This window comes from Aplidium turbinatum, chromosome 8 (genome assembly GCF_918807975.1).
Source record: "Aplidium turbinatum chromosome 8, kaAplTurb1.1, whole genome shotgun sequence".
NCBI lineage: Eukaryota > Metazoa > Chordata > Ascidiacea > Aplousobranchia > Polyclinidae > Aplidium > Aplidium turbinatum.
The window spans coordinates 13,498,430-13,570,518 of record NC_137479.1 but is presented as its reverse complement, the minus strand read 5'-3'; the positions used below and the strand labels follow the sequence as shown (position 1 = coordinate 13,570,518).

The window sequence follows — 72,089 nt, the reverse complement described above, 5'->3', positions numbered from 1 at the left end:
TACTTGCAAGAATAAAGCAGGATCCTCTTGGAAACTACTTTTCAAAGAGTTGCATGTGATACCATGCCTACAGTTCGAATGTTTAGCAGTACCTCCAAAACTTTAGATATTGTAAAGCAATCTGCAGTGAAGGGATCTAATGTCGTGAGTGAACATTAGACTAACCACCCCGGCATACTGCACTTTACTCGAGACTGCATAGACTACATTGAAGGAACTTCGTATCCACAATGCATACTGTTATGCTAATTTCCGGTGCAGTCAACCTCACATATTACGTACGGTATGGGTTATGGACGAGAATTTTAATCCTGATGGTTTCTTATACTTTTTAGTTCATTCGGATGAATGGGAGTTATAAGAGTGGTTTACTGTACTTTCACTGCGACTACATCATTGCCGCATTGGCACCTTCTGTGTACTTTTTACAGTATATATTTAAGTTATGGTGTTAATAGAAAGCCTATTTCATTCTTTAAAGTAATGTGTTGTGAAATCAGCTTGAAAAGCATATGTACAATAAAAGTATGCTACGATTTTATTGTACAAAATAAAATACAACAGGAATCCTCCTTCAATGTTTGCTTTTAGAATTGTTTATACTTTTCAGAGTGCTACATAGTGCACTGTTTGGCTTATACGACTGTTTTGCTGTTTTGTTTCTACCATGTAAGAAGTCTTATAGCACTGGCAAAAAATATGACTCCTCATACGCATGACATATCTCTCCAGCACTTTTTTTTTATAAGTTCAGTTTTTTTATTTCTGACCATCACAGCAAAAACAATACACGTCAACATAGCAAGGGTCCAGAAAAGTTCTTCAAAAGCGCATTCGTAGAGGGTTTCCAGTTAATAGATTGCCGTATACCTTGCACAGTCCAAGTCCGGCAATAAGCTTCCTTCACAATAGTCATGATATGCAATTATGCAGATTAAGGTTGTTGATTTCATTGCGCAACATGTCGGTGTAATACCACACTTTTCGAAGAGAATTTCCACCTTCCAAATCTTCATTCAACTGTAAAATACAAATAAATTCAGTAATGCACCATCTTCATCAGGTGCCATTAATCTGTCCCAACTTAGGTGACCATGTGATGCCATTGTTCTTTAGCATATGGTACCAGTCTTCTTCTTCTTCTTCGTTTGAACCTTGTTCTTCGCCACTTCAAGGGTCGAGGGGCTCTGCCTTTTACCACCCTTGGGCAGTGGCGGCGACGCGGTCTAGATGTTTGGGCAGGTGTCGAGCAGCCATTGAATTGATTCGTCATCCAATTCACGCAGACCACGCACACCATTTGGCGCATGGTAGATGGCGCAGTTACAGATGGTGTGGTCTACGGTTTGTTCCTCCATGCCACACTCACAGATCGCGGATGGAGCCATCCCCCATTTGTGCATGTTGAAGCGAAATAGTCCGACGCCAGTACGCAGGCGGTTGAGCCGCACCCAGGCCTTCCTTGGCAAATGCATTCCGGTTGGATGGTGGCTGGTATCGGAGATGAAACTTTGGAGTCTTGAGGAGTTCTTCTTCCACTCCGAGCTCCATTGGTGATCCGCCCACGTAGCCGCACTGATGGATTGGTCTTCAGCACTTTTCATCAGGAGTTGTGCGGCATGTACAAATGGGTGTCTCGATTTCAGTCGCAGGGGTTTCTCGTTCACAGACTCGTAGAGACTTGAGTAGAGCAAGTGGTTGGGGTTCGTAGCGCGACGAGAGAGAGACAGGATGGCTTCTTCGCGACGAAGCTCAGCTGGTTGGATGCCTGCAAGGACAGGGAGATTTTCCGATGGTGTAGGTCGCAGGCATCCTGTCACGATACGCAAGGCGTCGTTTATGGCAGTGTCGATTTGATGGCAGTGGGCACTGCGGCTCCAGACAGGTGCACAGTATTCTGCTGGAGCGTGAACTAGCGCGATGGTGGCAATGCGCAGGGTATCAACTCCGGCTCCCCAGCCAGAGCCGGCCAGACGCCTTAGCAAAGCTGTGCGTGTTGAGATCTTTTTGCGTAGTGACTCCAAATGTTGACGGTAAGTGAGCGACCTGTCCAGGACTACCCCTAGATATTTAGGGTTTGGGCAGAAGGGCAGGGTTTTTCCATTGGTGCTGATCTTGAGCTCGCGCTTTGCTTCCCGGTTGTTTAAGTGGAAGGCTGTCGTCACTGTTTTGGTTTCGCTGAGCTTCAGTCTCCATCTCTGGAGGTATGCCGAAAGTGTCAACATGTCCTGGTTTAGAGTCCCTTCTAATGTTTGCCATTGATTCGACAAGTGTAGAATGGCCAGATCATCGGCATAGGCGTACTTTGCGGATACCGTGATTGGCAAGTCGTGGGTGTAGATGTTAAACAGAAGGGGGGCCAGGACAGATCCCTGAGGGACGCCATTCTTAAGGCGTCGTAACCTGCTTGGTTTACCACTTCCGGTGGTGAGGGTAAAGCTTCTGTTGTAAACGAGCTCCATGATCATGCGGACCATGTGCCTGTCCGGGAGCAGGCGGAGCAGTTTGCAGGTGAGGCCTTGGTGCCATACGGTGTCGTATGCAGCTGTGAGGTCAAGAAACACAGCACCAGCCTTCTTCTTTGCCTCAAAGCAGTCTTCGATGTCTTGAGTCAAGAGAGTGACTTGGTCCACAGTAGATCTTCCACGTCGAAAACCAGCTTGCTCCCGGGGCAAGAGTGGGTCTATAATTGGTTCGACTCGAGTGTAGATAAGACGTTCGAAGATTTTAAAAGGGATGCAGAGAAGAGATATAGGTCGATAGCTCTTCGGATCCTCTTGTGGCTTATGAGGCTTAGGGATCGCGACTACTTTGGCTCGTCTCCAAATTTTGGGGATCTTGAGTTGGCATAAGCAGGAAGACAGGAATTTTCGCAGCCAAGACTTCATGGCGGTGCCAGCATGGAGTACAAGTTCGGGGCAGATGTTATCGGGACCAGGGGCCTTACGGGTCTTAGTAGATTGTAGGGCAGCGATGAACTCATCTGACGTAAACTCTTCAGAGATGCTTTCCTCGTCTGGTGTTGGGATTTTCCAGAGATCAGACGTTTCCCTCTTTACAAGTTTGGAGAACTTGCGATCGCCTATTTTGTAGGTCCCATTTTTCACCAGTTCTGATGCGATGTTATTGGCAGTAACGGGGCATTGGCGGGAAGGGCGTGCTGAACGACCCGTAAGGTTGTTGACAGTACTCCATGCTATCCGGCTAGAGTGTGTAAAGTCGATAGTGTTGACGGTGTTTTTCCATCGCTCTAGCCTCCGTGAGTCTAGCCGATCGAGCATGGTACCCCGATGGTACCAGTACCCCGATGGTACCAGATACCATGGTACCCCGATGGTACCGATGGTACCAGTAAAGTAATGCATATGCGTAAAATAAGTCACGTTCAATTGCAATATGTATATAGTATACAAAAAATGGCATCCAAAGAAGAACGTTTATTACCTCAAAATGTAAATATAGCTACGGAATTATTGAATTAATGCACTTCTAAAGTAGCACCATCATAATGGATTAATAGATTAAAAAATATTATTTTTTGTTGTAACATTGACTGATTATGTCTATCCAAAACTAATATGTAACGACAACAGAGGAGCAGTGCCAACATGAGTCAAGTAAGTTTGTATGCAAATAATTTGTTGTCTCATAGCAATGTTTTGTGGCATTATGATTAATGCTAAGAACAAGCTTATTTAAAACATATATATTCATTCAACTTACCTGATAGGAATTGTCTCATGCTCTTGGTAATAGTCCATTTACAACAGGTGGATTTAGCAGCATTCCTTTTGTTCCAAAAATGCAAAAACATCACACAGTTCAAAACACTCAACATGGGAAAGAAGACTGTGCACAGAGTCAGCATCATCTCCATGCAGCTTAAAGGAGTATCATATATACTGTGATTTTCCGGCAAACAACAGCTTTTGATTGTGGAAGTAAATTTCAAATCACTTTGATAGAAATGCTGTATTGTGGCACACCTTTACATAATTGCATTTGCATATATCATTAGCTTCCCAGCACCAGTAGGTAAAATGTAGCCATTCAGATGCAATGCTATTGCTTGAACCAGCAGAGGTTGAGGTAGTATGTATTCTCCATTTGTAGCCAGTACCTATAGTTTTTAGTGATATAAAGCTCAACTCAATATCAGATAAACTGGAATATAATTTTTTCTTGTGGGATACTGGTGATACTTCATTGTGAAGCACAATTCTACGCCTCTCTGGAACTATTTTGCATGGTATCAATTTCTCAGGGACATTCAAACTTGGCAGTGCACCAAACTTTAACCAACTTCTTTGTGAAGTTTTACAAATATCACCTTCATTGAAATGCATATTACAAACGAAAGCTTTACCATCATCAATTCGTTGCTTGAAGGAAAGGTTTGTAGGTGGCCTGTATTTGAACAAAACTTGCAAAAACTTGTTTTTACATCTGCAGCCCTTCCATAGCGACCATGATTTTTTTCCGTTGGGAACAACAAAGAGTGAAATTTCAGGGTATGAAGAAAAATTGGTACATCCTGGCATACAACAATATTTTCCAAGACAAGCCATAGTACATATATACAGCTTAGCTAGAGAAAAATTATAAGAAACTTTAATAGCTGTTTTTACCTAAGAATACACATCGATCAAAATCGCTCACAAAAATGCACTAAAAGTATCCAAATGCTGATATGCTTTAAAACTAATTTTTAATATTTACATTGCAAGTCACTCTTCGTCAGGTAGGAATCTACTGTAAGTATGCAACACAGCTAGCAGCTGAGATGGGCTATACTAAAATGTGTAAGACTGCATGGTGCAGGTTTTCGCGTGGTTTACCAGTAATATTGGCCATTTAAGTTCTTGGCCATAAGACTGTACTAAGTCGGCTATTCTGAAAACCACACTAGCCTTAGCCCAAAATTTAATAAAATGTGTATAGCTGTTAGCTATGTTGCTGGTAACCTAGCATCCTGCTGAAATAGTAGCTGATTGATTGATTGTTATGGTTTGTTTTATGTCGCTTTACAACATCTAAGGTCTTTTAGCGACAGTCATTATTATAATAGCTATTTAGCACAGTTAGAGCACAACAGGGCATAGTGAAGGGTGCAATACGACACAACACAACATAATACGATACGGTAGTTTAAATACATCATTAGTGGAAAAGAAATTCTTGTAGGAGGTTAGGCCCACGAAAGTCAGGTACTTCTTTGGAATTGCACGCTTGGTGTTACAAACTGAAACAAAATAAGGAAAGCCCAGCCAGCAAATCAATCGCCTTCCACACCGATTCAGTGTCCAAAGACGCTGAATCAATGTAAGAGACGATCGATCTCTGGCTGGGAGCAGACACGACACGGGTGCACTACAGTATAACATGGACGATTACAGTGATTAAAATAATAATTTAAATAAGCTTATTGCAGGAGTTTATAAAAGCCAGCAGATGTGTAGTAGTTGGACGATTTTCAGCAAAATTTTTCACCGATATGTTTATTCCATACTTGCTCAGATTTTGTTCAAGACACTTCCTTTGAGTTGCATATTTACTGCAATGAAATAGAAAATGATTCACAGTCTCAGGGCTCATACATGTGTCGCATAGTCCAGAAGTGTGGCATCCGATCTTGAAGAGGTGTTGGTTTAAACGGCAGTGACCGGTGATGAGTCTAAAGACGGTTGGATGGTCAGGTACTTTGTTTGTTCCTGCACTTTTGGTGTCAGGATATATAGATTTGTAGAGTTGGCCTGTGGTACTGTTTATATAGTGATTATTCCATTTTTGCAGAGCTAGATCTTTGGTGAGGTTTTTGACTTCACTTAGGCTGAGTTTTGTGTTTGCGGAGATGGGGGTAATGGCTGATGTTGGTATTGCTGGTATGGCTCCTGAAGCAAGTTTTGCTAAGAAATCAGCAGTTTCGTTTCCAGGAATGCCTACATGACTAGGAACCCATAAAAACTTTACTTTTGTTGTATTTGATATAATGCTGGAATGAAGCAGAAGTATGTCATTGATTAAGCTGTGTTTTGTCCAGGTTGGATTTGAAATCGTCCGTAGTGCACTTAAGCAGTCGCTAATGATGACCGACTTACTTTGTTTGGTCTCTTTTATCCATATAAGTGCAGCCTTTATTGCAAACAGTTCGGCACTGAACACAGATGCGGATCTATTAATTGTGAAGCAGCGTTTTATTCCATAGCGGTTTACAAAAAAGGAAGATCCGGTTTTCGTGTTGGTCTTGGATCCGTCTGTATATATGTTGAGAAATTCTGAGTAATTTTTTGTGAGGTGCTCAGCGACTATTCCAGAGATGGCATTTGGATGGTCAAGCTGGGAGGTTTCAGTCACAAGGGTGTAGTCAGTTATGGGTATATAGACTTCCCAGGGTGGGATAGATGGTTCTTGGATGAGGTTTACGGTAATATTCGTGTCTATTGTCTCGGTGAGGGAATGGAATGGTTGGTAGTTACTTGTGTTGGTCAGATTTCTTGGCAAACTTTCCTCGAGGATGTCATGTGCTGGGTGGTGTAAAAATGTCAGAATGTGGGCTTTGTAGTTTAGACAAAGTTGCTCGTATCTAAGTGACAAGGGTAATTCATTGCAGTAGTGTTGTAGGTTTGAAATTGGGGTACTTTTCATTGCTCTGGAGCATATTCTTAGAGCTTCATTTTGTAATGTCAGAATTGGTTGGAGTGTGGTTTTGTTTGTGGCAAAATATGCTTCCATACCATATTCAATAACCGATCGTATTATGGCTCTGTAGATGCAAAGCAGTGCTGATTTTCCTGCTCCCCAGTTTGTGCCCTTCAGTACACGAAGGACATTTAGTCTTGATTTGGATTTTTCTGCAACATGTTTAGCATGGATGCTATACTTTCCATTTGACTGAAATGTGATTCCAAGGTATTTGTAGTCTTTTTTGATGGGGATTAACGAATTTTTTATTTCGAGTGTACACGGATCATATTTACGTTTGTTTGTAAACAGCACAACCGCTGATTTGTTTGCGGAGATCTTGAAGCCCCATTTATCACACCAGTCTTTGGTTTTTGAAAAGTCAGATTTGATTATATTAGACAGAGTTGAGATGTCTTCTCCTGTTTTCCAAAAACAGAAGTCATCTGCAAAAAGTGCTGTAGAAGAGGTAATTAAGTTTGGTAAGTCGTTGATCGCTACGTTGAATAGTAATGGACTAATAACGCTGCCTTGAGGAATTCCGTTTTCTAGTTTTCTTGTGGTAGATAAAGCTTTGACAACCTTGACTTGAAAAGTACGATTTGACAGGAAAGATTTGATCCAAGATAGCATGGCTCCTTTGATCCCTAGGTCATATAGTTTTAGGAGGACTGCGTCGTGATAGACCATATCATAAGCTTTCTCAAGGTCAAGAAATACAGTTTGTACTGATTCACCGCAAGATAAGGAGTTTTGGATGGTGTCGTGGAGTCTGATAATATGATCTGTCGTTCGACGTCTTTTTCTGAATCCAGACTGTTGAAGATGAAGTAAATTGTTTTGTTCTAGGTACCATCTGAGGCGATTAGTTACTATTTTCTCCATAGTTTTGCAAAGGGTGCTGGTTAAAGAAATTGGTCTGTAGGAGGAGGGTATACCCGTTGGTTTGTTTGGCTTATGAATTGGAATGATGATTGAATGTTTCCATTTGAGTGGCAGTGTACCTGTCGACCAGACGTAGTTAAAGAAATCGAGGAGGATATTCAAACTGCAAGGTGGTAGATGACATAACATTTGATAATAAATGCCGTCCGCACCTGCAGCAGTGTTTTTATTACCTTTAAGGACTGTCTTCAACTCGTTCATTTGCAGGGGTGAATTGTAAGATTTATTGTAGAAATGGGTTGCCAGTTTTGATTGTAGATTGTTCGAAATTGAAAGACTGGAATTTTCACGGAATTTTTTTGAATAGTTGGTTGAGCTGCTAACTGAGAGAAATTGATCTGCAAGGATGTTGGCTTTGTTGGTATCACTTTCTGCTTTAGTGGCAAGAGTGGGAATTCTTTTGGTTTCCTTTATGCCTGAAAATTTTTTAATAATTTTCCACACTTTGTCAAGCTTTGTTTTACTATCGAGGGAACAGCAGAAATTGTTCCAGCTTTCTTTTTTTGCTTGGATGATAGTTTTTCTGGCAATTGCCCGGAGGCGTTTAAAGGCTTGGATGTCTGTTGGGTGTCTGGTACGATGAAGACGTTGTAGTGCTATTTTTTTGTTTCTTACTGCTCGTTTACAATTGTCATTCCACCATGGAACGCCACTTAATTTGAATGGTTTGGTTTTAGGAATTGCTATAGACGCGCAGAGTTGGATAGTTTCGGAGAGGTTTTGGTTAAATGTATTTATATCATTTGAGACAACAGAAGAATTTAGCTTTTCTTGGCATAATTTGGAATACTTTGCCCAATCAGCTCTTTGGAATGCCCATGATGGTACAAACTCTGCATTATGTGGGGAAGAAACATTGACTGTAGTAGCGACTATGCAGTGGTCACTACCCAAAAATTCATTGGTGACATCGGTGATGCATTTGTGACCAAGGGAAGTAGAAGCAATAGTGAGGTCTAGAGTGTTCCATCGGATTTCCGGCTTATTTAAAGACATGTGGGTGGGAACAGTGGTGTTGAGGATTACTGCGTCATGATTTTCAACTACTTCAAGTAGAGCATACCCTCTATTATTATTGTTGTTGCACCCCCACATGACATGGTGGGCATTGAAATCACCGCAAATTAATAATTTTTTATGGTTAGTGAAAATACAGTTTATTTGGTCACCTGCAAATGAGTTTGTGGGTGGGTTATATATACTGCATACAGTTAGGTGTTCGATTTTAATTGCAATAATTTCCAGCCGTGGGTCTGCATTCGGGATGGGTAGCTCTGTAAAGGAGATATTTCTTTTAATGCAGATTCCGACACCACCTCCTTTTCCCAAGTGAGCAGGTCTGTCTTTTCTGTAGAGATGATATCCATTAATATTAGGGGAGTATTTAGGAGTTAGGTGTGTTTCTTGTAAGCAAATGATATCCGGTGGGGTTTGTGAGCTTGCTATTAGTTGATTCAATTCCGGGATTTTCCTATATATTGACCGACAGTTCCACTGCCACACTGTGAAGAACATTAAATTATTAGTGATTTTAACATGTCCGAGTTTGTTAGAAATCCCATTCTAGAACCTGCTGCGTCGGCGATAATTTGAAAAATGTCAATTTCTTTATTTTGGCTTTGAGCGAACGTTGTCTTTGTAATCACTTCTGCTAAAAAAGCCAGAAATAGGATTGGGTTATTTATAAAGTGGCCGCTCTCGTCTCCTACGTTGGTTGGTTTCGAGGGTCCGGGTTTTTCCATTGTGACTGGAGTTATATTTATACTGTCATTAGTTTGGTTAGAGGATAGATTTTTATTCAATTGGCTTGTTTGAGTTGTGCTTGCTACAAGAGGAGGGAAGTCCAGATCATAACTTGGCATTTCTGTATTTACAGCTCTTTGCTGCTTGCAGGCTTCAGCATATGTTAAATTCTTAGTGGTTTTAAGTACTTGGGGCAGTTTTTAGAAATAGCGACGTGATTTCCACCACAATTTGAGCATTTTACTGCCATACTTGGGCATTCATCATGCCTGTGTTGTTCACCGCATCGGAGACATTTGGTTTTAGATCTGCAGAATTTTGCTATGTGTCCAAATCGATTGCAGTTGTAACATCTTAAGGGTTTTGGAATGTATTGCGAGACTCTAAGGGTCGGATGCACCAAACGTGGTTAACTGCTGGTTAAGTTAACCAATCGGTTAACTTTCATTTAACCAAAATGTGATATGCACCAACGCTGACAATGAGTTAACCGCAGGTTAACTTGGCTGACTTAACCGAAAAGTTAACCCAACAGACGATGTGGGTTAACCATTGGTTAACTTGATGAAGTTGTTTGTTTTTGCTTCAGTTAGCTAACTGGTGCTGATTGCTGAGTTTAATTATCATTAGCTGTATTTTACCACATGTTTGTATTAATATACAACAAGTTTGTACATCGCGACATCAACATTAAAAATGAATTTCAATAATTCAGTTATGGTCACTGTAAATTTTCGTTTTCAGCTTTCTCTAATTTTAATTTCAGAATTTTCATTTTCACTTCATGTTCTTCCGTCTTCCAATCAAGTTCTTTCTTCCGGCAGTCGATTTCATGCTCTACCATTTCCATTTTTCTTTTCAACAGATCATCCATTGTTATTTTCTTTCGTTTGTGTAATGATTCCACAATCTCTACACTGGTACTTGCTTCTATGATTTGTGTGGTGTTTATGAGGGTACTGTTTGCCACAAGGCTATCATGTATGAACACCAGTTCCACTGGGTCTGTTGCTTCTTGTGAACATTCTGCAATAAAAAAATTGACATCACAAAGATTGTGCTTCAGGTGTTAAGTAAAATGACTGTTACAGTCACTTGAATTTGAACTAGCAGAGTTTATTAATGGTTCCTTGCAGGGGCTCCGGACACTTCCTGAGAGTGGGGGGGTAATTTAGGCAGGGGCGGGAATGATGTTGTGACATCGACAGGGGCTTATTGGATTATCTCATCACATATACTTCTGGGAGCTATCTCCGCGAAAAAAGCGGCCGAGTTACAACGATTCAACGCCGAAAGACATTGAAACAGTGCAACTGTAGAAGATTTCGTTTGTGAGTGGTAAAAAAGCGAAATTAAACAGTTTGTAGCAGTGAGAAATTATGACATCACACATAGCGCATTGTGATGCGTATATTTTTGGGTAGCCACTTTAACAAGGAAAAATAGTTTGGCGTTGTCTTGCGAGTCGGAGTTTCCAAGCAAAAAACTCAAAAGTTGTGCAACAAAATAAAAAAATGAAAATAAAACACAGAAGTAAAAAATATATTAAAAATTAAATTTTTATCTCTACATTAGTGGGGGGGTAATTTTGCATTAGTTACCCCCCCCCACTCCAATTGGTGGGGGGTAATCACCCCCGCGGCCCCCTCTAACGGAGCCCATGGTTCCTTGAAATCTGTGAAAGCATTGACTTTTTTGCATATGATGGAAGGTTGGCATGGCACAACTTTTCACTACCTACACCTAATATAAAAAAGTTGGGGCCCCAAAGACCAGGGGGCTGAGGTCTGTGTCTCATGGTTAATTGGGCCCTGATTACAGTGAAGTAATTCAGCTATTTACCTCCACAGTCCTGTACTTCAAGATTCCCAGCATCAAGCACTGCGTCGTCATCATATTGAGTGGGTAGAGGATTTATTTGTTCGGCTATCATACCTGTTCCACAAATACAATATTGTATTATACTAAGCATTAAGGCTGCATGAAAATAAAGTGTTGAAAATGTATGCATAAATCCACTCACCTTCAACATCATCCAAAATCGGGGCATCAAGTTTCTGGGGAGGACGACCACCAGTTTTGTATAGCTTAGTGAACGCCTTAGGTCTGCTGTGCAAATGAATTAGCCTATTGTTAAAGCTACTACATCATGTTAAATGTAAGAACATAGCCTACGATATCAAACGGAACTACTCGCTGCCATGCTTTCTTGTATTTGATAACAGTGACTGTGTAACCTTTAAAATGGTATTAACAAAACACGTAATGCCTCTAAGAACGCAATAACAAACTGTTTTCTGGTTGACTGCTGCTGATGACTCAGCACATTCCGACTGTTCGCGCGGTTACCTAACCAGCGGTTGGTGCATTCGGTGGTAACTTTAACCGGCGGTTAAGTTAACCGGTGGTCAGCTAACCACCGGTTAAAGTTAACCTCCGGTTAATTTAATCACGTTTGGTGCATCCGACCCTAAATCGTTGATAACCTATTTTTATTGAGTCTGGTAGTGATTTGCTATTGAAGATTAATAGTACAGTAGTAGATGCAATTAGTTCAGACGATTCAGAATTTCTTTTATTAAACCTTTTAACCGACCTTATGTTCGCATCCTTCAGCGCCGCAAGAATATCTCCATCCTCCATGCCGAGAGGAACATTGTATATTACTCCACTTGCTCCAGGTGGTCTTTTGGCGTAGGCGGTGATCGGAATGTTGATGGTGTTTCCATCCGTCAGTGTCTTTGTTTTGAGGATAACCTCTATCTGGCTTGGGTTTGCATTTAACTGAAGTCCTCCATCTTGTCTTGCTGAGCAGGATTTGTATTCGCCTATTAGATATTGCAGACATCGGTCGATCAGTATCGGCGAATACATTTTTAATGTTTTTTTTTGCTCTCCCGGCTGGTTCAATTTCAATATGACTGTAGTAGTATTGTTGCCATTTTCGTCTGGGTTGTTTTCCGTTTGGTACTCCTCTTCGGAATGCATTCGTTTCCTTTTTAGAGACGGCGTCTCCTTCTTGTTTTCTGGGTCGTCTGTCTCCAGTTTGGTTGAGTTGATGTAAAATTGAGACCTCAAATTTGTATTTCAAACTGCACCTTCCTTCTTGTTCTGCACCGCGCAAAACACTTGCTTCTCTGGGCAATTCGCAACCAAAAAATCGGCTATGCTTACTAGAAGAAATCTCACAACCTTCCTCTAGCTTGAAAACTCTAGAATCATGCGTTTGGTGATTGCTCATTGACACTTTGCAGTGTCTCGAAATAGTAGCTGTGGAAAGCTACCAGTGCCTTTCTGCCTACATGACTCAACTTGGTGCTGCAAGCATTCTGAGGAAAACGTGCTCATGGACTGTTATATTTTAATTAAAATTGCACTGTGAAGGCCCAAAAGGAACGTTTAGCACTTCTGTAACACAGTTTCTTCTTTCTGGCGTTATTCTCCCTCATTCAGCAGTCCAAACTCACCTAACAAACACTGCAACCATTTAATTTGCCAGTTTTCTACAGGTTTTCCCATAGTGGTTTTGCTGAGTCAGCAAAACGTGTTAACCGGTAGCCACTTTAACAAGTCGAAATTCTGCCACTGAAATTGATTAGAATGAAACCGCCAACCAATCATAAGCTACGGTTTAAGTGACGTAAAAAACGGCGAAAAGAAGATCATAGAAAGCAAATTAAGTGATGGATTTTTTGTCAGCTGGTTGGCTTAGGGGTTAGGGTTCGGGCTAGAAAGTAGTCATTTCATTGACGCGTGTTCGATTCTCACCACTGCTATTGCTCCTTTTCTTCTGTAATTACCAAATAAAGTTCAAAACAAGCATTAACTCTCTGGATGAGTGCTAGAAGGGTCACAATTGGACAGTAGCCTCTTATAACACGTTCTGATTGGTTGGCGGTTGCATTGTAGTCAATTTCAGTGGCAGAATTTCGACTTGTTAAAGTGGCTACCGTGTTAACCACCGACAGAGGGCGTACGTGCCGAGTTTAAACGGCAAAATTCGTATTCAGTTGGCGAACTAGGTATATTTATTAACTATGCTTTCACTAATACGCCTATGGTACTAATGTATAAAAAAATTGGGGGCCCCCAAAACCAGGGGGTCTGAGGCCTGTGCCTCGTGTGCCTCATGGTTAATCGGGACCTGGGTCTGCTAGTCAATTGCCACCCTACGAAAATGACGATTTTGCCATTTAAAATAAGCTTTAAAAATAAAATGAAACGTTAAAACGTTCCTGCGCTTCAACATACGCACCAAAAAAAAAGCGTATTTAAGATAACGTAGACCTAAACTTGCTAGAAAAGACCTAAACTTGCTAGAAGCCCAGAAAGCTCTACCAATAAATTTTTGTAGTTACCAAACCTGGTTGATTTTTTATTGATTGCTAAACACAAATGACAAGTTGGTTTCCATAACATATCACTTACGATGCACTGTAGCTTTGTAAAATTAACCTTTTGATCTATATAAAAAACAACGTATCTAATTGCATAGAAATGCCGTGAAAAGAGCTCAAAATTGATTTGAGGGTGATCACGTGGCCCAAAAAGTTGCGACACCCACTAAAATCGAAGTTAGATTCATCAACTACAAAAAAATGCAAAAAACCAATGTGTAACAGGTTTAGCCTAAAGATGCTCATTTTTGCCCCTAAGGGCCTGCACTATGAACGTCGTTGGCTTGCAAATATATTTTCAAATGGCCGGGGACAGGGGCGCCGGAAGCGGAGGGGCAGGGGGGGCGGATGCCCCCCTGCCCCTCAATTTTTCTGTGGATGGAGGGCAGGGGGGCAATGATGCCCTATTAAAGTCATGTAAGCTACTGCACATTTTGCAATACGATATAACAATTTCAGCTATTCGCTTTTAAAATTTAGCCTAATTATAATTTTTCATTTCTGCCCCAAAATAATATTCACGACACAAAATTCTGTATCACAGTAGGTTAGCCTACAATACATCATTATAAAATAGCATGATGCCCTTCCGTGCCATTGTTGTTTGTATACCGGACACTTGTATCATTACTCGATGATGAGCTGATGGATGAGCATTATCGCTATATCTTATCTTAATTTTTTTTTTAAATTGACCTTTCTGCAACAATAGTGCCCTTTTTTCATAATCCTGCCTCCCCCCCCCAGTCAAAAACCGTTCCTGCTTGAAACATATCTGGCAGAGGAATTTTTGTATTGAAAAGTTTAATTTCAAAAGCGCATAAGACAAAGAAATTTAATAACAAAACGGAAACAAAATTTTAAAATGCATTGCACCTTGTTTTAAACACGTTTTTACTGAAATAGTTCACAATTCTTTACCATGCATTTTATCATTTTATACGCATCGTCGAGCATTTTGCATTTCACGGCGCTCACAACGTTGTTGAGATCTTCATAAATTGGGCGCATAGTGACATAATAATGACCTAAAGTACGATTTAAAAATTAAAGAACACAACTGAGTCTGAGTCAAAAAAAAAAAAATTGTTTTTCAACATAAAATCACCTACGCACTATCAAATCTCTTGACAACTAAACTCAGTCGGCCATGTCACAATAAAAAGTAGAAACTTCTACACAACAAAACTTAGTTTTGCCACTGATAAAGAAGACTGGTTAGTGCAGGCGCGGATCTAAGAGTTTTTTTTGGGGGGGGCCAGAAAATTTAAAAATGAATTAAAAAGTAAGAAAAAGATAAAACAGATATGAACAATCAGTGACGTAGCCAGGAATTTGGAGGGTTTTGACGGCCGGCGGGGGGTCTGGGGGGCCTCCCCCAGAAAATTTTGAAAAATTACTTTGAATTTGGTTCATTCTGAGAGCATTTTCAACAAAGATATGGGTATGAATATTCCTGTAAAATGGTGCTGTCCGGTGGCATAGCAAAAAGATAAGATCATGTTTTCTTCGGCATTTTTTCGGTAATAAAGCTAAGTCTCTATGTTTCTTGTTGCTAATTCCTGGCTGAGATGTTTGAATGTTTGGTATTGGCAAAACTCGCTCTTTTAATGCAGTTTTGCTTAAAATTAGGCAAACGTTGTTTTAGAGACATAGAGACTGAAAGCATCATTCTCAATATCGTGACGTCACACGCGTGCCAAAGGGCCTTGGCTACGCCACTGTGAACAATGATACTACGACATATACAACATGCTATAAAATAGACATTAAAACAGCCGTGTTCATCAATAAATTTTGCTGGAATAAAAATTGCTAAGCATGCAAAGTAAACTTGAAATCTGGTTTAAAACCCTGTATGCAGTGTCCATGACCAATTGGATATTGTATGTTTGCAGGCATATAGCCTACGGTAATTGATTGAAATTATAATGAAGACTAAAAACTATAAAACAATTCAAAGTTTCAGATTGTTTCAACTGACGTCATTTGGTTCAGCGTTGGTTTCAGCTGAGCCAGCTCCAACAAATGTTGCTATTAAAATGTATAATCGATGGATAATTTCAACTTTAATAATAACAAAAAATAATCCCCCCCCCCGGGATAAGTTAAGTCCGCTGTGGGACCAATACCAGCTGTTTAGAAGCATATCAAACCATTCAACAATTTGTCACAAAATTTCGGGGGGGGGGGGGGGGGGCCGGGCCCCTTGTGCCCCACCCATAGATCCGCGCCTGGGTTAGTGGTTATATAACTTGGGTCAACAGAAGCCCAGTTTCACACTAAATAATCCTACCAGGCGTATAAAATATAAAAGCATATGTTAAAACCCCTGGTTAAAACAGGCAAAAAATTTAGAAAGTTTGCCATCAACTCCTACTAATTTTTCCACTTTTCTGTTGAATTACAGACAATTTCTCGACTATAATCGCTAGGCCGAGAGGCGAGAATAGTCTACGTCGGGGGCGCAATTAACCAGCACAAAATTTCAGAGGGAGGAGAGGGCAAATGAGTATTATTGCACATGTTAGTGAGCGGTTCGGGTGACGCCAAAGACGACACACCAGAAGGGGGTCTGAAGGGCCTCCCTCAGAAAAATGAGAATAACATATTTTAGACTGCGCTTTCTGAGAGTACTTTCAGCCTAAATTATTAGCTTTCCTGATTGCTTTTCGACTTAATCGAATTCTGAAAAGACGTCACAATTACCCAATTTTATATCGTAATCGCCGATGAACCTTGGCAGTGTGACGTTACAGCCAACGGATGGCATATTGAAAATACCGTTAGCAGAGAAGGTGTTGTCTATAAGCTAAATGCTGCATAAATTTGATCAAAAAAATAAATTTCTTTCAATGAACTTTTTCTACAAATTTTCAATGATTTTACAAGTCGGTTGTTTGATTACATACGGTATACAAAAATATTTCGGGGGTGGGGGAGCAAATTTTACTTTGCCAAATCTCAGTAACCAGCCCTGCGTCAAAAGCCTCTATACAAGTATGCAAATCTGCCAGAAATAACCTATCAAAGCAAAACTCAATCTATTACAAAACTTTGATAATTACAACAGGAAATCTTTAAAGAGTATTGCACAGGACTATGCCTTTGTGGAAATTCTCATGAGTTTCGTTTTCCAAAGGCAGTGCTTCAACTACGCAGAACGCATAAGCCGTGGCAGCCACCAACACGCCAACAATTCTTTCTTTAATCTTTCATAGCTTGAAAGATTGTGTAAATGAAAAAAGCAAGTCTCAACTCAAGCGAAAGAAAGAAAAAACATTTCGTCAAGCGCTTTTCTCTTTTTCGAATATTCTTGTTTTGTCATTCTCTCGTTTGGGCAAGTCGCTTCGATGGATATTTTCTGTGTTTTTGGTTTTGCAAATAACCAAAAAAAAAACTACAAATTTACCATCACATATTTCATCATGTTAAAAAGTTTTTGTGGTAGATTAATTTGTTGATAAATGGGAAAATCGCCCTTTAACATCTTTTTCGCAACGTCAGAACAGTGCAAATCACCAAACTCGACGTTCTCTCCCACGCTTGCTCAACTTCTCTCGTAATATGCGTGGCTTGGTGCTGTCGTCATCACAAACTAGTTTTGACCGGTTTGAACCAGATTTACAGACTGGGCAAGAGGTGCCTGTGTATAAGGCAATTTGTTTGGTGTTGGTCGTTTGCGTTGTTGCAGTCGAAAAGTACCAACTTTTCGGACGTAAATTTTGTAAACACTTGTTTCTAGTTTGAAGGCGAATCAACACTTTAGATTTGTTAGTTTAAACAGGCATATGTGTAAAATATCGCCTTGATAAAACGATTTTATTCGTTAGTGAGGAGAAAATTGCAGCTGCAGTTTGTGCATACATGTCGTATCAGTCTTGCTTATTTCAGATTATTTCTTTTATTTCAGTTTTGCATGTCATGTCACAATAGTTTTAAAAGAATATGGTCAGTTTGAGTAATTAGGCAACTGCATAATACACATTTTTAAGAAGTAAGGTTTGAAAGATCTTTGGTTTCATGTATTTCAAGTTGTTTCATATAAAAACTTTGTGGCTTCAAAGTGTTGCAATCTTCTGATAGAATAAAGCTGCAATGAAATTACAGTCATCTTTGAATAAAAGGAATAATTTGAAGCATTGAAGCACCTTTTTACAACTCTACAAAGTAAGTATTCATACCAACAATATCATACTGTTTGCTTCTAATGCTACACTTCAGTTTGGTGTATTGTGTTGCATGGTTCTATGTATTCCAGCTTTGAATAAGTAAACCTTGTATCATAATGAATAAGTAAGAATATTGAATAACATTATGCTTATGGTTATATGAGTAGGGTTACACTCTTTGTACGACTATACCATGTTCTATTGTTAGGGTTAATACTACTTGGCTGATATAGATCATCCTTTTATATTTGTTGTTGAATATATGTATGTCATTAGACAATATTGCAGGCTAACAGTGACCTTTCAGGTCATTAATTAGTTTGACTTGGCAATACGATGTTGAAATAGGTTTCATAGTACGGTACTGTATTATTCATGAAAATGCATGAATCTGTAGGGTATAATGGGGTAATTCCGGACATGGGGTAATTCCGGACAGCCTGGGGTAATTCCTGTTCTAATCGTATTATCAGTTTATTTTATTTCAAAACAGAAGTATAAAGAATAAATGCACACGTAAATACAAAATAACAAAGTAGGTAAACAACACAACGCAAACAAAATACATTAATGTGTTCATAAAGTGACTTCCGCAGTCAGAGGATAAAAAAACATTCAAACACAATCTTTTTCAGAGTGAGCAAAATGTTCCTTTTTTACATACATATAATTTAGCTTTCGAGCGCCAAATGTGGTGAAAAACTGAAAAAATAAAGTTTCTGTGCTGTCCGGAATTACCTGTAACGGTAAGGCTACGGGGATATTCTGTTTTTTGCATTAAAGGTGTGCATGTCCGGAATTACCCCACAGACAGGGTAATTCCGGACAGTTAGGCACTGGAAATGTAGGCCTCATCTTGTGGCCATCTTAAAATAATTTTAGAAAATTGCTGTAGCATACTATTAACATATGTGTGAATGTCTTAAATTTGCATTGGGGTCGATTTAAAAGCAACACGTGAGCAATGGTAATCCGAAAACGGAAATTCTGTCCGGAATTACCCCGTTATGCCCTATGGTATTTTTAGTGTTAATAAAATTCTTAGTTGTTCATTACTTGGGTTATTTATTACACAGTACAAAACTGTGATTTTCTTAATTAGCTTTTCACTTAAAACTTTATGCTGAGCATGGTGATTGATGCATATAATACAGTTAAGAATAGTTTGTTTAAGTCATGCTGCATACCTATATCAAATATACATTTTGTTCATATTTTTTTTAAACAACTAATGCTTGAAATACTTTACATTAAGCAATTGTGCATATTTCAGCATGTTTGCTCATATCGGTTATCATCTCTATCTACATTACCGGTATGTATTCATAAGATACTGGTATTCAAAATCCACTTGTAATATAAATGATTCTTACTTTGGTTGTCCTTCAAATGTGCTGAAAGATTTTCTAATTTGTTTTGGCTGTGGTGACTACTTTCTGAGTAGCCTAAACTAGTAAAATTGGGCTGAAGAATGTCTTGCTGCAAACAGTAGTCACATATTTTTTTTCACCAGACTTTATAACAAACAACCATGTGTTAGCTTTTTTCCCCTTTTCCTATATTTTATATGAAGCAAAAGTACGCTTATTTGTGCTAATAACTCCTCTTTGTAATTCTTGATACAAAACACTTTGCAAAAAAGACTCATTTGACAGTGCTAATTGTAGCAACATCAGCAAAAGCAGTTTTGGCAACTTACTTAGCAAAATATTTCTTAGCTTTTGCAGACAAATACTTCATTAATTGGTAGTTTTTTCTCAAAAGAATTTTTTAGTGCTCTCCGGTACTCAGGTGCAAGAAAACCTATAGTATTTTGTTTTCTTTTTAAGTGAAGTAGATCAGTATAAATTACATACCAAGCAATACTAGTCAGACCACTAAGTATTTTATATAGTATTGTCATTATGAAGACTGCTCAATGCTCATCAACATGCAGTCATGTTGAAATCGGCTAAATTCTGCTGATGCATGACTACGCTAGTATGAGTAGGTTATGTGTTGCTATCCAACGATGAAAACATAGCCAAAAAGTTCATTAAATGGCTTTGGAAGTAAATGACAATAAATCTCAAACCAAATTCAAACCATAAACATAGTAGGTTGGCAAATATGTTGGTTTATGGCATAGAATTGTTCTATTCATTTGTGAACCCCTGTCACAATCACATAAACAGAAGGCACAGAAAGTTTCGCTCAGCCTGTTTATCTAGTTTAGTTGAAATTGAATTAATTGTTTGAAAACAATACAAGAATAGAGATCCATTGTGCCATAGGATGTATCATTGCATCTCCAATGTTGTCATAATATCACACTGTTAATGTATCATTGTTACTTGAAATAATTTGGGATTCTGCAGTAAAACATGTGGTTTTGCATGTAACCTAATCTGCTCTACTAGTTTGTGTTGTTCTATTGCTTTAATTATCTTAATTGTTTTAATGTCCTTTCATCATCATAATCCATCGTCGCCTGTCGTTGGTTTGTTCCCCACTAGTGGGGGTGGCCGATTGTTTCCATGCAGCGATTGTTTTAATCCCTTTTCTCCATTTCACCCTGTCCCTTGCATCTTCCTCCTTCAGTCCGACTTTTTTAAATTCATCCTTCACTTGTTGTTTCCACGTTCTTCTTGGACGACCGCGTTTCCTCTTCCCATTCACCTTTAGATCTAGTGCCTTTCTAGGAAAACTTCCTTTCTCCCTCCTTATCACATGTCCATACCATCTTTCTCCATTTGCCCTTGCCAGTTGGTCTATGGTCTCTCTCATCTCTAGCATATCCAACAATTCTTCAGTCCTTTTTTCCCTTTTCGTTTTCACCCCACACATTGCTCTCACCATTGACCTTTCCATTCTTCTCAGGATTGCCAGTTCACTCTCTCTCAATACCCATGTCTCGCTACCATATAGCATTGCAGGCCGCACACAGCTCCGATATACTTTTCCTTTCATCCTTAGTGAAAATTTTCTGCTATGCAACATTTCCCCACATTCCCCGAACTTTGCCCAGCCCAATCTTGCCCTTGTTGTCACCGCTGCTTCACATCCACCACTTCCATTTATCCGATCACCCAGATAACAGAAGTCTGTCACTGTTTCGATGCCATGGCAGAACTCATCATCATGGCCTTCCACTTCATTCCTTCCTTTACTGCATTTCCCACAAACAAAACACTTCGTCAATCTTGTTGCAGCTCTCTTGACATTAGCACATCTTGCATGTACCCACTTTCCACATTCCTTGCATTGCATTGAATTTCTCATCACTCTCTTGCCACATATTCCACAGGGATCTACTTTGTTCTCAACAACTGTTCCTTCTGCTCCGCTCACCATCACTTTTGTTTTTTCAAGATTCACCTTCATACCCTTGGTTTCAAATGCTTCTTTCCATTTCTCAAACTTTCTCTCCAGTCCCTCCATACTATTACTTGTCAAGACCAGGTCGTCTGCATACAGCCAGGTCGTCTGCATACACCAGGTCGTCTGCATTATTTAGTTAGTAGTTAGGTAACTTCCCAAAATCTGTTTAAGAGAAGGTTGTTATTTTACAAAATACTACAAAATTCTAAAGTCTTAGTTGTATAGCTATAACCAACAAACAAAGCAAAATAACTTGTTCTTTGATTTAATATTAGTATTTTTCGTTTGAACTTCTGGAGTTGAGGATCCCTGGTTGAGGGTTTATCATTTTTCTACCCCAAGTTGACAATGTTTTCTGGGCTGCTCTGAAAGGTTACTCCTCCACATCAGCCAGTTTTTGGTTTTATAATTATTGTTGGTATCAAGCTGCAAAGTTTTACTTGTCACAAAGATGTTGTTTCTTTAAAAAGAATCATGTCTGGGATGTGAGTCGTTTTTTGCTCTCGGTTTAAAAAGAAAAACATTTCATGGACCACTTTGTTTTATGAACAGAGGACACCTCATCATGGCAAATTATAGAAATCATGTTGCAGATAGATCAGTGAACTCCAGTCTCAGTCAGTCCCTTTCTACTTAAGCAATATCTCTTAGTTTGCACACTAAACCAAGCTACTTGTCTGATTTGAACAACTAAAAGCTTAGTGGCGACGCATAGTTTGAATTTATTTATTTTTTTGCAACAGATCATGCACATACATTGATGTATGTTGGGGGCATTGGGATATGACACACCTTCTAAAAAAGTTTAAAATATATTTCATTAATTTAACTTGAAGTAGTTACTCAGTCAAAAACATGTCAGATTGAATCAAATGCCCCCATCAGTTTCAAAATCCTGTTTATGCCCCTTTTAGTGTAATATAGCCTACTTATTCACCACAACTAGTGTGTCATGAAAGATACTAGGTGTGTGTAGGATAACTATATATAATCGGAACAACAAACAAATGAACTTTTTTATTTTTTGAAACTTTAAACTTTATAATACAGTTTACAACTGCAAACAATTTGCTAATTCACTTTTTAACTTCATAGAGGTTGCAAAGCACTAGAAAGCTACATCATTTTCTTATGCACAGTCTTTGCATAAATTTTTGTAACAGTTATAAGTTTCAAACGTTTCTTGAAAGATTTATGAAACTCTGGACTACTAAAAATTCCAGTTGGACCAACAGTGGTGCACCAGACCACGTTGAGAATCATTGACTAGTGTAAAGTAATGACTAATGAAGTAATATTCTACCGCCTTATCCCTGTAAAATACCCATATCATGTAAATTTTGGTTTGCTCAAGTAGTGTTCAATTGTAGCCTACTTTCCTGGGGCTGTGCTAAAACTTCTTCCAGTTGAGGAAAGAAGACATAATTGTTTGATTACAAAGCTAGCAAAAAGTATCTGGAAAACTCCATGGTCTTCAACTTGTGTGTCGCCACCCCTTGTGGGGTCACTCAAACTTTATATGGCATAACTCACCATATGCTTGCTAGGTGTAGGTTAGTATATTTTATGTGTGCTTAAACTGGTTTTTGTTGTTAGTTAAGCGAGTATCACCGACTGTACTCCTTCTCGTTTGAAGCGTAACCGCCCCTATTTTTATTTTTTCTACAATGCTCTACACAGATAGTAGCTAACTTGGACTAAAAACAGAGGCTAGCAAGCAATAAACGTTGTAATGTCTGAAAACGAAGCAGAAGCTAACAAAAACCTGCAACGTTCAATTTTCTCCTAAAACAAATAACATTAAAATGATTGTTTTTATAGCCTACCATTTTTGCTAAAAAACTGCCAAAATCACAATGTATATAATGCAGCAGCAGTCAACAATTGCCAGTTTTTGTAATTCCATATTTGTAAAAGGTAATGGTTCCAGAATCCAGATTAGGAAAAGTAGGCCTGTAACTAGTATGAACATTATGTTTAGTTCACTGTTCAGTATGCTTCATCTTGCTTCACAATAAGCTTACAGTTTGCTGTACTTTTTGCAGAATATAATGGCTGCATTTTGTAGTGAAACGCCATTTAACATAACTTTTTTTTTAACTTACTCAAGATAAAAAAGCAAACAAAAACTTTTTACTCAAAAGACATACGTAACTAATAAAACCTTTCATCACAGTTGGAGGACTCCTATGTACCCACCCCTCAATAAAAGTGACAGCACTACAAACATGCAATAACTACTGATTGTTTTCAATCGTACTTTTAAAGGTTAATAAACTGTATTTGGCTCTATTGCATCGCACTTGTGTTTCACTATTGTAATATTTGAGTGTCTTTTTCAGCATTTTATATTTAAACATTCAATATATATTTTTAATTTTATTGTTTTTTTTTTCCTTCAGACATGGCTGACGTAGGAGATTTTGAAGATCTGCTTGCGGCTTTGGATGATGCTCCTTCAAAGATGACTCTCCAGCACAGTCAAGGTCATGCACCACGAATAGCAGCAGATCACCAAAATTTGTCTCAGATGCACACAAATTCATCTCTTCCAGTAATACAAGATCAAATAAATTTTGATTCATTACAGCAGCATGGTTTGCAGCTTGGTCATAATCAACATATGGGAACCACTCAGATGATGGTTGGATTAGAGCATGGTAATTTCTAACACACAATGTTAGCATAGTGATGTTTTAAATTTTTGGTGATTGTCGTCAATGACCTCTTATGGACTGTCTAGCCAAGAGATTTGAAAGAGTATCACTTTGGCACCGAGTAATAGCACGCAGCTGTGTCTCAGCCAGATATTTATGAAATGTTTGAAGTGGACACAAAAATTGGCTTTTTTGATTTCATGTTTACTGAATCAAAATCTGTAGCAACAAATCACAAGTTTGGTAAGATGAGAAAAACAGCAAATTGTTTCCAGTTCTGATTTGTATTTCAATGATACAGTGTCGGTTGTGCATGTAATATTTTTTTCTGTTACCATTTCTGGAAAGCCTGATTTGGTTTCGTTATACAAAGTAACATGTTTATTTTCATAGGTTGCCTGTCTACTAACAGACAATTAAAAAAAGTCATACAAATTAATGTTTTTGAAACTTTGTCAATCACACTACTTGAAATAATCAATAGTGAGTAAAGTCTTATCGTGTTTGTAGGAATGGGTGGCATGTCAAGAAATGATATTCTTGCCAACAATGTCATTGAAGATGCTTTTTCCAGTCATGTTGAGCAATCTGATCAAAGTGCTGTTCAAGCAGGCAGTAGCTTGGGAAGTTTATTCCTCGACTCAGTTGATGAAATGCTGTCAAATGAGAAGACTCCCCAAAGTGCGGGATTTGCTTCTCCAAATGTACAGCCTGTGGCAGCCAAGCCTCATCGACCAAAAGTGAAAAAACCGGTGCCACACAAAAGTGAAAAAATGCAGTCTCATACACCAGCTGCAATAGAACAAACTATGCATTCGTCTCAGGTATAAACAAATTTCGATATCATATTTTGTACAAATTGTTTTGCCATTTGTTTCTTGTTTTACACGGAAATTCACAGCGCTTGCTTGTACTCATTTAAATACCTAAAATATTTGCTGGCGACATGCGTTGTGTGATTTGAACGATGTTATTCGTCAGTAGTTAATACTGTGAGGACACGAACAGTATCATATTAATTAACTATTATGAACACAGTGTATATTTTGCATGTAGCAGTTGATTGGAGGAAGCAGCATTGTTGCCATGAAAGCTGATGATCAAGGCTTGGTTAGAAGTGTACCCGGAAATGCATACAATCCTGGATCAAAAGTTTCAACTATGATGGGTATCATGCTTTGTTTTATCATCATCTAATCTACATTCTACATGGTTTGTATCCCATTGGTGGGGGTGGCCAATTTTCTACATCCACGTTTTTCCTCCAATCGCCCTTTGATCCAATCTGAGGGACTATCCTTCCTTCCTCTTTCTTAGCACATGTTCATATTGTAGTACAGTAGGCCTACTCTAATATTACCTACGCAACTTACTTTTACATTGAAAGTCTGCAGACTTCGTAAAACTTTCAATCAAAGTAAAAAGAATGGATATTGCTGTCATGTTACTTATATGTGTGTGATGTTACATATCATGGGCGGTGGGATGGCACAGCAGCTAAGGGATTGGCTTTCTAATGATGCTAACCTGGTTCGACACTCAGCTTAAGATGGTTTGGTTTGTTGGTTGGTTTTGAATCTTTATCCTCGGACTGACAATTCCTTGGTAGGTAATTTCTGATAGTTTCACATATTTGTAGGCTTTTGACACAGGGTCGGTTACCGCGATTGGCAGAGTGAAGTTTCCGATTGTTGAAATGTTGTTGCCGTGGAATTATTCCATCCACTAAGTGCCGCTGAATGGAAAGCAGTCCTGAATTGCATTGCTCAAGCACATACCCCGAGAGCCGAGCCAGCGCTGCTTCTTGAGTCGAGCGCTTAACCACTGAGCTATCGGGGCGGACAAAGGGTTGTTAAACACCGCTCACCTCTACCCAAGGTGTAATAAATTGGGTGGGCGTAGTTGCTGAAGGAGAGGTGGCGAGAGAAATTAACTGGTCACCCTACTCTTGTTTGTGGCAAAGGTTTAGTGTGATGAGAATCTTATCTTACTTTCCGAAGTTCGGTGACTGAGTATGAGATCACCTTTACCTTACCTATTCTATCATATACTAAAACTAACAGTACACTTTAAACTTTATTTATTTGTGTGTTTTAAGCAGGTCAACAACAAGAAGCATTTTCAAGAATATATCGTCAGCAAGGAACGCAATTACCAAGGCCACAATCAAACACTTCTTGCGAAAGTTCCTTCTATCCTGGTAGCGTTCCACAACCAAGTCCATCAGGCGATTCCAACTTGACACCGAGAACTCCTCACTCAAACAACCCGTTGACACCACAGTCAGTGATACAGCCAAACACCCCACAGTCTAACCAACTGACACAACAAGCGAACAGATCTACTTCTGCCACACCATTGGTACAGATGCAACAGCATGGACTGTTAAATGAAGCCCCCTTTTTGCAAATGGGTACATCGCCTCCACCTCCAGTTATTCCAGATGACCAATCACACTTGCAGTATTTAAATACCACACCCTCTATTTCTCAGCCCAATGTCAATGACATTTCAATTGATGATGGCCTTTTAGATGATCTACCTACTCCGGTTAAAAGCATGTTTCAAGGTGTGTGGTATATACAGCTTTTTGCCATTTCAATGTCGTAATTGTGCTACTGTTTCATAGCTGTTCCAAAAAATTATATATTGCAAACGCCGAGATTGTTCCAAAACACTTATGACCAAACCGTATAAAAATATATTTTACAGATAAGTTTTCCATCCCTGACTTCGCAAGCTTCCATATTCCATCGTCAGAGTCAACTCCACAAGCGTCTGTCCCACAGCAGTTGTGGCCACAAAGAACTATGAATCAATCTCATGCTCTGACTATTGGTCAAACCCACCATTTGGCCAACTTCAAACAGCCAAAACAAGTCATTGCAACTGGATTTGCGCCAGGCACTCAGCAAATGTTTGCATCTGTGCAAACATCTGCAGAACCTACAAATTTTCAACAACCCGCTTTCATAGTTTCCACCAGCAGTAATCAAGCTTCCTTTATGGGCTATCCAAATGATAACAGAAGTATATTTTCAAACTCTTCCGCAAACTACACCACGGGCTTGTCTGACGGCTTGTCTTTAACCCAAAGCAAAATCCTTGATAATCATATGGAATGGGGTAAATTGAAACAAAAATCTACAGTGGCAGTTTCCAAGGGTCAACCGTCTCAATCCAGTGCGCACCAGCAATCGTCTGCAGGCGTATCTTACAGCCAAAACGCTTATCAAACAGCGAAGCCGAATTCGTCTGAAAGTGGAAGCACATCAAACAACACTGTTTTAAACATGCTGAGTTCGGCTGAATGCGAAATAAAACAGGTAAATACTGAAAAGTTTGGGTGTTCATCAGGACAATTATCGTTTCTAGCACTAGTTGCAACGTTCATCTGATGAACGTTGCAACTAGTGCTAGAAACGATAAAACAGGTATGTATTGCTTTTGGTGATACAAATTTTTTGTCAAATGCAAACACTGTTTAAATGTACTGTTTCACAAACTAGATTCCACCGTTTAAAGAAACTTACAGACTTCTCTTCATATATTGTACTGTAGAAGAGAGAATGTGTCTGAATTTGCTAACCTTAAGTGATCTATGAACTCCTCTCACTTTTGTCAAACGGTATCCAAGTATTTGTAGTTGTTTTTTACTTTTTTTCTGACAGATATTTAGTCAACCACCCGGCTACGAAGCTGTCAGCCCTATAAGTGATTATTCTCCCGTTCACAAAGACCCATCAGATATGTCGTTGAATGAAAATGCTTCAAGCAATGCCACTGTCATGGGGTAATTGGTCGTAGAATTTTAGCATGTTAACCTGTGTTGCTTTTAGTGTTTTGTCTGGTGTTGAGGTTGCAATGTTTAGAGGTATCGCTTACAGTGTTAGTACAGCAATTCAATCTCAACCTGTCATTGTTACGAAGATACAACAGTGTATCGAAAACGTTGAATTTCTTCATGAATTTTGGGTGTTTGACTAAATAGGCTAAATCCAGTGTACTTGTATTTGGTTAAATTTTATATGAATTATATAAAACTGCTACCAGATTGCGGCACTTGTCGAAATTTTACATGAAGTTCAATAGGCTATTAAGTTTTCAAAATTTTAATAGCTGCACAATTGCACATGCTGCGTATAATATTTTGTATTTATTTGAACAGATGTGGACTGATCAAAGTTTTGTATTTTGTTTAGAGCGCAAGGGCAACTCCCAACATCCAGCATCACATTGCAAAAAGGTTTAACCCACTCCCGTTTACGCGAGGGTGAAGAAAAGCTGAAAGCTGGCCCATTGGCGAGAAGGCGAAGTGCAAGCAATGAACAAAAGCAAAGTCAAAACGCCACAAAAAAAGTTGAATCTGGTGAATTTAACTTTGTCGATGAGGATGAGTTTGGCTTCGATCAAAACGAGCCTACTATTCGTTTGCCTACAAAAAGAGCTGAAAGCAACGAAAACTCCAATCCTAAACAAGCTGTTCCCAATGAAATGGCAAGACCCATCTTGGCGTCAACTATTCAACGAGAAAATTATTCCGATCCCTCGTTGTTTGACTCTGTTAAAGAACTTGCGATTTTAAATGAAAAGCGTCAATCGTTGATGAGTAAACTGCAGGCATCTCGTAATTTGAAAACTTTACCTCAGAAACCTTCTCGGGTGACACCAAAAGTTTCTGGTTCCAACAAAGCTTCTTACGCTGTTCAACAACAAGCAGTGAACAAGCGAAGTTCAACCACTATAACTAAACCTTCAAGGCCTCGGAAACCAAGTAAATCTGAAACTTTGAAAGAGAGTAGTGTTCGACCTTCAACTAAACTGTCATCCAACCAGTTGCCTAAATCCCAAAACCAAAAAGAAAAATTGGCAAAGCCTGATGAGTCAAGTATAGATATCTTTTATGAGCAATTTTTAAACCAAGCTATCAATGCTACTAAATCTGATACAGCGGTTAATGATAAAGTCATAACTTCAAATGCTCCTTCGGTGGTATCAGAAAGTTCTATGTTTCCTGGACGTTCATCCGCGAACCCAGAAGACACAAGGCCTGCACAGCAAAGTCGTCTATCTTCTACCATGAATATGTCTGGTCAAATATACACAGGCCATCGCGTTTCGGGAAGTGGTATGTTCGAAATACCACCTGCTCGGGGTCCGACAGATGGGGCACATTTTCAAATGACTGCAAAAATTAATCAACCGTCTCCTTCGATATCTACTTTTCAATCAGCAAACAGTGAAAATAAGACTTCTATGCCTCTTCCATTGCGTTCAAACGATGGTGATGCATTTATGGATCCCAAAGCATCCAAACATCCAACCATCCCTTTAACATCAAGTGGAAGAAAGGGTTCTAAAGATCAGGATCTTCATAAATCTTTTCCAAGCCGGTTTCAAAGCACAATTAAAGCAAATACTCACTCTTCTTCCGAAGTATCTTATCAGCCAGTGTCTACCACCAACAGCAATGCACTTTTACAAATGTATATTAATTCGACAAGCATGGATAGTCAGTCTTCATTTTCTAGTGGTAAAAATACTGATGCTATGGCTTACGAGAATCCACAAAACAAAGCACAGATAGCTTCTGCAAAGTCTGTTTCCACGCTCACGCCAACATTTTCCTCTATCTCGTCGTCATCATCAACAGCTGCCAAGCAGTCAGCTTCACCGAATGTCGACACTCAGCTGCTATCATCTAATCAACGGCATTTGGATTTTTTACAATCTTTATTAGCGAAACAGCCAGTTGAGGTTACCTCTACCAGTAGCTCTTTAACTACAACTTCAACTACTCACATAGGCAACTCGAGGCATGCTCATTCCATTCCTGGTGTCGGCCCTGGGAAAACATCCTCCGACAGGTTCCCAATTCTTCCTGATATGTCTCAAATTCAATTTGACTACACAACTACTTCATCTTTAACGTCTACAGTATCTGTTTTTCCTACTGTTTCACATCCTACTCAGCGATTTCCATTGGTTTCGTCTTCAGCATCATCATGGCCTGTTGTTTCATCTGCTACCACAATGGGGTCATCCCATTCGAAAAACAATCCTTTGAAAAGTTCTGACCATGTTCAAACTACGTCGTCACTCCCATTTGCTGCTGTGGATACGCTGTCTCAAAGTTCTAAAAAGCCGGATATTAAGAGCACATCACATACCATTAGCCATTTACCGGATCCTGCCAATATACAGCACTTACCAGGCACTAAACGTACTGATTTGACTTCTAATTACAGTCTTCCACCAGGTCATGATCCTCTCAGCTTCGGAAATTTTTTAAACGCACCTTATGTTGGAGGGGCTGATCGTTTTTCTTCCCAAATGCCCCCTAATCAAGCCGCTGTACAACAGTCGTTGGAACTTTTGCGCCTAACCCAACAACGACTTGAAAAGCAATCTGCAGAAAAAGCTTTTTCTTCAGTCCACTTTTCCCCTAGTGTCTGCACTGCTAACGCCACTACAAACTCAACTTCTACAACATCAAAAAGCGTTACACTTCCAACGTATCAACAATCAATGGCTGGTGCACTTTCAAGTATTTACGGAAACTTGCAGCCCCAACAAAATAGTGCAAAGATTATTGAATCTCCGTCCACGAAACCTCAGCAAGAGCTTAATTTGGCACAATTATCTTGTTCCACAAGCACGCATAGCCGTGCATTATCTAGAGAAGGGGGAACTTATGCTGCTCCTGATCATAGTGTGGCCAACCTCGCAAAAAAAATGTCTGCGCCGTTAGATTTTTCTTCTAAAACGTCTGGGAGTGAAATTAGTCTCTCTTCATCGCTCGTAGAATCGTCTGTAAACGCACCTTCAAGTGTGTCACAAATTCATGTGCTAACAAAGACTACCAGTTCTGATCCGTCACCACTGACAAGTACCACTAACATTCTGAAAGATAAAACGTATCACGGACCGAAAAAGAAACATATCTTAGAAAAATATTGTCAGCAAACTCAACAGTCATCTGCTTCTTCGGTTCCACAAAAATCGAAAGTTTTACACGTTCCCAAACTAAACGAGGATAGAAGTGGTAAAGGAAGAAAAGCTTCGGCAGATAAAACGACTTTAACACAAGCCAGAAATGAAACCTTTACTGGTAACCTCACCACTCAGTTAAAATCTTCCCATAAGACTTCCAATCACAAGAATGCGCAGTCTGGAACAAATGAAAATAAAACTGCAAGCTCTAACGGAACTCTCAGAAATGCAACTCGTGGAAAAGTAGCTAATCCTAACGATTCCAAAAAGTCTGCTCAGCAATCTAGTAGCAAATCGAACAAAGATGAACAATCTGGTTCCAGCATTTTCTCCCTTTTTGATAGCCTGCTTCAAGAAGCTGCTGAAAGCGCTAAAGGTAGCTTAAAAAATGACCAAGGAAAGAAAAAAGACAAGAACCAAGGAAAAACTACCAAAGCAACAGAAAATGACAGTAAGCAAAACACAAAGAAAGCAAAAGAATCAGCCAAAAATAAGGAAGTGCTTATTTCTTCGAATGCAAAAGAGGCAACTGAGGATAATTCCACTGTTGCCTTGAGTCAGAATGATCTTGTTACCCCAATATCACCAACATTGACGACCACAACTGTTGGCACTACTTCTACTGTAACTTCAAACACCACAAATACAACTGCGAGTAGAACACCAGCTAACTTCCCCTTCAAACGACGGCATTTTCATACTCAAAAAAAAGACACTTCTGATGTTCCAATTGCTATTTTGGACACGAGCACTTCAAAAACTACGTCTGTGGAACCAGTGATCACCTTAACAACTCAAACTTCAGCGAGTGTAACGAATATTTCAGTTACCTCAACTACTGCGAATGCAAATGAATGCAAACTTGCTACTTCAACAGCTTCTAGTTCAAATATCTCACAGTTGCCGTTGAAGCATCCCGATTATGTACCTTCTCCCGTAAAAGAAAATGAACAACCGACCATAGGAGGCTTGAAACTGAAAATTACAGCATTCCGTTCTTCAGGTGGAATGGTCATACATCAGTCCACAGCTCTCGGTGATCTGATTGGTGACGATGCACAATCTGATGATTCGCGCAGATCTAGAAAAAAGAAGAAACGGAAGTACAAAAAGGAAAAAAAGAGACGTCAAACGTCCTCGTCTTCTGAATCATCCGATTCATCTTTGCCACTCAGAACTTTATCTAAAGTTACACCTCCTGCTCCAGTAGTGAGCAGCCTTTTTTTTTCTGGAAACGACAGTGATGCTTATCAAACAAACCTTCCAGATGCAATTTCGTCTTTTAATTCTAGTGTTGATTCAGCTACTGGAAGTGGGAGCACCTCCACTATGCAAAAACGCAAGAAAAAGATTAACAGGACAATGCGACAACCAGCGTTGAAACGTCAACTCATCAACATGGCTTCCGATGTGAGCAGTGAACCCAAAAAACAAAAACAAACCGGTGCGAAAAAGGTGCCTAATAAATCTGTGCCTCGATACAAACTTAAGACGACTCGCACCCAAGCTCCTTCTGGAGAAGACGTCACCATGTCATTTAACAGAGCTCCAGGCAGACCGCCTTTGTATCTAAATGCTGGCGCCAATCAAACACTAGTGAGTGGCAGCAGCCAATCCGTGCCAACTATTCAGCTGTTGCCTCGGACAACGATAAAAACTGCACCCAAAGCAGTTGCAAATATACCTGCTGTGACATCACAGTCTGCTGCTAAACTATTGAGCGGTAAGTTAAGTGCGAAAACGGTTAAAGCTGTACAAGCCCACGTCGTGCCTAAATCTACAGTGGCCGGGGTCCGCTACCTTCTTCCAACAACTAAGCCGGTCAGTAACGTTCCTATTTCTCCTCGAATAATTATCCCAAAGCTTTCCTCTCCATCATTTTCTGTTGGCAAAGCTACTGTCTTTACCGTTTCTTCTTCTGGCGCAAGAGTTTCCGGCACTCCTTCAATACAGATCCAACCAACTCCCGTTCAAACGTCTAGCTCCATAGGTTTTTCTGTTGTTTCACCTACTCAGCCAGTTATCGTCAAGCGAATACCGTTGTCTTTACTTCCTAAAGTGACAGTTTCACCTTCATCTTCTCAAAAGGCAGGGGACTCAGCAGCACCAACGAATGCAATGTCGACATTATCTTCCGTTGTTTCATTTACTTCTAAGCCAATACAACTCTCAAGCAAAGTAGTTGCTCCGAAGCCATTTTTTTCTTCAGCGTCAACGGCGTTGAGTCTCAAAGTGTCAACCAACATTTCGAAGTCACCAACTGCGTCTGTTATTGCTGAAGCTTTAGAAGCCGCTGCTTCTCGCACTCATTCTAAGAATTCGAGAGAACAGGAATTTCAGGTATATGTAGCTTCCAGAGGTGATTTCAAGTTGCAATATTATATTCCTTATTTTTTCTCTAGACCTTTCATTTTTTTTTTTATTGGATTTCAATTTTGCAACGTTGTGATGTTGTGTAAAGGTCTGTTTAAACATTATATATCACCATTTCCCGCTTTTCCTCATTTCAAAGATGACAAGTTTACGCAATACGACGGTCCTGATCCCCCTTGGAGGACGCCAAAAAGAGCAGGGTTTAAACCGTCCCATGACCGTCCCCATACTAAACAGTGTTATAGCTGTCTGTGCATACGACAGGCCTATTTTAGATTATTAAATGGAGTTTCAAACATGACACTGACTCCTTTTTTGTTTACATTTTCAGAGTGCCTTCTCTAAACTGATAAGCAGTCCAAGCCCGCTCAACAAATACACACCGCCTCCCATCCCTCCACAATACCTGGATCTTCCCGCATGCAGTGAACTGAAAACTGAGCAATGTTTTGAATGCGGAGATGTATTTTATTTTCGCTCAAGCTTGCAGCATCATTACGATCGTCGAAGTATTGTCGTCAAAGTTAGTTTGGTTTCTACTTGAAGCTGTGTGGCAATTGCTTAGATATGATCATAAATTAATATCGGTGAAAATGTTTGGTTGTATTTTAGTCTATAGTAAACTAAGGACTGTTGCGTCAAAATGTCAAGCTCAGCACTGTCCCAGCAAAGCGATCGGTATCCCACTATCATATTGCTTCAGCAACGGCCTTTCTTTGTCTAGGTTCGTTGCGTTCAGTGCAATCAGATGCTGGTATTCTTCAACAAATGCGAGATACTGCGACATGCCCGCGAACACAGTGACCACGGGGAAGTGATGCAGTTCAACGGAGCGAACTTGTCGCCCATTCCTTTGTCTTTATGTAAACCGCGTACTAAGGAATTCTTTCGCAAAGCGGCACAGGAAAAAGTGGAGTTTCGGAAATCTTCAGATCAAAAAACAACAGGATGTGCGATGGTAAATCTCGCCTAATTAAACGTTTCTTATTAAGTCGAGTGAAAAATGTTTGTGAATTAACCCGTTGTGATTCAGACTTTTACTTTTGTCGAAGTAAAGTCGATAAGTCGTCGCATCAAATGTTTCGAAGTATAAAATAGTATCTCTGGTGCTTAACTTAAAATACGTTTATTTAGGCGTGCACGGAATGTTCATTTGTAACCGACGGCAATGGCACACTGGAAGATCATTTCCAGCGGCGAAATGCCAACCTGCGGACTTGCGACATATGCAAGCTTCCCTTGCACAACCAATGTGTCTTTTCAGCTCATATGAGAATGCATCGTCATGCCTCGCCTCATACCTGCCCAGAATGTGGACAGACATTTGATGGGTGAGTGTCGTTGGGTGAATGGGTGATTCGTTTGCCTGCCGATGGGTGAATCGTTTGCGATTTTTGGATTTTACCAGCTTGCTCGTGGTAGTAACAAAATTGAAAACCGTTTCAATGATTTTCTTTTTTTGCATGATTTCATTGTCTGGCGATGTAGAAACGGCAACATTTGTTGGCCGAGATATGGAATTCTTTTACAGTTTTTCATCCCATCCAGCAAATCAAATCTTTTTGGCATAGATTTAACGTGGATTAATTGATTTTAAGTGGATGGAATCTGGAGCGAACATCGTCAGATTTGTTTGCATGAACTATGTTTTTTTTTTTAGAGACAAGATGGAGTTCAATTTGCATTTGAGGATTCAATGTTTCCACTTGAGCCGCGCTTCATGCTACAAGTGCAAGTTGTGCAATTTGACTTTTCTAACTGATGATCAGCTGAGACATCACTTGCGGGTAAGAGTTTGGATAGGCATTTCGTTCGTGAGATCATTTTTTGTGGATCACTCATTGGGTGCACTAATGGCGTTGATTGCCGAGCATTGAGCACGCTTGAGACACTGGATTTGTTTTTTGTTAGAATTTCTTCACAAAGGATTATGTAGGCAATACCTAGCCTTTATAGTTTTATTTTGAACAATAAATGCTATTAATACTACAAAAAATGCTCAATGTCAAGCGAAAAGCCAAGCAGAGCAAATTACATCAAAATTAGGTACTGGTTGTCTAAAAACCTTAACAGCCTGGTTCACCTCAATAGAATCATCAGTGTCACGATTTCTTTCTATCTCTTACCAGGAAAAAGACTTGGAAAGATTCAATGACGTAGTTTAATGGGTCAAACCGAAAAGCAGTCAATTAAATGTCGAATAATTCTACTAGTGAAATGATAATCTGACTTCTTGAAGAACTTTAACGAACGGCTTCTCAAATAACTCTAATTTCGAACACAATTTATATCAGCACCAATTCTCATCTACTTGTATTCAATTACTTCAAGTCTCAATCACCAATAATTTCTGCATCAACTACCAATCCACAACTCATAGCACAACTCTCATAATCAACTCATAATAATAATAATCATAATACAAACCACACCACTATTTATAGTTGGTTGTTCAGTCCAGTAACTTCGAGAAGGTTACGTAGTGTTGCATCACACGAAATCATCGTCGGTCACGTAGCATTGAGCGGCATAAACAAGCAAGTTTAAAGAAGTCTAAAGAATGTCACGTAGGGCCGAAGGTTGTAGAAAACACGTTACATAATACAGATTTCGTCATCAGAGGTTACTTCAGGTCATAACCGATAATAACACATCGCACCAGAATTCTACAACCAAAACAACACGCTCGTTGAAGATACAAAGCAAGCCATCGCGAGGCATTGCACCTTGATTGTGACAATCAGAATGAACTTATTCAAATAGAATCTGAGGTGAAACAGGCTGTTAAGGTTTTTAGTGAACTAGTAACTAATTTTGACGTAGTTATACTTTGCATTGTTCAACATACCTAATTTGTTGCAGTGTACAATTTTTTTTTAAATCTGATACTTTTACTACGAAGTGCTTTGTCATCAAATATATTTATTCCCTCCGTTTTAGCTGAATCATGTGCAAGTTTTCTACAAGTGCCGTGAATGTCCAATGGCGTTCAAGACGACCCAAAACATCGCGAACCACCAAAGGTTTGTTCAAGCCTTAAGTTTCCCCTTTTCTTTTTCTGTTTTTCTTTTCTCTTGTTTTCACTTTTTATTTTTCGTTTTAGATCAGCACACAATCTCACTCCTGAACCGACGAACACATTAAAGACGATATACAAGTGCCCTCTTTGTGACACCGTGTTCACTGATTCCAGCCACTCCCAGCAGTTATTTGTTTTGTTGAAGCATTTTGATAGCCACATCAACTCCACAAGAATCACCGCCTATAAGGTAAAGTTATTGAGCTGTTAGAAATTCTGCGTTTGTGTCAAGGTGTTTTTGTTTTTTTTATCAAAAATACGTTTTTTCTCTTGGCCTACGGAACTTGCTTTTGGGTTAGCAGTAACGAATAAAGTTAAACTAACGAAAGTGTTGACAGAATCTATGAGTTTATCTAGCTTTGTTGCCTGTCTGGGAAGAATAACTGCAGGAAGACTTCAAAGTTACTAAAAGTTGGATGACATGAAATGTTACCTTCAGTGTTTCTATTCCTTTTTTGGGGAGGGTACGTGATATAGAATGAGACAGCTTGTTCCTTAACGTTATTTTAACTTTTATAGTCATCGCAGCCGAGTGTTGTCTTTGTTCATTCAGATGCTAGGTTCGTAGCTGTGACCAGTGGTCTCTGTCGCACAGTGTTCTTGGTTATTTAAGATTTGATTTTGAGAATTGATCAAACTAGTTTTCATTCGTCTGTCATCTTTCATGTACATGAATTAGCGTGGAGTCAAAATCTTCTTGGGTAACTACACCACCGGGCGTGCTTATTGTTTTGCAGTGTTACCTATGCACGAGTCTTTTTGAACAAAAGGCTCCACTCCGCGAGCACTTGCAAAACGAACACAAGGTCTCATCACTGAATGAAATGGCTGCCTACGCCGTCGAAGTGGATGACGACAAGCCGAAACCACTACAAATTGCAAACGTGGAAAGTAGGTGCCAGCAAGTCTCGCTGTGTAGAGATACTTTTCTTTCGGACGATTTCTGATTAATTGCCATGTTTGTATTGCGCGGGAAGCGTTTCAGAAAAACACATAAGCCCCAATGTCAATTTCTGTACGAGCCTGGTGTGAAGAATTTTTATAGGTTTAGCAACTAGATTGATTCCTTGAGTTATCAAAGATTTGAGTTTAAGAACCGCTAAGTTATATTTTCAATTTTTAATCTTCGCGAAAATTTGCGAAGTTTTATGATCGATGTCCTTTGCAGTAGCCTAGCAGTTGAACCATTTGTTTCTGAAACGATAAATTTGGCTTTAACTTCATGTCGGGTCAATACCAATAATCTCGAAAACTTGGTATCCACAGCTTTCCTTCTAAGCTGCTCAGATCAAAGAATATTTAGATACATATAGTGTCACTATAAGGCCTGCTAGCTTTTGTGATGTTCACTGCTCGATGGCTGTGTGACAAAAGGACTACGGGATGTAGGTTTGCACCGCGATACGCTTTCACGGACACAGGAGCAAGTTTGCTCACCTTAGGGCTAGGCTAAGGGCTAAGGCTAAGGGCTAGGCTAGGGCTAGGCTAAGGGCTAAGCAAAGGGAAAAACTAATCGGTGTTGTTGCACGCAAATCCTCATAATATAGTTCAATACGTGATTTTCTACAGCTGAAGTTGTGAGATGTGAATTAAGTTCATCGCAAACTCAAATCTCCAGTTAGAATTGTTTTAAGATAAAATATTGGCTTTAAGTTACAATTTCAACAACACCCAACCTTTTAATGCAAGTTGCAACCCGACTCGTCACTTGACATCAATAATTCACCTTTTGCTTTTGTCGAAAACGTAGTGAAGTTTTTTCTCTCTGGGTAATCTTCACTTAATTTTGTTAATCTGATTGTGCTTTATAGATGAAACCAAACAAGGTTCAGACAACAAACGGCCAAGTAGATCAGCGAAACGACCCAACGCTGATCAGGTAGATATTTTTAAATTGAAATGTCTTGCTCACTACTGTATGTTGTGCGTGGAATTCTAACGTCTTTCTTGATTTGCAGAAACAAAAAGAAACTTCTGTGAAACCTCAAGTCAAGCTGAAAAGGTGCGTTTTCTTCGTCAGCTGAAGTCTTGTCTAAATAATTTTAGCAAATGCAAGTCACCATTAAATTCATTTACGGGGCTTTTGCTGAACTTGATGTGTATTCCATGTAGGAACCAATGCCTAGTTTGTTGTACTCTACGCAGTCGGGTAAGCAGTTGCTAAACTGCTTGTTATGCCTTTAGGTTAAAACTAGACGACTCGCTTACTTCAAGCAAGACGCCATCTAGCGACGAGAAACGATCCAAACGGCCTTTTAAGCTTCGTATTAAAGGTATGAGTTTAGCTGTAGTTAGTTTTCTATGTACGTTTATTAGTATTTTAGCTTAGTATGTAGTTTAGCTACAATACTTTAGCATTCCGGTTGTTGCATCACACTCTATCAGTGTTGTCGGATGTAAGATCATGAAAACCACCAATCACTTCGCCACCTTCCTTATTTTTAACTATCTAGTGATGTCTGATTTTGTTGTCGGCGCACAATTTGTGTTGTTTGATAGTGCTAATCCTCCTTGAGGGGGATTTATAAAAAAAATAATCAGAAGTAGGTCAATCGCCTGCTTTGTTTTTCCAGAAGCACGTGAGACAAAAGAGACGCATTTAAAGAAATGCCCTTTGTTGGTGTTCTAATTAGATGTCTCGTTGCAATGCTGTCGTCGACAGTTCTCTTTCACCAGTTTGTTTTCTGCGTCTCGTAAACTTCTGCTTAACCTATTCATGTTGATTAGTCAGTGCTTATTGCCATGGTATACTAGGTCGGCCATGTCTTTTTGTATTTACGCACAAGAGATCGTCATGTTATCAGTCCATTATTTCTAGGTATGAGCAATACCCAGTCTAAAACTCGCTACCCGTCGTCAGATGACCATGATGATGATCGTGATGATGATAATGATGATGGTGATGATGATGGTGATCATGTTGATGAACCATCGCCGCTTTTGCCAGCACCAAAACGGAAGCTGAGTGTTATCAAAACGGCACAGGGAAAGAAGTCCTACCCCTGTCCCGAGTGTGAAAAGGTTAGGTTGATATTTACGTATATTGACATGATGACATCAACTTGTTGCCAATTCACAACTTAAACGGCTCAATTCTTTTGAACGATTCTCGTTTCGATAAAAAATACACGTGGAGATCAACAATATGGGCTTAGCATTTTAGATCAGTTAAAACTTAATTGTGACCTATTTTTGCGTGTGGGAAACCAGTTACCTCAACTTTACTTGACGTTTTTATTGATGAGTAATAAACCCATGCTGAGCAATCGTATTCTTACTTCTATTTGAACAGCTACTGAAAGAAGCCGCCTTTACGAAAGCGAAAGCTCTACGAACAGATTTGACTAGTTACCAAAGCTGACTGTTTTTATTTACTAGATTCTAATTGATGGCCCTTTTCAGGTCTTCCAATCATCGCACAGTCGTTCTAGTCACATACGTTGCATCCACCGAGGCATACGAGCTTTGTATTGTTGCACACGATGTCCTGTTGGATCCACAAAGTATGCGAAGCGCATCACGCTGGTGAAGCATTTGAAGAAGGTGCGACCTATTTGTAAAGTTTGGTTGTGGTGTCTTGACCAGCAGTTTCATGCCACTCGGTAAAACTTTCAAGATTTTTCTTTTCTCTTTCAGGCTCACAGCGTCAGCACCGTACAAAAAGATGACGTCAAGATCGTACGCACGCACAGGCATTACCTTTCCCCTGGCACAAAATTTAAGGCTTCTGCCATTGAAGTAGACAAACATGGAGTCGTTACTCCAGAAAAACGTACGCTTTTGACAATTCTTTTTTTATATATTTTATTTCACCTCTTAGAATTACAATACTTATTTATTATTATGCTGAATGAAGCGACGGCCATTGTGGCCCTATCAAACTTTACGCGCATTAATAATGCAGGAATCACCTGAAGTCGGAAAACGGCGATTTGTGGACATTGTTGCATTCTTGCAGGCCTCGTTTGTCTACATCAATCTCAAATCCACTAGTCATTTCAACTAGCTCATATAAATCGGTAAACCAATATATGGTGATGTAGATTCAAATAGAGCTTTTCTATTGCTTTTTTTTCACCATGCCTTTGTGACTTCGAATAAAATCGAAAACCTAAAGTCAAACTATCGTTGGCGTGATTTGTGCTGCCAACCTTTCCCCATTGCTTTCAATCTGATATTTATTTAAAGTTGAAATATGGCTGAAAACTTGTCATGGTAAATGCGGTTACGCTTCTTCTTGGTGAGTATGGCGTAAAAAGCCAGGTATTATTTTCAAACATCTCTGACGTCAAAATATCAAATGTGTGAATGTCAATGACAGATTTTTGATGAGAAGTGATTTTCATTGTGCCACACGAATTTGTTTAGAAAAAATGTCAAGTTTTTCCTTGATTACTTTTTTAAATTTGTTACGATTTAAAACGAGAATTTTAAATTTCAGAAAAAAAATCTTCAAAGTCTCTTCATCCGGAAAAGAAGCTGCCTCGTAAAAAGATCACGAGTCGTCATCCGGTCCAAGCCAGAGCCAAAAGGTTGGCCGCAGTCGCTGGAAACAGGATGAGAATGAAAATGAAAAAAAGAAAAAGATCTTGTTCTGACGAATCAGAGGAGTCTTATGGAGAAGTTGACGAGAAGATGGTGGAAGAAGGATGGAGCTTTGATGAAGAAGATCCTGAACCAAATGAAGAGGTTAGTTCAAAAGAGAATTATCATCCGGCAATAGTTTATGAATAGCAAGAACTGCACAAGTTTAAATTAGAATGGGGATACATTGTTTCAATGTTGCATTGTTGTTGTTTACATTCCGATAATATTCTGCTCTTGTGGAGACAACGAAGCCATGTGACCAACCTTTCTCCCAGAATGTGCATCTGTTTGTTTATTTGCTATTAGACAAACAACTAAGATTATTTAAATTTGCAATGAGTAACCAATGTAATAAACATGGACATGAAAAAAAAACAAAATTCGCACATGCAAAAAACGTAACATTAAAAAGTTAGGAATCTTTGAAATTTGGTGCCGCGGGAGGATATTTCGCATAAGCTGGAGGGAAAGAAAACAAATAAACTCGTTAACCAACAAATAAAATATAGATGATAACTGAAGTTCAATTAACAACATCGACCTCAGAGAACTACGATACATCGGACATATTGCAAGAAGAAATTCGTTACAAAATGTAATGTTGTCTGAGAATGGTGCAAGGCAAACAAACAAAGGATTACAAAATATTTTGACAAAATCCAGCAAATTACCTCTGGAAAGCATGCCGAAATTATCAACGCAAACTAGAGATAGAACAAAATGGAGGGTGTTCATAAGGGAGGCCACAGCTTACCAAGCATGATCAACCTGTTGCAATATGATCAACCTGTTGCAATGGATCAACCATTGCAATAAAGTAGCTTTATCAGCTGAAATAGTAGCAAGTCATTAAAAAATGGACAATAACAATACCAGTCTTATTTACTGCCAAAACCCTTTTTGAGCATTTTCTGATGAATTGAGGGAGGGCACCTTGAACGACTAATATTACTTAAAGCATTTAAGGGTAAAAAATAGATGATTAATTTGAAGACATCATCAAGTGAAAGATATGAAAGTTGTGTATAGCCTTCCATTGTGTATGTACCAGTAGTGTGAAATTTTAGGAAGTCTCCCTAAAATTTTTCCAAGTTTTGCCTTTCAATTTCCTGATTTTGTGACAAAAATCTTGGGATCAAGGTTAGAAAAAATCCTTAATTCCATGGATCCTGCCATATTTGTCAGACTTCAATGTCACGCTAAACGTTCTTTACGTACTCCTGACGTTTTTACCATATATCTTCAACAAGGAGCTGATTCTTTTTATTTCCCCAGAACGACGACATTGAAGAGATAGATCCGAGCATGTTTAACTTTCCTGACATCTACAACTGCATCAAGTGCGACTACCAACATGGCGACAGATTGGTGTTTCAGGTTGGTGTGGATGACGCTAATTAATTGTTAATGCTTTCATACCAAGTTTTTATGACTGTGTCGTTAATATTGGATTTGGAGCGAAAAGATACTTTTCACACAAAATTATATGTAGTTTGTTTTGATATATATTTTTTTCGTAAACGGGAAATCACAATTTTTTAAAAAGTAAAAATGTTAGTCAGTAGTGATTTTACTTTCAGTTGATTGTCAGTCCAGTGAACGCATAGGGACTAACATGAGTAAAGATATCGCAACTGACACGAAACTTGGACATTGCAGGCTCACATCACTGAGCACAGTGAGTCGCTAGATGCCGCATCGGCGTTGACCATGGTTCAGTGCACGGAATGTGGTCTCAGCTTCGCATCTTCTGCTTCTCTTGACAAGCACTTGCATATCAAGCACAAGGTAGACCTTGATTCGTTTTTTTTCGATTCTACGCTTGCTTTCTACATGGCTTGTTTTTGAAATTAAAACCACTTGTTTCAACGTTTAGAAACGTTATATTTTGGTGGATAAAATTGAGGTGGTATAAACATTTAAACAAGCAAAAAATGCGACCCTTTTTGCCTTTTGATAATAGTCTTCATCCATATGCCGAAAATGAATTTTGTTTTCAGATCAAGCGTCGTCACCTTCTTGAGCGATATGACGCGAAGTTACGAGCAGCGCGCGAGAACGAGCCGTTGTCCGACTCGAATACGGACATAAGCGCTGCTGGTGGCAGCAAAACCAACGTGTTTCGATGCAAAGTTTGCTTCCACAAGTTCGACGCCGAGACAGAGTTGAAAACCCACATGAGGACTCATGGTCTTGCTTTTGTTAAGTCGAAGCAGCACTGACATCATTTCGGAGTTCTGACGAATCCTCATGCCGCCTCGCACGTCGTCGTCAGCCTTTTCGAGCTTGAGAATTTCCTACTTCTGCATTCATCGCTGAACACAGTTTGCATCATCCAGCAAACTTTGTTCTTTTTACATCATCTGGAGACGTTGAAACGATGTAAAAAGACGACTTTTCCTAGCTAGAGTATGTTTACAATGCTGCAATCAATCCTGTCAAACACGGTTTTCAGCTCTATCGTTTCAAGATTTTCTAATGTATTTTGTAACTCGCAACACGTTCTCCTGACTACATTTGATGCATTAGAACCTTCATGTTAACTTGAAAAGTGTGATCACATCTTTCATGTTTGTTTGCCTACGTGTGCATATTATGCTGAGACTTTGTTACTATATCGGTCTGTTACTTTGCTTTTGTTCTATGTATTGTATGTAGTATATTGTATATGTGAAGGGGCAATGATGTACAAGCAGTTGGTTTATATTTGAAAAGACATGTCTTTACTGTAGCAACATTCATGCACGGCACAAAAGGCCAGTTTGTAGTCAGAAAACCCGTCTTTATTCCTATCGGTTCAACGTCTATAGATTCAACAGTCGTTGAATTAATGTGAAAAAACATTGATTTTCTGGCTAGGTTTTGTTCAGTGCCAAAACGCTGTTTTTGAATTTTTGCTTTGTCGTTTTAACTTTACTTAAATACAGAGAACAAGACGAAGTCAAAGAAAAGCGCAACCGAGTGTACTATTGCGCAGATCGTTGTTGATTTGCTTATATGTAGTTTGTTTGCTAACCTGGTGTTCAGTGCGCTGACGACGTTCGATTGACTTGCGTTTATTGTGTATTCTATTTCAGCGTTTCAACTGTCATACTGCCAAGAACCGAAATATCATCAACTATGTTCTTTGCTTGAAAAAGACACGCGACCTTAAATACGTTGTTGCCATCTTTGGTTCCCATGCTTGACGTCAGGATGATCAACGTGTGAATTACCCAGACAGCAAATCAGTCGTTTTTAACATTCGTCTGCAGAGGCCTGCAGACGTTGAATGAATGTAAAAAACGACTGATTTAATGCCTGGGTAAGTGCTGTATATGAGTTAAACTTATAAAAGTTTGCACCATACTCAAGGCATTTTGAAAAGAGATTGGCTACCAGAAAGATTTAGGAATGGTTGAAGTTTTGTACAGTATCTGGAACTCCTAAGCCTATGCTCGGCATGGGAAAAAATTTGCTTTCAGATCCAGAATATGATTGTGTTGAATATGAAGTTACAGTGTTAGACCCGATTGTGTTTTATTTTGGTCTCGTTTAAACATTCTAATGTGCAGTGAAAACGTTATATCATAACTTTAGTTTAACGTTACTATAACTTGCAAAAGATTGAATAGTTCTTATTAATAGCAGCAACACATACTTTGTCACCCATACTCCATCAATTGTTATTTTGCCAAAAAAAAATGCTTTAATAGCTATCTTAATAACGTTATGAAATTTGTATTTTTTTATCAACTGATTCTTATTCCTGTGTCCGTTAATGTACAGCATAGAACGTTCAAAGATTTGAACTTAAACTCCGAAAGTCAATCCATGTTGGTTTGCTTTCAAGGTTTTGGTTTTATTTTACTTTATGAAAACGTCTTGAGTTTATTTTCATGAAGATTTTTCCAACCAGCAAACCAATCCTTTTTTACATTGGTTCAATGTTGTAAAAAAGGACTAATTTGTCGGTTAAAACTTGCCTTTTTAGCACATGTAAATATCTTGCGGTGCTTTTATCACACGAAAGAATCTTGCATTTGTCGTCAACGAGAAGCGAATTGTTTGCTACTTGATTTGTGTTTTTACCTGTTTGAGTCTGCCATGGGCGGTGATTAACAATTGTGTAGTATTTTATCTGCTTTGTGCTTGTTGTTTCTTCTGCACAGCCACGTTAATTTTTACTTAACAAATACATTTGCATTACGGTTGTAGATTGTATTAATATTGACAAGACTCAGTTGCAAAAGTTGTCATTTTTGGATATGACGTGGACGAAGGACGCCGCAGTGTGACGCCCATTAGCAGACACAACAGCATCCCTCCTAAAGATGACAAACCTCAACTTCCTCATAAACGTATGTTACACATAAAACGAGGAGATTGGCGTTCTTTTCCTGCCCTCATCTTATGCCAACTCAACGTAATGACGAAGCTCACAAAACTTGGAGGCCTACAAACCTTTAATATCCCTTGGCTCCGTCCCCCCATCACTATTTTTACTCCCATACTTATGTGCCCCTTTCTCACAACAGCTTGTATCAGCCAAAGAAACGATAGCTATTAGCAGTCTCATGGAACTTAATATTTTCACTGATGACTCAGCTCTTGATGGTGCGCAGAAAGACGGAACTGGATTTGTAATACGACGTGATGATGATGCTACGATTCACTTCTAGCTGGCTCCCATGGAGCAACACCAAGACCTTTACACTGTCTTTGTCGATTTGACAAAAGCTTTTGATACAGTGAGCAGGGAAGGGTTGTGGAAGATCATGCACAAATACGGATGCCCAAGCACATACATCTCCATTGTAAGACAATTTCATGATGGAATGATGGCCTACGTTGCTGATGACAATGAATTCTCTGAAGCCTTCCCAGTTACAAACGGCGTTAAACAGGGCTGTGTCCTGGCACCTACCTTATTTAGCATGATGTTTTCAGCAATGCTAACAGATGCTTTCAGAGATAAAGACTGCAATGGTATTCCAATTCGCTATCGTTGTGACGGAAAACTTTTTAACCTGAGACGCTTCAAAGCACTCACCAAAGTTACCGAAACTGTCATCAAAGAACTTCTGTACGCGGATGACTGTGCCCTGAACGCCTGCTCCAAAAGCGAAATCCAACAACAAATGAATAAGTTCTCCTCTGCTTGCGATAATTTTGGACTAACAATCAGCACTAAGAAAACAGAGGCATTGTATCAACCAGCCCCTGGAAAATCCTATAGCAAACCACTCATCACTGTAAACGACCAGATAATACATGCATGTCAAAGTTTCAAGTATCTCGGTAGTACTCTTTCTAACACAGCCACCATTGACCTGGAAATCAACAACAGAATCGCCAAAGCATCTATCGCCTTCGGTAGATTGAGGTCTAACGTATGGGAGAGGCGGGGAATCAAGCTGCCCACAAAGCTAAAAGTTTACAAAGCAGTTATTCTGACGACCCTTCTGTATGCATGTGAGGCCTCGACTCTTTATAGGAGACACGAAAGGCAGGTGAACCACTTCCACCTCTCCTGCCTCCGAAAGCTCCTCAAGATTCGATGGCAGGACAAAGTCCCAGACACCGAAGTTCTCAGTAAAGCAAACATGCCCAGCACTCTTACCCTCGTAAAAAAGGCACAAATAAGATGGGCTGGCCATGTCCACCGGATGCCAAACCATCGCATTCCTAAACAACTGCTCTACGGAGAACTGACTAACGGCAAACGTCATGTAGGTGGTCAAAGAAAACGCTTTAAGGACACTTTAAAAGCTTCCATGAAAGAATTCGCCATCGACGTAGATTCGTGGGAAGACTTAGCCGCAGAACGACCAACATGGCGCAGTCTTATTTATAAAGGCGCAGAATCAGCTGAGAAACACCGTACGCTATCTGCTGTCAGAAAACGAGAACATCGCAAGGCCCGAGCCTCAAACAACCCTGGCCCTAGCCAACCATCCTTCCAATGTCCATCCTGCAGCAGAAGTTTCACCGCACAGATAGGCCTCATCAGCCATCTCCGCACTCATGTAGCCTACACTGACCAAAGTCAACACTAAAAAAAGAAACTTGATCTCAGTCTCATTGGCCATCTTCGGAAACGAAGGGCGAACATCATCATCATCAGCTGGCTCCCAACCGGGACGCAACTTTCCAAAATGTACCATTAAAAAATCCCCTTCGAAGTTTAATTGGTAATTGCAGAAGAAAAAAGAGCAATAACACTGGTGGGAATCAAACCCACGTCGATGAAATGACTATCTGTATCACCGCCCTAACCCTCTGCGCCAAGTCAGCCGATGGAAAACGGATGACGTAATTTGGCTATTATTTGCGTTTTTCTTTTGTTGCTCAAAGGGTTTTTTTTAATGGTACCTTTTGGAAAGTTGCAACCTGGACCTTTAGCTTCTCGTTTCACTCTAAAATGATTGTCGTAATCATCATCATCACGTGCTGTCTTCGATCCGAAGGTTGGCTGTCATTTTCTTGATATTTACTTGATATTTCTTGTCATTTTCATTTGGTTGGCTGTCATTGCCATGATAGCAGCTATTAATTGGTTACAGCAGAAGTTCTCAAACTGTGGATTGTTTTAATTTTCCAAGGGCGTCGTACAATGATTCCGTTTCGTAGGTCAACTCAATTGCGATAATAAAATGCTTAAACAGCTATTTTGATCCGCTGGCGTGTGCATTCGAACTGGTTACAACGAAACTGCAACAGTATTGATTTTGATTCAACAATTCCCTAGCACAATTATAACTCACTTTGCCGCTAGCAAAATAAAGGCTGAAAAGACAAACAAATAAATAAAAATTACTGAAATTCCTGTCACAAGTCCAGTTAAGTTTCCAAGGGCGTCACATAGGAAAAAATGAGCATCACTGGGCTACAGGTAATACTGTACCACGATAAGTCCTCTTTGTCCATCGTTTGTGCCTGTAAATCGTTGGTCTAGGGCTCTAGGCGCTTGATAACCCAACTACTTTATCCATCCAAAGCATTATCATGGCCTTTCCTCTCCTCTAACGGATTCAAATTATGTAAGTTCCCGATTATTGCGACCTTCTGAGCAACCAGCAAGCAAGAACCCGATTCTTCCCAAGTCAATTCCAATCTTGATCGCTCCACTCGTCATGTCATAATCAGCAGGAGATGCAAACCGCCTGTTTCATGTTTTTTTTTCATATCCTAAATCTAATTCTTTTGAAGGAATACTTGTTGTTGAAGAGTCACTGACCTCACCCACTTTCAATCCGACCTGCTGTTACTTTCGCATTTAGCCTATGAACGTTGCAACTACTACTGGAAACGATAATGCTCCTGATAAACACGGAAACTTTTCTGCATGCAAGTAGGCTAGTGCACCTAATGAGCTGAAGAAAATCTCAAGCTTGAAGAATTTCTTGTAATCTTGTGTGAGCTACTGAAAGCGGTGGGCTGCTAACTGATTAGGCCTACCCTTACTTGGGAAATTCTTTATGCTTTCAGAAAAGCAGGGTGTCGCTGCAAAAACGCACGAAACAAGTTCTTTCCAACTACAAACTGATTATATTAACAGAATATTGGACATGAATCCAGGGGCGTAGTCAGCACAAAACTGGAGGGGGAATGACTATGAGTAGAGTCCGCCCCGTTAGCTCAGTGGTTACGCGCTCGGCTCCAAGATCACGCGGCGCTGGTTCGACTCTTGGGGTGTGCGCTCGAGCAACGCATTTCAGAACTGCTCTAGTGAATGGAATAATTTCCCGGCAACAACACTTCAACAATCGGAAATGCCAATCTCGGTAACCGGCCCTGCGTCAAGAGCCTTTACATTCTACAAGTATGCGAAACTACCAGGAAAAACCTATCAAGGAGGCTTTGTCAGTCCAAGGATGAAGATTCAAAACCAACCAACCATTGGTGAGTGAGACATGGGCCCAGTCACATGTATGTATTTGTGGCACCAAGCCCCAAACAGTGGACCATCTTCTTGTGTGCCATCAGTGCAGCAAGTGGGATTTTTCAATATACAACCCCGTCGCTCAAGAATGCGTCGATCTGTGGTGTATCCAGGGCCGGATTTAGCTGATGGGGGGCCCGGGGCACTTTTAGATCGGGGGGCCCCCGTGCAAAAAAATTTTTCGCGCCTACAGCGCGAAAGACCGTCTCTACGTCTACAGTAGCATCAGTCCAGTACTGCACAGCATTTTGCAGAAACTTTAAAGGCCAAAAGGAAAAAAATAACACAAAATCACATTTTTTCCACATAGGGGGGCCCTTCAAAAGTCGGGGGGCCCGGGGCAACTGCCCCCTCTGCCCCCCCCTAAATCCGGGCCTGGGTGTATCGTAGGCTATATCAACCAAATTTAGAAGACTCGATAGAAGAAGTGAGTTCACAATCTTGAGGGGGGCCAACCCCAGAAAACCTTAAAATTGAGCATTCTGAGAGTACTTTTAGCCTAAATCAATAGTAGAGCCAAAGAGGGTAAAACTCTGTTAAAATATTTCGGGAGGGGGCAATTCCACCCTTCACCACGCCCCTGCATGAAACTATTCTTTCGTAAAAATCATTTTCGTTGTATCATATCATTGAACTGTTAGATCCACTTTAGTGAACCCGGCTAACGAAAAGAATTTAAACAGAATGATACAGCAAACCAACACTGAAACTTGAAGGATCAATTCAGCGAGATTTTAAATTTTATCATTGCAAACTTCGCTTGTAACCAACTGTGTTCGCCAGACCATGAAATTTCCGCTTGTGGTCACAACAAATGCTCGGCTGTGAAGAGAAGTGACTGTCAAGGGAAGCTGTTTGCTAAGCATCGACGTCATGTCCAGACATTAGTTTGAATAAGTGATAATTCGAATGTCTGAGCTGAAGAAAAGAGATGTAAAAAACCATCGAGAGTTTATTTGCTTTGACATTGTCAAACGTTGAAGCAACATCAATGTAAAAGTGACAAATCTTCAGAAAGTTTTGTGTTTAGTTGTGGTTGGTTTTATCCAAGTGCTGCAAGATCTTGAAAAGGTTTTTCAAGTTATTTTTACTGGTTAAATATTAGCAGACACTAAATTGATGTTCAGATAGACATCACTTCAAGAATGTGTCAGTTAAAGTGCCACGTTGCGAAGATTGCAAATTTCGCGCAACTTTTTCTGACAACTGTGCTTCATCAGTTCAAAAATCAGCTGCGTTGTCTAACTTCGCCTTCTTTTACCTTGCAACAGATTTAGGACAGGAGAATGCTTACTGTTTCTCAATCGCAGTTTAGAAAATAAGGATATCACAAGAGTTGTTACCCGTAATAGTTTCAACCAGTTGTTACACTTACCCACCAAATGAATGTTTGTTTTATGTTGATTGAACGTCTGCAGGTCAAGGTAAAAAAGGAATGCTGTCCCGGTAGGCTACTTTGAATTACATGCTTCAGAATGCAAGCAATGCTTCATTGTAGTGGTATTTTAAGCAGCTGAAAGTGAATAGTGATTATCTCCAGTTAGTGTTCAGAAAAGGCAGCACGCCTGCGTTTAGTAAACTCACTGCTTTAGACTTTTGATAATTGAGGAGCAAACAGAACTCTTCTTTGCAAAGTAAACGTACTAACCTACATTCAATCGACTATCTAATACACTCGTGGATTTAGTTTCTGGTCATTAATTTTAGTTTTGTTTACAATCACAGGCCGTTCTGTTAATTATCACCGCTGTTTGGAATTAAAAGAACAATGGCGTGACTTGGTACAGAAATTTTGTGAAACCTCTATCCGTGTAACGTTATCAGCTGAGAATCTGGTGGTCTGTGTGTCATTCATTTGACAACAGTTTTGAAGGGTTGAAGGCATACGAAAGGCAAAGAAGCATCATGATTCACAAACGCACTGCTGGCCCACGGCTGAGATCTCATCGCAGAATGTTCAGCAGACGTACGGTTGCTGGAGTTGTGACAGGAATAATAATAGGTTTCAATCTAGCATCATGGTTGGCAGTTTCACTTCCCAGCAGTCACACCAACATTGAGATTGAGGTAATTGCGAGTAACCGCGTTGAAGGTAGAGAAAGAGCCCTAGATGTTCCAGAACTTCGGGCTCGGGTAAGAAGAAACGGTAAAGTGGATCTAGTTAAATCTGGATCAGATTGTAACCATGAAGTTGTGGCGTACAAGAGCAGTGAAAACGAAGACGCCTATCACGAAGACAAACATGTTCAAACAAAACTCAATCACAAACGTCTACAGGATGAACAGGTTGAAGAAGAAATTAACAATGATGAAGCGAAAGATGATTCGTATCTTCCAAATGACTTTGAAATACAAGAAGAGCGTATGAAACGTCAAAAAGAGTTGGAGGTATTCTATGAAAGTGATGTCGAAATTGAAGAAGACGGAGATGATTTTCAAGAAAACAAGCGTCTTGAGGACTTCCAATTTCTTGCTAACGCACAAAAGTATGTTGACTATGACAGCGAATTAACTAAATCCCACAGCAAGCAAAATATTAATTTAGATCGAAAAGAAAATAATGATAAAAGTTATGAACAAAATCAGCACCCCTCTCATGCACTTAATCCAAAACTGCATCGACGAGTCAAGATGGTAACGGACAGAAAACACTTTTTATACGTCGGAGTCCTCACAGCCCAGAAGTACTTAGCTACAAGAGGTCGCGCTATTACAAATACGTGGTCTAACGATGTGCCAGGGAAGGTGGAATTTTATGTTGGAGAGGGAGTACGTAATGTTGACGACGGGGAGCCTCCTTTGCCGTTGGTGAAACTTTATACAGTCAAAGATGACGTTTATCCACCTCAGAAGAAGTCCTTCCTCTTGCTGAAGCACATGTATGACAAATATTTAAATTCCGGGTGAGTGAGTTTGAATGCGAAATTTTACTCAATTGAAAAGCAGGAAAATTGAAACTGAACGCTTTCATTTTCATCGTAACGTGCGCTGCGGGTGATTTTCAAACTTTGAGATATTTCGGTTTATTTAACTTCGTGTTTGCTTTTGAGCCGAGCATTTACAGTGCCGTACCTATTTTGCTTTACAACACTTCACCGTGCAAGGTAATGTTAAAGCAATTTCTTGCTTTGACAATTTTTTTTCTCATGCAACCATTCTGTTTGCTGCGGTCTCTAATCAAAAAGCTAAAAGCTTACACATTTATAGAAAAAAAGTCTCACGCTTTATTTTTATTCAACAGTGCAAGCAGTGGTGCTTTTGGTGATTGTAACGGGCATCATAAGATATAAAAGTTTCAGGATTAAACTTTTAAAAGGGTTTCTGTCCCAAAGAAGAAAAATCTCTTCAATCAGGCAACCATGTAATCTTCTTTCAAAAAGCTATTTCGAAACCGATTCTAAAACAAAATAAAAACTCTCAGTTATGTAACTGGTACGCAAAGCCGCTAGACTTTCCCAGTCAGCAAAGCATTTTTCGTTTGGGTGATACACATTGACCTCGTTTTGCATACCAACTTGACAATGTGCGTTTTATCCGGATGGTTATAGGCAAATTGTTCGTAAGCAATTGTTCGTAAAGCAATTGTTCGTAAGCAATTGTTCGTAAAACAATTGTTCGTAAACTGTGTTTCGTAAAATGAAATCCGTAAAACAATTCTTCGTAAAGCATTTCTTCGTATACAATATACATCAAATTTTAACTGCTTGCACGAAAAAATGCTTTATGAAGAATTGTTTTACGAAGAATTAATTTTACGAACAATTGTTTTACGAACAATTGCTTACGAACAATTGCTTACGAACAATTGCTTTACGAACAATTGCTTACGAACAATTTGTCGGACACCTATCCGGATTACCTGCTTAGGCCCAGGGGCGCCGGAACGATTTTTGACTGGGGGGGGCAAGATTACGAAAAAAGGGCACTTTTGTTTACTAAAAGGCCAATTTTTTTTTCAAGTTTTAAGATAAGACATAGCGATAATGCTAATCTATCAGCTCACTATGTATTGAGTAATGATAGCCTACAAGTGTCCGGTATACAAAGAAGGGCATCATGCTATTTTATAATGATGTAACCTACTGTCAAGCCTTAAAGCAGCCTGCGGCCATGGCCGCTAAGTAGTGCTTGAATGAACCGCCGGTGCTACCTCCTCAATCGGCCAAGTTTGGCCGCCGGTCTCTCCTAGCCAATTACTTAATTTCGCAATACAATGATCATGGATTAACTGTCGAAAACACGCAGTATCAAAGAGTGGCGCAAAGTTAGGTCAGCGCGTCATAATCGCCACTGTTGCATTGTGTGGGGAATATTTGTTATTGATGGAATATCCATCTGCGATCGCCAGCGCTGTAAGTCTTGTTTGTAATTCCCGACGTTTATTTTAACAAAGTCTTAATCCGAATTGCTAATTTACATCGGCTGGCAATATTGTCGTTTTTATGTCGATTCGATGTTGTCGGACATTGAACCGTTGTTATAAAGGAGAACAAAGTTAGTTGACATCAATGGGGAAAACATTTTTTGATCATATTTTGCAAAAATTATGCTTCTTTTAGTAATGTACATCATTAAAATAGCTAAAACCTCAATTGCTAAGGCAACAGGATCAGATGTCAGTAGATGTAACAGAAAAAATATTTCGCACTTGCTAGTGCATCGTCAGTTCTGATAAAGGGCAGTTAAAGCCTACAAGTAATGTTTTAATCATTGAAATACTTATTTTATTACCTTGCCGTCATCGTCAACACATGTCTAACGTTGTTTTTCGTTGCTAAAAAGAATTCTAGGGGAGTAGCGAACTTTTATAAAATCAGCCACATTGGAGACACTCGTGCGAGTGTCGTTTGAATAGTACTGGATTACAATCCCGATAAAGCAGTTATTGCGTGGTGCAGCGATTCTATTGTAGGACGTCGCCCAGGCCCAGACTTCAACAACGCTAAGTGATCATTTTAGCATTGTTGCAAGTTTAATTCTATTTACTTGTGCTATCGTTATTTTTATTTTGTATTTTGGCCTCCAAGCACGCAGATTTGGCCGCCGAGAAGGAGCTCCCGGTAGGCCACGATGGCTGTCGAAAAAAAAAACGAGTTTTAAGGCCTGTACTGTGTTGCAAAATTTTGTGCCGTAAATATTATTTTGAGGCAAAAATGAAAGATTATAATTAGGCTAAAAGCGAATAGCAGAAATTGTTATATTGCAAAATGTGCAGTAGCTTACATGACTTTAAAAGGGCACCATTGCCCCCCCTTCCCCTCCATCTGCAGAAAATTTGAGGGCAGGGGGCATTCGCCCCCCCTGCCCCCCCGCTTCCGGCGCCCCTGCTTAGGCCTACGCCATGCCTAGTTCTAAGGAATTTTTATCACTGCACATTTTCTTAACAGTTACATAATGCCATATGGCATAAAAAGTATGAAAATGCAAACTTGAAAAACTATGAAATTTGGATGTCATGTCATATTAAGAACAACTTTGAAAAACACAAAAGAGATTTTACAGCAGAACTTTAGGATAGTTATCAAGAAAACGCTGTTAAGTAAATGTACATTGTATATTATCTTATGCGGGAAAATGAAATTAACTTCTCAAAATTTGCTTTGAATTGTTTTTGTTTTGTCTGAAATCGCAGCTTTGTCATTATCATGAAAAACTTTGCAAACAACTTTTGCTTCTCTGCTTTTGGCGTTTTTTTTAAACTTTGTGATCTTTATCGTCGATCCACTTTAAACTAGCCGGTCTTAGAGTATAATCAGACAGCAGTGGCATGTATATGCTGATATGCAAGCACTCACTGATAGTTTGATATACTAGCGATTGTCTGCAAGTGGTCTCATATCACACTGCGATCACTCATGTTCACTGCGTAAATGACCTGATAAAAGCCCAGACGGACCTTTTAAGCTATTGCACCATAAAGCAGACAACTTCAAACGAAGTTTGTTTTACATTGATAGGTTTTTTGAAAAATAATGAAACTTACAGCATAAAGAAATCTGTTTTATGTTTTGTATGCGTTGTTTATTTGGCCAAAAACACTTATTTTATCACTACGCATTTTACAGTTTATTACTGCACAATTTTGGCTTATCACTGCACGAAATGGTTATTAGTGCGCCTTAGAATTAGGTATGTCTTACGCATATTATTATTGTTGTTATTAGTTATCAGTGGTTCATGAGGGCAGATGATGATGTTTACATCAAAGCTGAAAAATTGGAATTATTCCTCCGAAATCTAAACAGCAGTCAGCCCATTTTTCTTGGACAAACCGGGCTTGGCAACGCAGAGGTATGAAAATAGATTTTCAACTTGGTCCTGATGATTATACACATACAATATGTACACAAAGCATCACATCCACTGTTTAAAGTTTGCTTCCAACGCCCGCGTGACAACATGGAGCTAAGAGTATTTGCTTTTCCGTTGAACAGTGACAAAACAATCCGCGTAACAACTTACATTTTCTTAATAAGCTTGATTAGATGATTTTTTTAGATAAAAGGTTGTTTTGTTGTTTTTCTTGCTAAAGTTGGTCTTAGAGATTAGCGTTCTCAAAAATGCATCTGGGGCAGCATCATATATCATGAAGAACTGTGTGTAGTCTTTTCAAAGTTGTCAGTTGCGTGTTTTCCATGTTGTTTAAAGATTTGTGTTTAACAAATATAGTTGGATGAGGTTTGTTTGCCGATGTTCTTTCTTGATTGTAGAGTAGATCGGGGTGCTCAAGAAAGCTGAAAGGCATAACCCGACATCCAAATTTCGATGTTTCATCAGTCAACAGGCTTAAAGTACAGAAATGATGCTAGTCCCAGCTCACAGGTGACACTCACCTGAAAAAGAACAAACAATTCAAAACGTTGTTCCAATACAAAACGTAGCCTACACTGTTTCAAAACCAACAAAATATTGAATCACATTTCCTTGCATTCCGGTACTCACAAACTCAGTGTGAAATATTAATTTTTGAAATCGAAGCAAGTTTTAAACTTGGATTCTAATCAGATTCTCAGTATAAGCAGTTTTTCGAAGCCGTTTAGATGTCGTTACCCTTGAAAAGAGCCTGATGGATTAAGATAACTTTCTTTTCAAGAAATAACAAATTGCAACTAGTAATCAATTACAATTTGGATTGAGAGGTAACTTTTTTAAATCACAAACTGACATAACTCCGCAACAACACTACATTTAACATTATAAAAACAAAAAAAGCACAATAAGCGAACGTTTTCGGCTAATCATACAGCCCTTTTCAAGTCTTTAACAGAAATATTTTAAAAGAAATACTAAAGAAGGAAGAATTGGTGACGAGAGTGGGAGAGCATGTGAATTTAGCTATATTTAATAAAAACAGTGCAATTAAAGATCATATTAGAAACTGTCAATCGTGTTCAAATAATAAACCCTCATTGGAGCCTTCGAAATTGTTCGTAAGTGTTCGTTCGAGTTCGATACCAAGATTCACGATGCATTAATTATATTATCAAATCTTTCAACCTAGGGTTCAATAGGTAATTATTTGCTGGCGGAGCCTCCCATCTTTTAACCGTCTTTGATTGAATTGTCACGTGTTGTGCTTTTCGTATTTTTGCTTTGTTTGTGCCACTATTTCGTGTTGTGCTTCTGTTCATCTTGCGTAATCCGCTTCGGTACTTTTTCTCTGAACAATTAATTTTACCTCTTTCAAATACATGACCCATTGTGCTGCGTAATCCTTCAGTTATTATTTTGTGTGAGCAAGTTCAGCAGAATGGACACCAAGATATGCAAGAAGAACTAGAGGGAGACCAAAAAGAAGATGGCGAGATGACATAGAACAAAAGATTGGCATCACCTGGATGAGAACAGCAAAAGACAGAGACAGAATGGTGTGGAAACATATGTGGAGGCCATCTGCCAGCAGTGTCATGACCGGCTAATGATGATGATGATGATGAAGTTCAGCAGTTTCTCAAATGATTATTTTGACAATGTTTTTGCTGTGATACTGTAGACTAAGTGGTGGCATGGCGCAACGGATAAAGGCGCTGGCTTTCCAATTATGCAAAACCTGGTTCGACTCCCGGCTTAAGCTGGTTGTTGAAAACACCGCTCACCTCTACTTAGAGTGTAATGAATTGGGTGGGCATAATTGCTGCAGAAAAAGGCGGCCGAGAGAAAAGAATTTGCCACCTTAGTGCCGAAAGCTTAGTACAATGAGAGCCTTATCTTCTCATACCCGACCCTTGAATCAAATATGGTACCACCTTTACTGTAGACTATGACTTTTTTAGTATTTCTTTTAAACTAATTTCTCTTATAGGCTTGAAAAGGGCTGTATGACTAGCCGAAAACGTTCGCTTATTGTTTATTTTTATAATGCTAAGTGTAGTGTTGCTGCTGAGTTATGTCTGTTTATAGTAATCAATTAATACTGAAACAACGGAAAAATGATAGAACGAGAAGTTGTTTGAACTAAGCACTGCGATTCTTGGTGACTTTTCATCTCATAGTTTACATTGCAATCTCTTTCGCTGATTTTCAATCTTGCGGTGAAAACAAGTTACATGACAGTTTTTATTTTTTAAATTTTTGGGATCATCCCTCTCAAAAATGCAAGTCCATTGTATGTGGCATTAAAATAACTTTGTAGAAAACTATGCTAAATAAAAAAAAATCATAATGAGTTGATGAATTTCACAGAATTTAATATTTAATAAGTATTTTGTTTCACCAGGAACGTGGCAGACTTAGCTTACCACAAGGTGACAACTACTGCATGGGTGGACCAGGGATGATTTTCAGTCGGGAGGTCCTACGCCGAGTCGGTCCCCATATTCGTAAATGTGTGAAACAGCTCTACTCTTGGCATGAGGACGTTGAGTTGAGCAGATGCGTTCGCCGTTTTGCTGGTGTTAATTGTGCATGGTCTTATCAGGTGAGTTCATACAGCAGGTGATTAGAAGCTTTTTGTTTCAATTTTTTCTCTCAGCTGATCACGATCAGCAGAAAGCTGTAGGGTTGATGTTCAAGGCAACTGGTTAAGGAAAGATCATGAAATGGCATTGATTTCTGGATGTACCACTTTATGCCGCGGTTCGAATGAAGAAAACACGAATGACGCCATTCCTAGGCACCAAGGCATAAATGACGCAAGGCATGAACGGCCAACTAATATTTAATTATTTTTTTTTTAAATACGGTAGTAATTTCGTTTGTAACGGTGGCAATTTCAATTTTCATTCTTCTCACAAACAAAATATAACAACGCAGGAGGTCAGTTATATAACTCTTGTTTTCGAAGAAGACCGATTAGTTTCGGACGCGCTGTCAAACAGCGTTTCATAATTACAATGTTAACTCTCTGTATGGAGACAGTATCGAAAGCTCACGATGGCATCTGTTTATTTAGAATGATAATTATAAGGATTATTCAGGCGAGTGCAGTGGCCTAGCGTGACTCATTGGGAGGCACTTCTAAAGCACAAATATTTAACTTGAGATTGTCGTCGTCGTCTTCAACTTGAGATGATATTTAGTTTTTGGCAATTTTTGGTCTATAACACTTAAAGTTTTGCTCATTTTCTAATAAACGCATTTGTAACATAATCTGGCCATTTTCACTTTGTGCCGAACACGAAAAAAAGTCATAACAGACAAACGTGAAGATATATTGGCCAGAGACTCTTGATTTTCCTAAATTCGGCAAACGAGTTTTAAAAATATACTACCGTGACAAACAGTGAATTCGTATCAGAAAGGAGCCTGTTTCTACGATTTGTAAGCTGATGTCTAGGATGGTTCTATAATATGTAAACTTTGCCATGTGATTGAGTCGTACTTGGTTGGTGCAAACCTCACTCATTCCACAAAAACAAAACAAACTAGATCTACTACTTTTACTATGCTAATCTACTTCTTTCTGCTCAAAACCAAGCTGTGCATATGGTTTACTCAGCTTGTATTGATGGTCTCAAAGCAGTCATAACAGAATTATTCAAAAATAACAATTAGTATTAGTAAGAAACAACCAAGTCCCGAGTTATTCATGTATTGCGGCATTCAGGTCTTAAGTCATTCATGCCTTGCGTCATACGGGCCTTGCGGCCTTGAGATGGCGTCATTAATGTTAGCGTCGTTTGGACGGCGGCAGTCGTAGACTGTTGATTTCTTCTTGTTGGTTACTTATAATCTTGTTGCGTTTTTTTTTAACTCTGATTCTTGCTAATTTAGTTTATTCATTTCGTCAGTATGTTTTTGTGTTCTGCCATCGTTGCTGAACAGGTTGTGTTTACCTATTTTAGCCCCCTTGATAAAGTCAGTCGTGCTGACTGACGAAACGTCGGTAATAAAAGCTAGGTACCATCTTTAACACCAGGAGGTAACCTAGTAGCCTATAGTCACCAGAAGAACGCAAGTTACTTTAATTATATCAAATGCCTGGTGAACAGTTTCACTCTGTTTTTATTGTGTCTTTACTTACAACGATTAATCGATTGTATCATTCAATTAAAAATCTTTGCATCGTCACAAAAGTTCTTTTAGCGGTCGGGTCATGTTTCGAAGAAAGAACTTGCAAATGCTTTACGTAACGGAAGTATTTGATCCGAAAACTTGTGGTCAGTCAGGTGTGACCACCGGATATCTTTGAGCCCATTCTTCTGTATCTTTTGTTGAATTTACTGGGCTGTGTCTGAATGAATGTTTTTGTGAATTGGTGCTTTTGTACAATGACAACAACCTTTGTTCCTTGAAAATAGTAAACATTTGAGGTGGAAGCTGTCACACATAACGATTGTTTTTTCAAAACCTGCTTGTAGCCTAGCATTGACCGTGACGCACAATGCAATGAACATTTACAGATCATTGCCACTGTCTCTTTTAACCTAGCGTAGGTTAAAGCTTGCTGGTCTCTAACCATATAACCCACTCAGGAGCGTTGGCAAAAAAATGCACAATTTGTCCTTTTGTAAAATCTGCCTTGAATAAGCTACAACAATAATGAATAATGATGGCAAAAATTTGTTTCACATTAGCATTTGGTTAAGAAATATTACTTATTCAACACATTTGCAATTAGGGTGATTTTCAGACGTTTCTTTCAGTTCTTTTGTATTGTTTTAAACTAGTGATTCAATTTATCGCATAAATATTTTGAACAAGTCTTTTCTAGAACAAGATGACTAAGTTTTAGTACGTTGTTGTTCAGTTGATTGAGTTCATTTTAAAGCTTGGATTTGTGAAGTATTTCCTATGTCCACTTGTTAGTTCCGTTCGAGGTATGTTTCCTCTCACTACATTTCGCTTTGGGCAAAACATATTGTATTGGCGACAGCACTACGCAAGTCTGGTAGCTTGCACTGCAACTTTCTAGTACTGATGGATTAATCCGCAGTTTCTCTGAATTACTGGACATGGAATGCCTAAGTATCCAGCTATGAAAGCTATTCGTTGATATCGCTTCAACGTTCCCGAACGTTAAAAGAAGTATCAACTACTGTAGTTTTTTTTTCTTTCTTGACAATAAAACAAAATTGTGACAATGTCTCAGCTTAATTTCACCTATCATAATAATCATCAAAAAAGTACAAAATGTCTTTTTTTTCAAATGCTTCTCAGTAGTGAAGTGTAATTTATTTGTTCTTGATTTGAAGTGGTTGTAACACTAACCCAAGTTTTTGTCGGAGTGTCATATAGACTTTTTTAATGATAGACAAATAAAACCTAACAACCAGACGGCATTTAACATAATAACATGAAAATAAACTAAAAATTACCTCTCTACCAAAATTGTATCACATAGACTTCGCCACTAATTACCACTTTAGACAACAGGAAATTAATTGTTCATCGTCTCATTTAGAAACCAACCTTTATTCTTGTTACCACGACGTGAGAGATTGATGTTTATAATGGAAATCAAGGTTTTGTGCAGTAAATTATTACGAAATCGAAATTTTTTAATCATCAGATGCTCAAGCGTTTATTTCTGAGAAAATTCTTTTTTTTCTTTTGTTGAAGAACCCATGAAGCAAACGGTGTTTTAACACGATTACGTGAATTTCATTCATGCATGACTGGTTTCCTGGGTGGCTTGCTCGCGTTTCATGGCTTTTTAATACGGTTTCAATTTCAACTATTAGCCTTGTCCAGCATAAAAACAACTGAAATCACAAAAGCGGCAAATATTCGAAACGCAATGCTTGCTTTTTTACTGTGAGTAGTCAGCCTTGTACTGACGCCAAGAAGATAGCTCCTTGTAAACACATATTCGTTTAGTGCAGCATTTCTATGTATATGAAGCTTTTAAATGTGATCAATGATTACAGGTTCTGCATTTAGCACTCTACCATCTTACTATACAGTACATCTACCATCTTACCATATTTACTATACTGTTCCATTTAAAGTTTGAGATGAATTAAGCTAGAGCTAAGCACAATTAAGTACACTATATATCTTCAGAAACCGAAACCTCTACACCACTTTCAGAATACGGATAACATAAACTCTGGATAAAATCGAATCTAGACCCCATTTTTATGAACAAGGAAACTAGACTTTGGATAGCTTTGTCTCAAGTTTGATAGAAATTCAAGCTTTGTTTCCAATGCACTGAAGAATCGAAACGAAATTGACCATTTTGAATTGGCTAAGTTTACTTTCATAATACTGTACGTTAAAAAGTGGTCGCTCTCGAAGGGCATCATTTCAACTGTTTCTTCAACAATCATTGTTTTGTTTAATTATATTTATGCGTTTAGTTATAAAATTTCCCACAGGGTTAATGGCATTGCTTTGTTCTAAGTGTGGAAGGGCAAACACAGAGGGCTCGGGTTCCAAATAGCGACTGTCAGAACAGCGACTGTCAATAGAGCGACCACACGACAGCGATTCATTTAAAACAGCGACTGTCAATAGAGCGACTACACGACAGCGACTCATCAAAAACAGCGACTGCCACAACAGCGACCTCACTTCTTTTATTAAATCCAAGGCTTACGCGCACACGCACTCTTTCACCCCCTCCACACATACCTTCCATCCCCCACACCTCTCTACACACGTATGCACGCACAAATAGGCAAACACTGCGTAGTGAAAGATTGAAACCAAAAGGGAGTTTAAAACAACATTTTATTTGGACTATCCATAGAAGTCACATGATTTAAAAAGAAATAGGCTAGTCAAGCTAAACAACAGAACTTGTAAACTGTAACTGACACTGTAAACTTGTAAACTAAAACTACCCTAAAAATACTTTACAAACTTTATCACAGATCAACTAGACTAGGCAATCATTGTCAAGCTGGTGCCATACAGAACCACCCAATTTGGCCTCCAAGTCAAAACCTGCTGACTGGCATGATATAAATCCAAAAACTTCTCGCTATAGGTAAATTGAAAACTAGTTGTGTTCAAATTTGGCGCCTACAATAAATAAAATTCAAAAATATGCCACATAGGTGCCAGATGGGTCATTTTTATGGCACTTAAAGTGTTAAGTCGCTATCATAACAGTCGCTGTTTTAATGCAGTCGGCATTTATACAATCGCTGTTTGGAATGTCGCTCACTTCATTACGTCGCTATTATGAAGTCGCCATTATGACAGTCGCTGTTTTGACAGTCGCTATCCGGCCTGGATGCCAACACAGAGCTATGACTGTAGCTGGCTAACATCATATAGAACTTCACAGATCAGTTTTAAGCAGAACATGGCGCTAATTTTATGAATTGCTTAAACCTCCTCAGACTGTATCAAACAGTGCCATCAAGTATACTGTTAAGTACCAGGACGCAAGGTGTGAAATATATACTAAATGGAGTTTTTAAAAATTGAATGAGGCTGTTCATCAGGCATTTAGTTAAATGACATGATATACCTTCTTCTGGTGCAAACTATGCTGAACTATCGCAAAATGAATGAGGTGATAGTTTGCTTCTATTCTGACGTTTCGTCAATCAGACACGACTGACTTCTTCAGGGGTCTACATCAGGTATTGACTACCAGTCTAGCATAGCAAAACACAGGAGGACCATGCTGCTGTAAGCCAACCAAACATGCAAAATGAAATTAAACTTTCAAATCATTGTAAATTTAATTTTACATGAGACATGGTCCTGTGTTTTGCCATGCTAGACAGGTAGTCAATACCTGATGTAGCCCCCTAAAGAAGTCAGTCGTGTCTGATTGACGAAACGTCGGAATAAAAGCAGATTATCACCTTATACATCTTGTGATAGTTTAACTTAGTTTGCACTGGAAGAACGATATCATGTTATTTAAATGGAGTTTTTCTTAAAAACGTTTCTTTAGAACATTTTTCTTTTATCTGCCCCCTTTAAGTGCCATATTCCCCGAAACTGTTAGTTACATAGGCTTCACTTTCTTCGTCCATCTTTTAGGTCTGGTTTCCATTCCACGCATGCCGGGTGTTTCGTTCGCTAGGCTGGTGAGAATTAAACCAACAAACCTTAAACATTGAAAAAACTGTGTCTAGTTTACAAAAAAGAACACAACGTGACTGTTTCATATCCTATGATTCACACGAGTTTCTTTCAGGTCATTTTAATTCAATTTCTCAAAAATTCAGTTTGTGGACGTCTTTTCCTTCTAATGAACCATACTCCCCTGGGTGAAAATAATAACGTTTTGAAGTACCCATCAAGCACTTTTTATTCACTTTTACTTTTCTAAGGATTTCTACGTTCACATCGTAGTCTCCGTAAAACTTTTTTTCAAGTTTAAAAACACGATCTTGGTCTCAAACGAATTGTTGCCTTATTTGTTACTGCAGTTTGTCAAAATACAAAGCGCGAAGTTATTTTACCACCTAGTCTATAAAGCAAAGCGTTGAATTACAGTCAAAAGCTGCAAGTATTTTTTTGCTATGTTACAGATGCAAGAATTGTTTTACGAGCACTACGCTTTGAGGAAAGGATACATCGATCCTGATATTAACCCCCACAATCCCAAACTCCACACCTCTTTTTCTCTCCACCCAAACAAAAACCCACAGTATCAAGTCAAATTACACAAGTACATGAGAGCACAGAGGATGTACCAACTGATGACTCGGATCAAGGAGATGTCAAGAGATCTATTGACTGCAGATAAATTCCTAGGAATAAGTAGTACGATGGAGGACCTGATGTTGGGGATTGCACCCTCCTTAAATCGATTTCCTCCCAGGGAAAGGGAAGCAGTTAACACGTGGGACTTTATGACAGATAGGATGTGGTTTTCGTCCGCTCATAACCAAGCTCGGAGATCTATTTCCGTTGATAAGCAGATAGCTACTCGTGACATGGTCATGCGTGTAAGTAATCGTTTCCTTTGTTTTTGTTTTATATTAGCCGAAAGACGTAGCTCCGGGACAGCTCGAAACAATTTTGATCAGTCGAAACAAAATACTTTGAAATGTTTTAATGTTGAACACTTACAAATCTGCAGTAAATAAGCAGCAAATTGTTGTGTTTCTGATTAACAATATAATTTTTTTTTTAAAACCAAGTTAAGACAAAGAATTTTGTTTTCAAACCAAACGAAACATTTCAAAGTTGCAACATGTTTTTGTTTTGAACAGCTCCACGTAGCTCATAGTCACATTTTATTTGCATTTTATGTAAAGCGCATTAATTTTCACGAAGATGGCTATTTTGTCAAAAGTTGCACAGTGTCAAACATACACCATATGCAATCCATCGTGGTCGAATTCAAGCTTCTGCTTGGAGGTGGGTCGTTGCCGGACAGCAAAGTATCCAGTCATCGTGTTCAATAGCATGTCGCTTGTTGCCTACCTGAGACACGGCAATCTCCTCTAGTTGGGTGTGAAAACTAGTAAATCTTTGAGAATCAAAAAGTTTTTGAAACGTCAACAAAAGTTGAATCAACTTAAATACGGACTGATTTTCTGGCTGGGGAATCATCTTTTTGGTCACTAGTCAGATGCTGTCGTCACTCAGTAACACAGCCGACGCTGCACACGTGACTTCAGACTAATAAGCGTAACGCAAAGATAGATCCAAGATTTCCCTTAGGAACGCACTGTAGAAGTTTCTAAGTGTGAAATTAATTTGTGATTGTGATTCAACAAATAAAACTGTGATTCAACAAATAATTTATCTTAAAATACGTTCTGGGATAGAAACAAAGCTATAACTGAAAACTGAAAAGTTTGGGTGTTCATCAAGAAAACTATCGTTTCTAGCACTGCAACGTTCGTCTGATGAAAGTGAAAGTAAAGACAAACGAGTGATTTTATTGCTTCGCTGAGCTTCAACTGCACTGCAGTATAAAAACTTCGTAAATTTTATTTTGTATGTTCTTAGCTCGAAAGATGCGCATTGTCACGGGGTGCGAAACATCAGTGAAGCAATAATGCAACTTGTTTGTCTTTGCTTTTACTTCCACTCTCATCAGATGAACGTTACAACTAGTGCTAGAAACGAAAGCTATAATTTTCTTTTGCTTTGACAAATGCAGCTACTGGTATTTTGTTTTCCCAGGTGATGAAATCCATGAACGCAAATTCAAAGTCACGAGGACGGACAATAGAATTTAAGCAGGTGGCTTACGGATACCGACGAGTCAATCCATTGTATGGTGCTGAATACGTCATGGATTTATTGCTTCTGTACAAGCGTTTCAAAGGAAAGAAAGTGTCAGTGCCAGTGCGTAGACATGCCTATCTTCAGCAGACGTTTGCCAGAACAGTGTTACATGAACAATCTCCATTTGATATCCAAGCAATCAGAACTTTAATAGATGATGCGAAACCAGGCCGACTGTCATCATTTTTCAATTGTATCTTCAAAAAGTTTGAATGTTTTCTGCCAGCAGTTAGACCTGTCTCTGACGTTGCATTTAATCCTCCATTAGTTTCTGACGCATCTGTACAAGCTCATTATGCCGAGTTATCAATATCCAACTCAGACAGAAACAAAGATAAGTCAAAGCAACCGCTTCGATACGACTCTGGCAGATTTACTTCATTTTCAAGTGACGTGACAAAGACAGATGTACCTACAGTCCACATTATCATTCCTCTCAAAGGACGATTTGACACGTTTCAATCTTTTATGATAAATCTTGAAAGGAAGTGTCTGTCCAAAGGCGACCCCGTTAGTCTGCTGATCATTCTATTTGTGTCTGATGACGATCCCGTAGCAAAAGAAGAAGATGCCAAGACAACTGAATTGCTCGGTGTATATGCGCAGCATTATCCTCAATATGATCTTAATGTAATTCCCATAAACAGTTCTTTCTCCCGCGGACTTGGTTTAGAGATCGGTGCTTCTCATTTCTCTAATAGCTCTCTTCTTTTTTTCTGCGATATTGATGTAGTTTTTGAGTCAACATTTATGCAAAAATGTCGAGCTAATAGTGTGTTGGGATCTAAAGTTTATTATCCAATTCTTTTTAGTCAATTTTACCCTGATTTTGAAACTGTGAGTGCTTCTCGACAACGGTTTCCTGATCTGGGAATGAACATACCAGAGCTTCAAGAAATGTCTTTCGTAAAATCGCTTCAGTTTGGTAAGAACCCTTTTGAAATAGGTGACTCTTTAGGCTATTGGAGAAGTTATGGATACGGTTTATTATGCACGTATAAAAAAGACTTTGCTGAAACAGGTGGATTTGACATCTCAATTCATGGCTGGGGAATGGAAGATGTTGACTTAGTTGATAAATTTTCTACCGGCAGGCAAGGAGCTGTTCAACCACATAAAGGCAGTGATCCACCCACTAAATTATCGACAAAGCACAAAGTAAACGTCGTCCGTACTCCAGATCCATCTTTGGTTCATGTCTACCACCTTTCTCATTGTGATATCAATCTAATGGAAAATCAATTGCGGATGTGCCGTGCGTCGAGAGCTTCTGGCATAACATCTACAAAAAACCTGGAGAAGCTATGGAACGCTGTGATAGCAAACAATGATGCTGTTTCTAATTCTGTCAGAGATGGATTTCCAAATAAAGAAGATACGGGATCATTTAGGAAAAGAAAAATTCTGACTAACAAACACTCCTTACAAATAAGTGAAGCTAGTGAGAGAGAAAATTATTTTAATTCAAATACAAACTCACGCTTTAAGCAAACTTTTAACAAAGCTCTGGTAGACGCTAGATGACAAAGGAAATTTTACCATATGTAATCGATGGATTTTTTTAATCTTTTCTGTTAGCCATGATTTACAATTGATAACCATGATGATTGTGATCTCAACTGCGGTTTGTCTGGTCGTCAAAAATCTTGCGTTTTCTGCATTTCCTTGTGGTTGTGATAACACTTGCCGGTTGATTTATAATTGACAGAAACAAAGTAAAATGGATCTTGACCTAGTGTTTACCATCGTTGATAAAAATGGTGTTACCAATAGCGACCTTGCATCTAAATTGTTGTTTCTATTTCTTAATTCACTACTTGATAGGTAGCTGATAAAACGTTACCTACATGACATGTTTTCAAAACTTGTATGATGATTGTGGTTAAATCATTTTTTGTGTTTTGTCAAAGGCTGCTTGCTCCTCACAGAAAACCAAAGCAATCTTACCAGTTAGTTTGATTGTTTCCCGTATTTTGTATTTTTTGTTTTATAATCGTTTTGTGACTTGCTTTAAAACAACTTTTTCTACCTCTTTTAACGTGACTTTTTCATGAAAACTTTTTTACATTGGCTTTGCAACATCTTATCCAAGTAGGCCTAAAATTGATCCATAACTACCACCTACTGCTGGCCTGCAATAAACCATTACACCAATATGTAGTCACAAGTATTAAGAAAACTGAACTGAATTGTGTTTTACAATGAAGCCACTGTGAATAACGAAGACGCAAAACAATTTTGATAGCTTGATTTTGTTTTGTATGCTTCTGCCTCTGCTGCATTCTGTGTCAATATACACATACTTTTCATCTTTGGTTTGCTTTATTTGAGGTTGCACTCATTGTAGAAAGTGTATGGCGCCCTCGGGACGAGCTTGACAATTCTGTCATATTACGTTATTTGGTTGCCGCAAACGTCATGTTTAGCGTTATTTGGTGATGAAAGGAAAAACAATGGAGAGTTGATTTGTTTTGGAAATCTTTACTTTTGAACCGAGAAAGCCTCTAGTCTAAAAGCTTAATTTTAGCAATTTTCCAAACTTATAAAAGCTTTGAACCACCACACAAGCCCGGTAACTGTAGTTTGAAAAGTGAAGTTTCTGGTGACTGAAGTGTTGTTGTTTATAAATTATGCCACCCATTACATGTCGCAGAATGGAAAGTTGTTTATAAAGTGCGTTGCTTAAGCGCACACTCCTACAGTTGAACCAGCGTTTCTCGATCTTGCCGTTTTTAAGCGCTTTTCAACTGAGTTATCAGGGTAGACAAACGTCATATGATGTTTAAACAGCTTCAAGGTTGTCGGAGTGTAATGTTGTGGGCTTAAAGTGCCTCTGACAGGAAAATAAATTCGCTAAATTTACCTAAGATACCAAAAAGATGACATTAACAAACTTTTCTGACCAGCAAATCGTAAAAATATCAACAGGCTACTAAGTTACACGCTTGCAAACTTTCGTTGACATCGGCGTATCTGGCACTCATTCAATTGCGAAAATAAAGACGGCAACACCACTGTGACGTCACAGTAAGCGGGAAGGATACATTCTTTCTCTGTGATGACTTGGTAAAGTATGGTACGGCTACTGCAAAACGTGAATGTGTGGGGCTCTGTTGATCTAAAGCATGCGCAAATTAAGAATTACCGAAATGAAAAAGTGAACTTATTATTACTATCAGGTTTCGATCAAATAGGTTGAGTTTACTTTAATCAAACAGCATCTCAATTCAATTGAAATTGCAGTTTCATAGGGCTACAATTTTCATACATTTTTATTTGTCCTAATCTGGCTATAGCCAATTGCAGTGTAACAACAGTATTTCACAAACAGCACCTTTGATTTATGGTTGAGGCAATGCCTACAAATTGCTGTTTATGTGACATTGTCAGTGACAAAGACCGTGTGCTTTCTTTTCCCACTTTCCCACAAAACAAGGTACTGAGAAGAAAATGATCAAAGTTTTCTTCAAGTGTTCGAAAATGGGATGGGCCGTACAAAACTAGTCGTATATGTTCACTTCACTGAAGATGATTTTGTTAATACCACTAAAGTAAAAATGCCTACAGGCATGTGTTGGAGTGTATAGGCTACTACAAGGTGATGCTCTCGGAAGCAACAATCGGATTGTGATGCCGTCATGCATTGTTTGGCGAATCCGAAACAATTTTCCAGATCCAGATGGCCGTTACACAGGATTTCAATGGCCAACTGAAGGCACATTATGAGAGAGAGAGAGAACTTTTATTTATTTTTGAATAGTGATGATGAATTAAATATGAATGATGATTCGTACGATTTCTTCATTTTTCACTTAAAGTATATTTTAGGTTTTGTAGGAACGCATCCAGTACAGTTTTATTAAACTGCAAAAAACAATAAATCTTCGAAAAAAGCAACCGCTTGTACCAACTCCGACCAAACTGTGATCCACCAATTACATCTAGGAAGCGTTTGTTTCATCCGTTGCTAACGACGTCCACTTAGGATGACGTAATACCACCAAAGTCGTCCCAGAGCATTGAAATATGGAGTTTCGCCTGTGGTGGCACTGCGGAGCAGTCGTTTGATTAAATTACGCCCTAACCAGTCGAGCTACGAGGTTAAGATTAAAAAGTTCGCTAAGTGCAATTCTGCGCTAGGAAATGCTTTAAAAAGTTACTATACTTGGATCCCACCTGTCAGGGGCACTTTAAGCAGTACCGGGATCCAGAGGAGGCACTTGATTACGTGAGATAGACATATATTTATTAGCCTTTCAAATACCAGTTGCAAACATTAGAACACATGTATACGAATAAAAATACCAATAGAAGGGAAGAGCAACAACGTAGGCTACTGTTCCTCCAAGACTGACAAAAAACTAAGTTTTGCTGATTACCAAAAAAAAAGCTTTCTCACTTGTTCTCCCACGTTAAAGACTGTATGAGACAATGTTTCTCAACCAGTGCGCCATCGCCCGGATGATATAAATGGACCACACAGATATCAGTTCAATTGTTTTTATTTCTGACCATCATATCAAAAACAATACACGTCAACATAGCAAAGGTCGAGAAAAAGGTAGGAGCGACAAAACGTGAACGTTAAAACGTGCTTATGACCGAAGTAAGTTATTAAGTTGAAAAAAAATTGGCACGGTCGCAACACCTTCAGAAAAATTTAAGATGTAAAGGGAAAATAAAAAAAGTTGAAAAAAATGTTGAAAAACACGTTACAATCCAAATGGGCATTTTTACACTTTGCACATAATCTCAAATTATTTTCCATCGATCTTCTATAACTTCATAAATGAGCTACTAGAAAAACGTATTTTGCAATGTTTGAGCTTTGTCTACTACGATTTCAGATAAATTAAACATTTATTAAGCCTATTCTGTTGGAACTATTGGTAAGGTACCGATAGGCTTACATCTTACAAGTCTTTGAAAAGAATTCGTGGTCTAGGCTTATCATGTGCTATCTCCAAACCAAAGAGCGGCCATCAACTGTTTCCACAAGATGCGATTTCCGCTCTTCTGTTTGTTGTTCTGATACTAGAACTACAGACCTTTCAGTTGGTTCCATATGGCAGTTTAGTATGCTACACTTCAGTTAGTTGGACTACAAGATTTAGTAAATCTGGAAAATCTGCTCACAACTGATTTCTTCGTGATATACAACTTGAGTGAGTTGTGAGCCGACGTGGTTACAAGAATTCTTCAGTCCGAAGGCCGGACTGGGCTCTCAACATGCTAGGCCTAAAGCTATGCCTGCGGCTATGTTCATTGTAAGTTAGACTAGAAGCAGCAGCCTAGTTTGATTTGAGTTCGTTTCTTCATCGTAAGCTATATATGGCAAGAATAGCCAGAACGTCTCAAAATGCCACATACTGTCGAGATGAAAAAAACCACTGAAAGCTTGCAGAAAACATTGTTAGGAGAAGGCAAGGTAATTTGATACTGAAGGTAATTTGATACACCCCCTTACAGAAACGTACAAAAAATATTAGTCGAAAATACTGTCATCAAGTAGGCTAGAAGATCTGTGAAAATAATGACCACAAACATGACACCATCTAGCTTAGCCTACTCAAGCTTTTGTGGCAAAAATTGGAAAAGTGTATTTTTTGAGTACTTTTGTAAAGTTTTTAGCTCATGATTATTTTCGTCCGGAAAATTGAAAAAAAGTTCCAGAAAGATAAAACCAAACTCATTTAACAGTTCGTTGATAACATGATAAGGCTTCAATAAAAGGACATGTTACGTTTTTTTTGCAATGTGCATCCAAGCATAACTTACAAAAATCAGAATTGATTGTCATTGATCTAGTTGTTTTAAATAGCCTAAGTTGTTCTTGGTTTGGTTTTGAATCTTTATCCTCGGACTGACAAAGCCTTGATAGGTTATTCTTGGTAGTTTCGCATACTTGTAGAGGCTTTTGATGCAGGGCCGGTTACCGAGATTGACAGAGTGAAGTTTCCCATTGTTGAAGTGTTGATACCGGGAAATTATTCCATCCATTAGGTGCCGCTAAATAGAAAGCAGTCCTCAGAATGCGTTGTTCAAGCGCACACCTCGAGAGTCGAACCAGCGCCGCTTGATCTTGAATATTCTTCTTTTTTAACTGGACCTAATACTGTGGAAAACAACTATTGTATAGGCTTTCGTAGGCCTACACACTATTGCTGCCAAAAAAAAACAAAAACAAGAACAGCGTAAGGCCCGAACCTTGAATAAGAACTCCAGTCCATCATCCTTCCCATGTCCATCCTGCAGCAGAAGCTTTGCCGCACACAAATAGGCCTCAACAGTCATCTTTGCACCCAAGCACGCCAACCACATATTAAGTTTTCATTTATTGCTTTGCTGTCAAAGGGTATTTCTGTATTAGTTGTGCTGTATCTAATTACCTTCCGGGCGTATCAATTTACCTTCCGTGGAAAGTAAATTGATTCATTTGAGTGACGTTTTTCACATTTCAATTTTAAAAATAATAACAAAACTAGAAAAGTGAAAATGTTTTTGAAAAGTGTGTAAGGGATCAGACTCTAAAATCAATAGTTTTTGTCACGTAATTTTTAGTTAATAGGCAAAAATGTTAAA

At 39.0% G+C, this 72,089-nt stretch overlaps 2 protein-coding genes across 2 annotated transcripts; both read left to right on the top strand.

The window, feature by feature from the left end:
• Window positions 1-17,827: 17,827 nt before the first annotated feature.
• LOC145776079 (uncharacterized) lies at window positions 17,828-45,180 on the top strand. The gene is made up of 25 exons (XM_082587484.1): window positions 17,828-17,936; window positions 23,701-23,958; window positions 24,466-24,779; window positions 25,012-25,123; window positions 26,057-26,524; window positions 26,668-27,281; window positions 27,627-27,748; window positions 28,158-33,288; window positions 33,653-33,844; window positions 34,046-34,279; window positions 34,456-34,652; window positions 34,982-35,108; window positions 36,262-36,344; window positions 36,425-36,590; window positions 37,138-37,291; window positions 38,212-38,279; window positions 38,359-38,402; window positions 38,585-38,673; window positions 39,219-39,421; window positions 39,803-39,943; window positions 40,037-40,172; window positions 40,842-41,089; window positions 42,263-42,364; window positions 42,647-42,775; window positions 42,988-45,180. Exons 2-25 carry the CDS (start codon window positions 23,703-23,705, stop codon window positions 43,207-43,209), a joined length of 9,552 nt encoding a protein of 3,183 aa, XP_082443610.1. The 5' UTR covers window positions 17,828-17,936; window positions 23,701-23,702; the 3' UTR covers window positions 43,210-45,180.
• A 5,606-nt stretch (window positions 45,181-50,786) lies between these two features.
• LOC145775358 (chondroitin sulfate synthase 1-like) lies at window positions 50,787-67,809 on the top strand. The gene is made up of 5 exons (XM_082586647.1): window positions 50,787-51,814; window positions 55,076-55,202; window positions 57,628-57,828; window positions 63,794-64,213; window positions 65,403-67,809. The coding sequence occupies exons 1-5, from the start codon at window positions 50,817-50,819 to the stop codon at window positions 67,029-67,031; spliced, it is 3,375 nt and encodes a 1,124-aa protein (XP_082442773.1). The 5' UTR covers window positions 50,787-50,816; the 3' UTR covers window positions 67,032-67,809.
• The last annotated feature ends 4,280 nt before the right edge of the window (window positions 67,810-72,089 follow it).

Coding starts and splice junctions, on each gene's coding strand:
- LOC145776079 (XM_082587484.1), top strand. CDS start 23,703: ATGGCTGACGTAGGAGATTTTGAAGATCTGCTTGCGGCTTTGGATGAT. Junction 25,124..26,056: donor AAAAGTTTCAACTATGATGG/GTATCATGCTTT, acceptor TGTTTTAAGCAG/GTCAACAACAAGAAGCATTT. Junction 40,173..40,841: donor AGTCGTTACTCCAGAAAAAC/GTACGCTTTTGA, acceptor TTTAAATTTCAG/AAAAAAAATCTTCAAAGTCT.
- LOC145775358 (XM_082586647.1), top strand. CDS start 50,817: ATGATTCACAAACGCACTGCTGGCCCACGGCTGAGATCTCATCGCAGA. Junction 55,203..57,627: donor CCGGGCTTGGCAACGCAGAG/GTATGAAAATAG, acceptor TTGTTTCACCAG/GAACGTGGCAGACTTAGCTT. Junction 57,829..63,793: donor ATTGTGCATGGTCTTATCAG/GTGAGTTCATAC, acceptor GCTATGTTACAG/ATGCAAGAATTGTTTTACGA.